This window comes from Zingiber officinale, chromosome 6B, assembly GCF_018446385.1.
Source record: "Zingiber officinale cultivar Zhangliang chromosome 6B, Zo_v1.1, whole genome shotgun sequence".
In the NCBI taxonomy this organism is placed as follows: Eukaryota; Viridiplantae; Streptophyta; class Magnoliopsida; order Zingiberales; family Zingiberaceae; genus Zingiber; species Zingiber officinale.
The window spans coordinates 26,540,639-26,612,727 of NC_055996.1; the positions used below are offsets into that span (position 1 = coordinate 26,540,639).

The 72,089-nt window shown below is 36.4% G+C and overlaps 4 protein-coding genes and 1 pseudogene across 7 annotated transcripts; 3 read left to right on the plus strand and 2 right to left on the minus strand.

Annotated features, from left to right (window-relative positions):
* Positions 1-1,649: 1,649 nt before the first annotated feature.
* On the plus strand, positions 1,650-5,096 carry LOC121992279 (cyclin-D2-1-like). 4 transcript variants are annotated; one of them, XM_042546545.1, is made up of 7 exons: positions 1,650-1,953; positions 2,039-2,125; positions 2,651-2,746; positions 2,843-3,044; positions 3,126-3,256; positions 3,337-3,401; positions 3,813-5,096. In XM_042546545.1, exons 1-7 carry the CDS (start codon positions 1,705-1,707, stop codon positions 3,823-3,825), a joined length of 843 nt encoding a protein of 280 aa, XP_042402479.1. In that variant the 5' UTR covers positions 1,650-1,704; the 3' UTR covers positions 3,826-5,096. The 4 variants fall into 4 exon arrangements, with proteins under 4 accessions (XP_042402479.1, XP_042402477.1, XP_042402476.1 ...); XM_042546543.1 differs by having other exon boundaries at positions 3,333-3,401; positions 3,813-5,094; XM_042546542.1 differs by lacking the exon at positions 3,813-5,096 and having other exon boundaries at positions 3,333-3,661.
* A 9,205-nt stretch (positions 5,097-14,301) lies between these two features.
* LOC121992280 (RING-H2 finger protein ATL48-like) lies at positions 14,302-17,923 on the plus strand. Its single transcript, XM_042546546.1, has 2 exons — positions 14,302-14,506; positions 17,495-17,923. The coding sequence occupies exons 1-2, from the start codon at positions 14,434-14,436 to the stop codon at positions 17,674-17,676; spliced, it is 255 nt and encodes an 84-aa protein (XP_042402480.1). The 5' UTR covers positions 14,302-14,433; the 3' UTR covers positions 17,677-17,923.
* A 1,520-nt stretch (positions 17,924-19,443) lies between these two features.
* On the minus strand, positions 19,444-19,926 carry LOC121990864. The gene has a single exon (XM_042544922.1). The coding sequence runs from the start codon at positions 19,924-19,926 to the stop codon at positions 19,444-19,446; it is 483 nt and encodes a 160-aa protein (XP_042400856.1).
* Positions 19,927-35,131: 15,205 nt separating this feature from the next.
* LOC121992281 lies at positions 35,132-45,417 on the plus strand (annotated as a pseudogene).
* A 4-nt stretch (positions 45,418-45,421) lies between these two features.
* On the minus strand, positions 45,422-46,374 carry LOC121992282 (basic leucine zipper 43-like). The gene has a single exon (XM_042546548.1). It carries the CDS (start codon positions 45,999-46,001, stop codon positions 45,537-45,539), a length of 465 nt encoding a protein of 154 aa, XP_042402482.1. The 5' UTR covers positions 46,002-46,374; the 3' UTR covers positions 45,422-45,536.
* Positions 46,375-72,089: the final 25,715 nt, after the last annotated feature.

Sequence of the window (72,089 nt, forward strand, 5' to 3'; positions counted from 1 at the left end):
AATTTTGTATGAAATTTATCATATTTTAAATGAATATATTGATTTTTAAGTTTTTTCTATTAAACTATATTCAAATTGTATGTTAGTAAAAAAATTTTTATAGAGGTAACTTTTTTCTTTTCGCCCAAGGACCCCCAAAAGTCAGGACCGGCCCTATTAAGTTGGATAGAAAGTTGGTCGGTTATTTTAAAGTAGACTGTTATAAGGTATAACATAATTTTTATGCATGAATATAAATTTGCACGGGACAATTAAGGGGTGAGAAATCAAATTAATTTCTCGAGAAAATTGATAGAAATTAATTAATTATTAATTGATTTAATTAAAGGTTAATTAATTCATGCATTAATATGCGGCAGCAAAGAAAAAGAAAAATGAAAAAAAATTAACTTAATTAAGTCAATAGGATTTTAAGTAAAAGAGAATCCTCCTTGAAAAACTCTTCCACAAGGCTTTCATCTCTATAAAAAGAACTCAATCATTTCTTATTAACTCATATCTCTCTTAATTTCTCTTTCTCTTCCTTCTAAGAGTTCCAAATTTCAAAAGTTTGTCGAGACTTAAAATTTAAAATGCTGTTATTTTGAATCATAAATCATTATATTTAAAAAAAATGATTGTTTTTACAATCAGATGTGAGTTGAATTTAGTGTGGGTTGCTACCTCAAAGTATGACTACATGTAGTTAGTACACAAGAAGAATGAAAAGCATCATGTCAAAAAAACCAATTTAAAGCTGTGCGCCACCTTGCTAACTGCAATCAAAGTTACACCACAAACTTTTTCTGACAAAAATTTAATATCACTGTATAATGGTACTATTGTTGTGCTAATAATAATAGTGATTTATCTTCCTATGTAATTATGAGGGAGATGAAAGTAATCATCTTTTTTTAACTATTATTATAGTAACAGGTAATAAAGGGAAAGTCCAAATAAATGAAAGTATGAATATATCAAATAAATATGAGGATTTGATTTTAACACGATGGTAAAAGATAAATATGTTCGTCCTTGGTGCTTCTGTCAATTTATCTTAGGATCAATACGGAGGGGGTAAATCACGAACAACTATTAATCTTTGGAATAGTGATTAACACATAAAAGAGATATTCATCTGACTTTTGTCGAAATTTGAATCTGAGATTTCATAGTGACAACACTTCATATGCTAGTCATTAGATCTATTTAAGAGGACGAATTTGATTTTAACATACTACAGATAAATAACGTTCAAATTATTAGTGATGTTGGACCATTTCTATGCTAGATTTATCTGATGATGAATACTAAAATTGTGGATGAATAAATGGTAGAAATATTTAGACACTAGGTTTAAAATCTCAATTTTACTTAGTGTGTTTTTTTTTAAAAAAAATGGATATGTCAAAATATCTTACTACCTTCCAAAGTTATCATTTTGTAGTGGAAAAAAATCCTCTTATAATTTAATAAATGGATAATTTAGGTAGAAATTTGAAATGTAAAACAGGTAATTTAGTGTTAATGAAATATTAAAGAGCATTTTAAAAAGTATTAAATATGGGGAGGTATTTTGGAAAATTTTAGGAAACTTTTTTTTAGGGGGGCAAATGAAATATTTTTCTATATATATCTCAGACACTATTCTTCCTCCTTTTTCTCCGTCTCTGCGGGGGGTTTTGGTGCTCTGCCGCGATACGATGTTGAAGCCATGAGGGCGCCATGCCGCTCGACCACGCAGCCTGCTTCGACCTGCTCTGCAGCGAGAACGCCGACGATCTCGCCAACGACCACGGAGGCGAGGACGCTGCGTGTGCCGCCGCTCTGTTCCCGGATGAATCGGAGGAGTCCATCGCCGGGTTCATCGAGGTCGCCGCTGACTACTCCCCCGTCTGTGGCTACCCAGACCGCTTCCGCTCCAACTCCCTCGACTCCTCCGCACGCCAAGAAGCCGTCGCCTGGATCCTCAAGGCCTGCCCTCTCGCTCTCCTCTTTCCTCTCCAGCGCATCGTAGATCGGTCACCGATTTTGACGGATGCTTGGTGTTCTATTTCAGGTGCACGCGTACTACCATTTCCGTCCCCTGACGGCGTATCTTGCCGTGAACTACATGGATCGGTTCCTCTCTTCTCACCGTCTGCCGGTGAGTTGATTTCTGAGATTAAAGTTCTGGGGTTGGTAGTTCACATCTTTTTTGCTTGAATACTGAACAGATTCCAGTACTTTTTTCGATTCTAGGGACAAAGAACTAAAATGTGACTGTTTTGTGAGGTGGACGATTTCAAAAGAGGGTTTTTTTTCCTCACTCCATGAGAAAATAGGCAGTGTTCTTATATCAATGAAGTGAATGCAAGAGACTATACAAGCTTTGATATCCTTGTACTCTTTCCCCATCTATGCACTGCAAATATTTGGTAGAATGGAACTGATCATTTCCACTAGGCAACGGGCTACTTTATCCTAAGAAATGGAAGATTCCTTTTGTATTAGATGAATAAATAGGTGACTAGGGAAGATGGTGAGAGAATAAAAATCAATTCATCCAACAACAACAAATGAAAAAGGTTTCAGAGCAGTGTTGCTAGTAGTGTTATGGAACTCTTTTCTTATTGCATTTTTTCTGAGATAGATGTGGCAAATATTGTATACAATATTCCTATTTGTGCAGCAAAATGAATGGGCATTGCAACTTCTCTCAGTGGCATGCCTCTCTCTAGCTACAAAGATGGAGGAGGCACTTCTTCCATCCTTGTTAGACTTGCAGGTAATTGGGTTCAAGCTATTATTTATTGCCATGCAGAGAACTTATGCAAATACTTAATCAATGACTACTCGCTACACTTTGTTTTGATGTCGGTAGGTTGAGGGTGCAAAGCTCATTTTTGAGCCTCGGACAGTTCTCAGAATGGAGCTTCTTGTGCTGGCTGCATTGGATTGGAGGCTCCGATCTGTGACACCTTTCACTTTCATTGATTTCTTTGTTCACAAGATTGATCCGATAGGAAAACATGCACGATATTTGATTGCTTGGGCCACCGAAATTACACTTGCAACAATTAAAGGTTATGAAGTTATGGTCTCTTTAAGTATCAATGATAAGGCAATGTATTGTTCTTGCTAATCTGAAACATATAATATCACAGATATAAGGTTCCTGAGTCACTGCCCATCATCACTTGCTGCAGCGGCCATAATCCGAGCAACTGATGAGATCAAAGATCTGGATTCCATTAACCCTGTAACTGCAGCATCTTGGTGCATTGGATTGTCAGAGGTATGAAGTTCCTGTGTTGAAAGAGCTGAAGGATATAATCTAAAGTACAAAGTGTTTTGGGTTGCATTTTTCTTAGGAAGGCATTGCCAACTGCTATCAATCGCTGGAGAAAGATATCATCAATAATTCAAAAACACCACATATGGTACTTTCACAACTCAAAGTGGCCTCATCAATCGAAATGAACAAAGGGTCTGTTCTCCACTTCACAAAAGAAGGAAACTGAACAACAATTGCCTAAGAGTGGACAATGGGCAGTAGAACTTCTAATATAACCATATATATAATGTATTCTGTTTAAGGTTTTTAGGAAGAACAACCAGATGTTGCTACAAGGTGTATAGAGATTCCTCAACATTTTTCAGAGGAGTGGGGAGCTGGTCTATGACAATGTGCTTTTTTTTTTTTTGTTCTTTTTCTTGAAGTTCTTTCATTTGTGGGGCTTTGCTATTAATACAAGATACTTGAGCAAAGTGTATCAGGTCCTCAAGGGAGGGGAATCTGATCTCTGCCATTGTGGTAAAAAGAAGTGTGAAGGACAGTCTTGCTTGTGTAGGTTGCGGGTGTGACTGAAATCAATGTCTGCATTGATTGTTAAATGAAGGACATCAGCTTGGTGGGTCTTTTTACAGTCATGGTAAAAAGGGAGATGCTACCCACTGACTTCTGGCAACTAGTTCATGGGAAAGCAAGATCACAAACTGTCAATCGTTAGTCGGCTGCCCAGTATTCTCCTTGGACTTACAAAGCATCTTTGGAGTATTCTATTGAAGGTTGTGCTTCTTTTTTATTTGTTTACAGTGTGATTGTTCATGTCAACCTGGAGAAAGATGTCTATTCATCATACTTCAGGCTACAGCCTATGGTTAAGTCTGCTAATCTTCTTTGTACAAAGACCATTGGAGACCTGAATGTTGTGTTGTTTAAAATCAATAAAAAGAAGTTACATCTCTATTGGACATGATAGTTTGGATCTCTCTAAGTTTCTGTGTACTGTTCATTGAGCACAAACTCTTTTCTTTTGCCTTTTAGTGAAGAATCTATATGTAAGAGCTGATTGGAGAAAGGTTTGGTGTGATACAAGTGGCAGATGCACTCATCAGATGTAGACATCCACTTGATGCAGCTGGCGAAGTTGGTTGGCAACTTTCTGTCATGGACACAAATTTTAAGACAAAAGGAAAAGGGATTCCAAACAATGTCTTTATCAGTGTGTTCAATCTCGAGTCATGGACAGTTTCCGGTATGAACAGTGACACTACTGTCACTACTCTTTCTTCCATTTCAGGGACATGACAATAGTTTCCAGGATTGGTCGAGTTGGACGATTGATATCAGCAGCTTCTGTTGCACATGAAATGTGTCTGCTGTAGCAAATATACAGATTCTGTTCACTCAGCCCATCTGATTTGTTTAACTCGTATCTTGCTCAATTCACTTAGTTTATTCAGTTTACTCAGCCTATAGAAGTAAACTAGCTTATGGGTCAGGTGCCAAACCAAGAGCTAGACGTTGCTTCAAGGCAGGCTGCAGCTTTTCTCCCTTTGCAATGGCTCTGCTTCCTGCTGCCTTTGGAGTTTCGCCTTGATGTGGGTTCGACAATACCCATTGTAGAACGACAACACTGGAAGCAGACATGGACCATGGTGTCAACACATAGAGCTACAATACAACCAATCAATACAGCTCAATCCATTCCCTTTGCTCAACAAGAACCAAAAGCAAGACAGTAATTCATGTTTCAGTGTTTCCAAACCTGGATCAAAACTGGTCCAGTTCTAAGGTGCTTCTGTTGGAAAATTTTGAATGAAAAAAAGATGAATAGAAGAGTCTCCATTGTGAATGGATTTTTAGTAACACGTTGAGAGTTTTGTGACTATGAGATTAGTTTATATTGAATCACAATACTTGAAGTTATGAACGGGTATGGAGAGAGAGTCTTTCACGCCAACGTCTCTTAACCTCAAGGCATCACTGTGTTTTATACTGTTTAAGTTCACAAAGGAAGTTTCTTTAGTACAAAATGCTGCAGCACCAAACTTTCACATGCACACTCAAACCCTGCCTTGCTAGTGTGCTAACAGAAAGAAGCACCCAACACTGCATGCTTTTCTGTTTCACTCTTTGCTCTGCCTAAGTGCAGCGCAGAGCAAAGGCTGCTGCTTTCTCCTCATCATGCACCGTCTTCTTTTCTTCTCTCCAAGTGAGGAATCCTATGAATAAGCCCAAAAGCTCATGACCCTTAATTCACTTGGCTAGCTCAAAGAAAAACATCTAGTCTTGGTGGTGGCCATGGCTTGATGATAAAAGGATAGCTTTAGCTTTTGGCACTGGCCTGGCTGCTATGAATAAGCTCAAGGGCTGCCTACCTCATGGTGTTAGTGTAGGGCATGCACCAACGTGATGGAGTCAAAGTTGGCATCATGGCAGAATACTTGGCCATGGTGGTGGTATTTGTTAGGCTTGGTGTCTGCTTTGGGGCACTGTTCAGATGTGCTCTCACCTCTCATTCTTTGTGCATGAACTTAAGTGCCAACCTCTTCTGGTTTCCTATGAAGGTTCCCTTTTTGAGAACATACATATTGGATCTAGACCATTTGACTGCATCTTTATTAATAATAACTGGATTAACTTCTTTTCGATTCCACTGCTCAAAAAGAGGCCTTAATTATGTAGCACTGATCTGCCACCCTTGTTGATGAAGCTTTCTTCTTGTGACATGGTCGGCTCTAAAACGGGGCTCACTGGGAGTTGTCCCAATAAGACTCCGATGTTTAAATTATCATTGTGCCAAGATATTAGAATGAAAAGAGGGAGAGTAAAAAGAGAGAGACCGAGAGTCCATTTTGGAATATTCATAAGTGCGTGAGGGCAAGATACATGTGGAGATTATGGGAAAGTGAAGATCATAATCCAGGTCTACTTGTGGTCGGTCGACCCTGAGTAAAAGAGTTCGGCTAGACTGGAGGGCTTAGTCTCATGACTCGTCGAATTAGACTGGAGGGCTTAGTCTCATGACTCGACTCAGGGTGAAATAACATCTTAAACTAGCTTGACACTAGACTGGAGGGCTCAACCCCATGGCTCGACTCAGAGTGAAACAATAGCTCAGACTAGCTCGACATCTCAAACTTGCTCGACAGGTCGGCTCAACTTGACCAAGAGTGGCTCGATCAAGTGTGACTCAGATATGGGTGATTTAGCTTGATGACTTGGCAAACTTGGGGTGTTGCCAAGTAGACACATCTTGTTGACCTAGAGTGAAATTGATATCGACATTAACAAGGCCCTTTAGTAGAAAATCTTAAGAGACTTTTCTCTCAAGCAGTCAGGGTTTAATTCTCATGCAAGGTGTACTTGTCGTGATTAAATTTATGCTGACACATGAGTGTCATGTTAGGAGTTGTTAAGCTTTTTGGATTTACTTGATGTGTGAAATGTGGGACTGGACAGTCTATCATAAAATTAGTCAAAGTATAAAATCTAGAGATCTGGTATATATAAGAAAATAGTAGAAAATCTTATAGAGCATCTCTGTGAGCTAACATGGTGCTCACCATGTCCCCACGAGGGTGACCAGTTGTCTAGAGGATGACATATTTGTTACAATTGGATAAGGATCAAATCCGAACGAGTATATGCCTTTGGGGAGAAACTCTTCTCACCCCCTAATTACTTGACGATCGGCTATAAGCTAACCATGTAATTTACTTCCTTTCCCATAACCTAGAGACAAATTATGATAAGTGTAATCACCTTTTATTATAATATGGTGCTCACCATTGATAATCTCGAGGAGTTGGCATGCAAGGTGACAAACAATATTGCTACAACCTTATGATATAGCGGGGAATAAGGGCAATATGACAATGGATCACTAATATTATAAAATGGTGATATAAAATGTGATGGTAACTAATGAGCATAAGTGTGTAAGCAAGATGAATTTGTTACAATAGGGCAATGGATCACTAATATTATGTTTTTGCCCTTGACATCTTCTTGTTACATTTTTGTTCTGATGATTAAACAATCACCTTATAATTTCCTCTCATCTTCTATTTTCCTTTCCTTCCTCCTATTTTTCATTAGCTTTAAAGGTTGTATAGTGAGCTTGTAAGGGTGGTAAAAAAACGTCATCTATTGGTTTTTTGAGAAAATATTATATAAAAAGAATACATACACGTGGAGCTTGGTGTAATGGTACAGTTGGTATCATATGATCTAGAAGCCATATGTTTAAGTCTCGAAAATAGTTTCTTATAGAATAGAATAAGATTGTATATAATAACTCTTCCTTATGATCCCATATTGGTAGGAGCTTTGTGTACTGAACTACCTTTTATATAAAAAAAAAATAATACACAATTTACTAAAATATCTAGGAGTAAGAGACATAGGATATTGTCTTCACGAGGTGCCTGGTTGGTTAGAGAGTGACAGATTTACTTAAATGGGGTAGAGATTAAATTCTTACAAATATATGCCCTCAGAGAAAAACTCCTCCTACCCATAGCCATCTAGTGGAAGGCTATCAACTGATTCCATGTTACATAATTTGGGGATGAATTGTGAGGACATCTGAGGTGAGGGTAATCATCTTTTACTACAAAAGACATAGGACATTTTATCAAAGAAAACATTTAACTTTCAAACACTGCACTTTCATATTTGAAAATATACTCTTTTTCATAAAATATCCTTCAAGAAATATAAAAATATTTTTTATGGTAGGCCTAGCTGCTCTGATAAGGTCGTGACTGTCCAGCTAAGTTTCCAGGTCGCCACGAGGCAACTATGAGGTCGTAGGGTTGAACGGCCTCAGCCTCTAAGCGAGGTCAGGCAGCTAGTCGGCCAGGCATGGGCGACCTGACTGTGCGACCACTGTCGCAAGACAAATACCCAAAGACATATCTATTATTAATTTTTACTAATTATTTTTAGATAATCATAAATTAAAATAAACTCTTATAACTATAATAAAATATTGGCAATTTCCCCAATCACGTAGCTCGTTTTGCGTTTTACCTAAATTGCATAGATGTTTTGGAATTGTCGAAGCGTGTAGCCTCATGTGGGTTCATTTTCTATTTTACCCTTCACAAAAATCGGCAATCTCACGTGCATCCAAAGAAAAGACCACTTCGAACCGTATTTATGTCTTCTCGGAGAAAGTGACCTTCATTCAAACTAAAGGCGACGGCCGACGAACAGTACATCTTATTTTCAAGCTAATAGTGATCTTTTGCTGCGCGAAAAAGTTGAACGGAGAGAAGCTGACAAACGTTGGACCAATGTCGAATATTTTCCAATGATGGTATAGCTTCTTGTCAGAGAAAATGGAGAATAGAGCATAGATAAAAAATTGTCGCTTCGATGGAGTTTCATATCTGATGAACTTTTTAGCTTATTGTACACGGAAAAGGAGATCGGAGAAAACCTAACAAACGTAGCTCCAATGCAGCTTCTTCTTTGACTATCTTCATGAAGGTGGCTGCTCTTAACCACACACCTCCCTCCTAACCACGAAGTTGAAACTGACAAAACCTAGTTCTAGGAAGTGACTTTGCAATTCTCTGTTATTGTATTAGAGCAGGGTTTAAGCGAGGTGTTGGCTGCTGGGTGTATGTAATGCCAGGTTTAAAATTTTCAAGTACTCGTTAAATTTTGTCAACCAACATTCCATATAATATGTAAATTGTGTAGGAAATGATAACTTCTCAAATTGCCCTTACTATAGTCGGGGGCATCTTTGTTATATTCGTCTAATTTTTTTATCATTGTAGAAAAATAATCATAATAACAGTGATAGTGAAATCGTAGTGTGGTCGAAGTTTCATGCTCTGATTAATCTTGTGAACAACATATAAGTTTGCCTTTATTAATCTGTAAATGAATTAATATGATGTATAGATTAACATTATTTGGAACCTTGCTAACATAGTTTAGTAAAATATCGATTATCTTATTTTGTTAATGTTATGCATCTAGACTTTATTGTCTGCCTTTTTGTTTTCAAAGTTGCATTGATAATACCTTTAATCAATCAATAAATTGTGTTGCTTAAAGTTGTTTGTTTGTGAAATGTTGTTCCCACGGGATACTCAGTTGGCTAAATGGTGGTAAATTTATTAGAATGGGGCATAGATCAATTTCCGATGAATGCATGCCCTCGGGGAAAAACTCCTCTCACCCCTAGTCACTTGGCGATCAACTGTAAACTAATCCCATGATTACCTCCCTTCACATAATCTGGGGACGGGCTATAAGTGGCATGTGGAGCGAACATAATCACCTTTTGCTACAATTATTTATGAAATGAAATTTTAAAATGTATAATTACAAATTTAGGAGCATGTGATGATCCATTGACTTCCTTCACTTGGCTAGTGTTATAGAAATATTTACATATTTAATAGAAGGGATTGTTATTTGTAGTTGTATAAATGTAGAGATTTATTTTCTAGTGAAGTGCCCTCACGTAAGATGAAATCCATTAATTTACAAAAACAAAATTGACTTGGTGATGATACATCAACATAAATACCAATAGTAGTAAGATATAATCTTCCACTTTTGCTAGTGTCGTGGTGAACTGGAGAGAGTATGAATTATAGATACAATTTGAAAGAAGTTGTTGTTGGATCGAGTCACACGTGAGAGGGGGCGGGGATGAATCATGTGATTTTTAAAACTTGTCTTTTCTTTTCAAATTTAAAAGCAAAGTATGCAACGGAGAATGAAAGTTAGGAAACAAAGTAAAAGAAAAGGCAAACAAATACACAAACTCGGCCGATTTACTTGGTTCAAAGCCTTCGATGACTCATACTCCAAGACCTAGGTCTCACGGACCTATCGATAGATAATTCACTAAAATACCTTTTTCAGTACCTTCGAAAAAGGAAATCGAGTACACAGAAAGATGAAACAAGTGCAACACACTGCACTTGTCCTTTTGTAAATAATTAAGTACACAAATTACAAGTTTATTACCCAACACCTTCGAAGATTGTTAGCTTAGGTTCGGTGTCGGTCGACTCATTGGCAGTAGTCGGGCGCAACAACGTTGTAGCAGAGTCATAGTAGAAAACCGGAGCAATCGGAACCTCAAATGGATGCGTAGAAGCTTGTATGGAAGTTGTTGTAATTAAAGCTTAAATCGAGAAGCCCTTATAAAGGCTGTGGAAGGCGCCTTCAAAGGCCTTGAAGGTGCCTCCAATCCGACAAACTTGATCTCGAACTAATTGTCCCTTATCCACAATGAGGTCTAATTCTTATCCTGCAGAAGACGCCTTTCATACATTAAAGGCGCATTCTATGAATACTGCCAAGGAGTCTTCCACTGCTTGAAGGCGCCTACCATTCCCTAGAAGGCACATCGGGTATTGTTCATCCGAGATTTTTTGTACTCTTCTTGCCCTGCAAAATATGTTAGTCCAATAATAAATACAAGACAAGTGTTAGCATAATGATATTGAGAAGTAAATAGACCCTATCTCTCCTGAGACCGTAATCTAATCAAAGTCTCAGTTTAGGGATCCGAAATAATCATAAACTGGACCAACGCCTACTATCCTGTAACTGGAATGCGTCCTCACCGAGTCACTTTCCTCCAGTGACTTATCTTCACTTATCTATTCACAATCGGTTGACTAGCCTCACGACCCACGAGGTCTTCATGCCAGTTGTTACTGGACTTCTGCCGGTTGTCCACCGAACTTCTTGCCAGATATCAGGTCAACCCGTTGACCTATCTGGACTTCGCACCAGCTATTTGGTCCAGTGGACCTAGTTGGATTTCAACCTGGTGTCTGGTCCTCCAGACTCATCAATTGATGCATGCTTGGTAAAGCACTTAGATCACAAAGACACCTAACTTAACTCACTTATCATTTATCAAAACCTGAGTTAGATCATTAATGCAAATTACGCCAACAATCTCTCCATTTTTTATGCAATAACAACTTGGGTTAAGGTTAGGAAAGGATATGCAGAAATGAAATAAGATAGCATGACTCAAGAGAATAAAAGTGTTGAGTAATTGTAATTTCTATTTTCTCTTAGTTATTTTAGGGTTAATATTTTTAAGATTAGTTTATCTTTTGCTTATAACTCTTATCCTTTCCCTTTGACATTTATCAAAAAATATGTAGAGGAATTAAAACAAAAATATAGAGTAAGCATGGGAGGTAGGCATGAAAAAATTGATAAGGAATGTAGTATATTTCAAACTTAGGGAGAGATTTTGAATAAAAAAGTACTAAGTCAAAAGATTGTAAGTCAAAGTTATTTTTTCTAATATGTTTTTTAGTAAAGGTAAATTTAAAATTTTCAAACTGTAGGTTACAAAGTACTTTTTAAAGTAAAAGAAAATCTTTAAAGAGATTAATAAGTAAAAATTTTCTAAGAACAAGAAGAAAATTTTCAAAATAATTTTCAAAGTGATAAAATGATTTTCAAAGTATTTTTATAAATGTTTTTTCAAGACATTTTCAAATAAACCATCAAAGAAGTTATTTTTAGAGTAATTATCAAAAATTTTGCAAATAGTTTTAAAGATTTGAAGATTATCTTATGCAAAAATATTCAAGGTAATTCTTAAGTGTTGCAAGGCAGTTTTTAAGGTTTCATTTTCAGTGCAACTTTTGAAAAGTGAATTTTTCAAAACAACTTGTAATTTTTTTTTTCAAAGTTTCATTTTCAGTGCAACTTTTGAAAATGAATTTTTCAAAACAACTTATAAAAAAAAATTAAACCATTTAAGTAAATTCATTTTGAAAATAGAATATATTTTTTAAAAAAAAATCAAGAAGAGGAAAAATTTTGATGAGAAAAAAAATTTTGAAATGTATTTTTCATAATATTCTCCCCCTGAATATGATATTATTTAAGAAAAGTATTCATCTAGAAATTGTCCTTAAATGTCTAACCATTAGTTACTAACTAACTATCAGAAGATAGCAGTGTTTACTTGGTTAGTCATGTTAAGTACATATATGCAGCTAGTATTTGACTAAGATGGATTACTTAACTTGATCACTGTAATTTGGTATTTCTCACCTAGACTTGCGTTGATGTACGGATATAAGCATCTTAAGTCCAGACAGTGGACCTACACATCTCACGTCGTTCTAAGTTTGTCAATACACAATTAAGGTAAATCTAGTGTGTTTGTAAGATGCTCAAGTCCTAGATCTATAGGTGTATGTTTTCTATGGATGTGATCTAGACTAATGCTAAAGTTAATTTTGAAAGTCTAAGGAAATGAGAATTTTAGATAATAAATGTAAATATTTTTCCTTAGATTTTGCAAACCCTTTTAAACATTAGCAGTCCTAGTCTATGAAGCACATTCCTAAATTAATCAATCAACAGAGGTAAAGAGTGGCAAACAGTGTAGGTCCGGATAGGTCGACTGGAGAGGGTTTTGCCTGAAAAATAACTAAAGACCTTTCTCGAGTTCTGGAATTAGATTACAACCAAGATGTTTGTTAATCCAAGACAATGACAGTACTAGAAAAAATCTCCTTCGTGTAGGTGGAGAAACCTCTTACAATCTTTGAATGCTCAGACTATTGCTAGGAAATGAATGCTTGAATTGTTGATCTATTTCCTAGCTCCAGGAGTCTTTTTATAGCTCCTGGAAATTCTATCCATAGCTCGAGGGTGCCTCCCAAGGGTTCGGAGGGCGCCTCTAGCTAGGCGGCAGCGGATAAAACTTTATCCGCTGCGAACGGCTATTTTGGCCAGATCAAGGGCACCCTCCATAGGCATGGAGGATGCCCTCCGCCTGAAGGCGGAGGAGGCGCTGGCTTGCTTTGGAGGTGCCTTCAACACCTTGTTGAGGGGCGCCTCCAGCAATGTTCTCCAGCTCCTTTCGCTCTCTTGCTGTTCCGATCACCAGGGTGATCGCGGCCAATTGAAATAGGACTCACTCGAACCCAATTTCTAGCCTTCTCCTCGAGCAAGCTTTCGCTCCGGCTTCTCATCCCTCGAACGTCGTGTACGTTCTTCTCGTCCACCGGTGCACTCTTCCGTAGTTCTCTCGTCCCTTGGACGCACCGAGCCCATCGGCTCCCTTCCCGTGTCGTCCTTCTCGTTAGTTGCGTCTTCCGCTCGACTTCTTGTGCTCCTAAGCTCTGCACACTTAGACACAGGGATTAAACCAAAACAAAATCTAATCTAACTTGGTTGATCACACCAAAAACAACCTTGGGGTTCTAACAATCTCTCTCTTTTTCAATGTGAGCAATCCAAGTTAAGTTAGGGTAAAATAATCATAAGTTAAAAATAATAAAATTGTAATACTAAGTAAATAAAGTTACAATTTGCAATAAGGTGCAAATATATTCAAATTTTAAATTTTTTGAACTACCTCCCCTAGACTTAATCTTTCTTTTCCCCTTTGATAGCGATCAAGGTGGTCTAAGTGGAAGTCGCAATTGAGGGAGCTGGTATTGAAGTTGTGGATAGGGCTGGAGAATAATCCCAACAACTGGCACTGCAAGGTAATCGAAGTAAACGAGGAGCTCTCGAAGGAGGTGGAGATGCAAGGGAATCGAAGCGAACGAGGAGGAGCTCTCGAAGGAGGTGGAGATGCAAGTACGAACGATGACTTTCCGCCCGATTTGGGAGGATGAAAAGGTCAAAAAAAAAAAAAAAAAAAAAAAAAAAAGATTGATCCCATGATGAATTCATAAATCCATTGGTCCATTATTTGATAACAAGTCAACAATAAAAAAGATAACTAATCCATTATTCCTCGTAGAGTAAACAGCAAAAAGTTTTTCTATGGAAAGCATTCCTCAGTTTTTAAATCGGCTCTCATAAGTAAAAAGGGCAAAGTGAAGTTGCTTTCCTTAAATTCATATATTTAAAAAACAAACTGAAATGATTATAAAAGTGATTTTGCAGAATGTTTATATAGGTTATCCGAAAATAATAAAAAAATGGATATATAAAATAAAAAGTTTAAAAAAAAAATCTAAGGACAAAATTAAAATAATATATGCATTTATATATTTATACATATTTAATAATATTCGGGAAGTTTAGGTTTGTAGTAGGATTGAAATTTAAAGCGGTGGCTTCCCGACGGCCGCGTATTCGCGTCGCTGAATCGGAAGTAGAGAGTAAGGTAGAGCTTGATCGCCTTCGCGTTAGGTCGCCTTCGGAAGATGGGCGCTGGCGACGCAGATACAGAGGAGCTTTTTAAGAGCAAGAAGCGGGCGAATCCGTTCGTCCCTATCGGTTAGTAGATCGCCTTCATTTCTATTTTTCAATTCGATCCTCTTGAATTGGCGACAGTCATTTGATTTGATCATTTTACGGGGTATTTCCGTGATCGAAAAATTGCGTTTCTTTGGTACATGGTGATCATTATGCCCAATTTAGGTTTTTCTTCTGCGCGTCTAAGGATTCTAGGAAGCGGATATCTGCTGTGAGGTTAAATCATATCGAAAGGCGAACTTTTTGTCTAACTAGATTGTCTTTCTCAGTGTGATCGATCGCTTTCCCCTACATATTAGGTCACAGACATAAAACTGTCCCAGATCCAGATTTTAAGATTTATCAGCTCGATTAATGATTTCAACTCATGATTTGGCCATTACTGCGTCCGAATTCATTCTACACGAACCTTCTATGCAAAGGCAGACAACCTTCTGAGCTAAAAAAGAGACTTGGCAATGCCACTGTACTTTTGTTGTTCGGCCAAAGAAAACAAACGGCAGGATTTAAATAGTGTGGTTTCGTCGTAGACTTATTATTGCTTTTGTTATTGTTGTATACAATGAAAACGAATGACGGATGAACCATTGCACAAGTTTATGGAAATTGCTAGTTACCATTTTTTTAGTGTCCAAGAAAGCTTTTTTTACTCGGAACTACAGTCATCCCTCTACATTAAACTCTTAAGAAATATTACACGATACTCTTTTATGGCGTACGAGGAACAAACATGAACTATTTTTGGTTTGTGGAATGAATTGACTAGGAATTCTTGGTGTATGAGGAGCACACTTGCACCATTTTTGGTTTGTGGAATGAATTGATTAGGGTTCTGATAGTCATTCTTATGAGAGTGAAATGGAAATATCCATTTTTTTAGTTTGGTTCAAGGAGTAGAGTAGATATTTCATTCTCATTCTTTTGTTTGGTTTGCTAGAAATGTGCAACAAATATATTGGATATAGAAGACTTCGAAAGACAGTTTTTGGAATAACAACTTTGATTGGTCAAAATAAATTGTTTGATTGATAGGCGAAACTACTGAGTTAGGTTAAAAAGACATCTGATTTTGCTGTTAGAATGTGAAACCTAAGCTTCTAGTTTCAACTAAGAATAGGAATAATTGTTTCCATCAGAATTTATCATGAGTGAAATGCTATTTTTATGAACTAGATATTCCATTAAGCAAAGTCCAAACTTGATATAACAGTGAATTGCTAAAACATTAAATAGAAATCTCTCATACTTGGGGAAAAATGTGTATTATCAATTGACACATTCGTTAAGGATTCTTGCTGCAATTTGTCAGGTTACAAACGAAGTCCCACATTGAAAACACATAGAAATAATTATAGACTCTACATTGGTATAAGGCCCTTTGAATAGAGTCCAAAAGCAAAAACATGAGGGCTTAGGCCCAAAGTCAACAATATCATACCATTGTGGAGATATCGTAATTCTTTTGATCCTGACAATTAGTATCAAAGCCTTGACTGTCAGAAGGACTAACCACCGACTATGCACAAGAGTCATGTGGATGGAATATTGACCTCTAACAAAAGAAGTGGGAGATCCCAAGCCATGTGGATGGAATATTGATCTCTAACAAAAGAAGTGGTAGTTCCCATGTCTGGATCAAGATGATCAGACACTAGGCAAAGAAGTCCTAGTTGTGGCTCGGCAAGGAAGACCTAGTAAGTCAGGTGGACCGAGGGGCAGGAAGTCCTAGTAGGTAAGTTGGACCAAGAGACAGGAAAGTCCCGGTGGGTCAAGGATCAAATGATATCAAGCGGATAGGCTTGAGGGGACAATTCTTTGTTTGAGGAGGATTGTTGGGTTGCAAATAAAGTCCCACATTGAAAGTACATGAAAATGATCATAAAGAAATATATCTTTATTGGTATGAGATCTTTTGAATCGAGCCCAAAAATAATACAATGAGGGCTTAGGTCCAAAGTGGGCAATATCATACCATTGTGGAGATATCCTAATTCTTTTGATCCTAACACAATTCTATTAAAATGTCATGTCAATAGTTGGCTTTGCATAGCGTAGAGATTGTAGTATTTGTAGATATGAGGAATATGGAAAAACAAAAACCATGTAATGCAGTTTATCTGGAAAAACAAGAAACCATTTGATATAGATATGAAGGAATATGGGAAAACAGGAAACCATGAGGACAACATACTAGGACAGAACTCGCAACTAATTCTCTCACAATCATGAGGGAGCAGCATGGTCTCTCTTTCTCGTGGTGACCGATCACTGCATCTCATGACTTAGTGAACTAGCTGATTTACAAATTTAAAACGCTAGGGCATTTCTCAAAAGAAAACTAGATCTTCTAGGCTAATACGTTTCACTCCACAAAATGTGTAGAATAGAACAAAATTCACAAAAGGAGTCATTTGTAGGAAGGATTGGATGTAGTGTACAAATTACAAAAGAGTAGGTACAAAGAAATAAACCATAAAGCATATATCCTTAATGCAACTGGGTGAAAAGAACAATTTAGTATAGAGGATCTGTGAAAGAAAGTATATCATGTAGTGATGAAAGAAATATATAGTGATAATTATATAAGAGCTATGAGAAAAAAATATAAACAGAGTATCTACTCTGATTAAAAAGATCTGCTTCTTTAACTTGGATTGGTGGAAAAAAAAAATCAAGTTGATCAGATGTAAATAATTGTGACTGAGTGTTATCTAAGCCTGTATGAAAAGAGAAGAGGAGATGAAGCACGATTTCTTGATGCTCTTGACTCTGAAAGAATCTGCATCTCCTGTTGTTTAAGAAATCAGAAAAAGAATGCTAGGCAAACTATTATTTCAGTTACTGGATAATCTTTGATGGGTTGGTCCTACATTTTAAAGAGAAGTTTTATCCAATTCAATTTGTTTCTAATCCAACTCTTAAGTGTTGTCTATTAGTTTTTGTCAAGAGTGAAAGGCATTAATTATTGGTAAATTGCATTGTTCTTCTCCATTCTTAAATAATTCTCAGGTGTACTCCTCACCGCTGGTGTACTCACGGCTGGTATAATTAGCTTCAAGCGAGGAAATTCCGAGCTGGGTCAGAAGCTGATGAGAGCTCGTGTTGTGGCTCAAGGTGCTACAGTTGCATTGATGGTCGGCAGCGCTTACCACTACGGTGAAGAGATAAAATTTTTTAGGAAAACAAATTAGTCGATACTAAAATGCAGGAGCATTTTGCATTTTAGTTGGCCCTTCCAACTCCATCATACCACAACATTCTATTTCTACCAGCAAATCTGTCTTGTTTTCAAGAAGATGAAGCCAACCAAAACAAATGGAGAAAATGGTGGCAATGGAAATAAACATACTATTTGTTTTGGTTATTGTAGACTTTATATATGGCAGATTGATATCCATTTTCCCCCTTTGCTTTGGTCTCCACTCTCCATTGGATCAATATCCATGAATTACTCTGCAGTGGCTAATTATAGTTTCTCGATTTGCCTTCTTATATATGGTCATGGGACTGACCATGTGAGGTTGTTAGGGTAGTGGATTTCATCTTTTTACTACAATATCTTTGAATTACTGATTATATATTGTCCTCTCATTTTACTATTGTTACTATTGTGAAGAACTTGAGAGTTAAACGTAAATACTAAGTATATTAAGGACTTATGATTTACATTGATAAATAATAAAGTGTAAAAATTAAAAAGATGCTCTTTTTTGTCTTGTCTAAATTGTTGAAGGGGCGTTTCATTTTGATTTTTTTTTATTAAAAGGACATCTCATTCATTTAAAATAACATAACTATCCATAATATTATTTTTATTATTATTCTGTATATAATATTCATTTAAATTTTGAATTGGACGGGCGTATTATAACAATTATAATAGTTGTAGCTTATAGCAGTTATGATTTTTACAATTATAACAGTTATAGCAATTATGATTCGTAGTTATCTCAATATAGAAAATAATTTTATTTTAATAAAGAGGATTAAAATTTTTAAAAACTTTCAAAAATAATTTAAATGATATTTTTAGCCTTAAATTGAGTTGTTATTGTTACACTTAATAATAAATATATGTGGCAAAAGATGATTCGTTCATCCCAGTATTTCTATCAATCTGTCCCTAAGTTGACACGGAGGAGGTAATTAAGGGTGACTATTAGCCATTAGTGTAAGTGGTAAGGCTGTTTCTATCAATCCGTCCCTAAGTCAACACGGAAGAAGTAAATCAAAGATGATTATTAGCCATTAATGTAAGTGGTAAGATATGAGGGTGGACATAATTAAATTCGTCGAGTTTTGACTCTAAATTTAATAAATATAAATCTATGAACGAATTTTGATTTGATATATTATATGATTTATAACTCAATCTGAATAAAAAGTTATGTTATATCAAGCTTACATAATATATATGTTGTAGACCCATAAAACTATACTGTTACACTTATATACAACTCAATTATAATAACTATAACAGTGTAGTAACTGTTTTACGTCCCCTAATTATATATGATGGTGAGATACCTTATAATAAAAAAAAAATCAAATGATTTCAAAAATAAAGGACGCTTATGATTTTTACCAATAATAAACATAAGTGCAGTAGAGTATCAGGAGAGTTAATCTTAATTAATGTTTTGGTTAATTGGAAAGGACATCATAAAGGCTTTATATCGCCTCTTAATATGATTTAACGTAATAAAAATAAATAAATCAATATGAATTAAAGAATTGAAAAGGTAACCAATACAACAAACAAACCTCTGTCTCCAACCTTTTAACCTAATCCACATCTCTACAGCGCAATCACGGGCAGAAATATCACAAGAACAATTTAACAATTTGTATACATCAAATACATAACGGAGATCAAACATATAACGCAACGTCTTTGACCAATCCCTTCACTGCTCCACAAGCCACAAACGCCGTCCGTTGACCAACTTCCGATATCTTCAATGACCGCCGAAGACGAAGGGAGTCGGCGGCGGAGCGTCGAGGCCGGCGACGACGCCCGCTGGGGACTTCTCCGGAGACGTTGCCAAGCGGGCGGAGAAACCGCGGTAGCCGACCGCCTGAGGTCCCCCATCGTCGCCGTCGAAGTCTTCTCCGTGGCCCTCGTCGAAATTGAGGGCGTAGCTCAATGGATCGTAAGCGAACCTCATCGTCCCCGGCGGCGGCGCCGCCCTGGCCCTGTTGGGGTTCCGCCCGAATCGCCGTAGGAAGGTCTTCCACCTCGGCCCGGCCACCAACTCCGACCACTCCCTCACTTTCATCGCCAGGACCCTCACCCTCTCCCACCGGCTCCGATCATCCGCGCCCGGCGCCGGCGCGTCGATCCGCTGCCAGGAGGAGTTCGAGAAGGGGAAGCAGCAGCAGAGTGCCCCGCCAGCAGGCGCCGCCTCGTCGAACGTGTCGACGTTGCGCTCCGTCTCCATATCCCCGATCGAATCGAACACCCAAAACCCTAACCGTCAAAATGTCCTCGCCTCCGCTCCGACGCGAAGCAGGCGAATAAATAAAACGGGTGGAGGATTGTGTCGTTTGGATATAACGATTTTCGGATGTAACGAGCTCGATGTTTCCGAAGCGCGTAACGTCGTTTTCTTCCAACGCAGACGCTCCTTCCGGATTTCTTCCAGAAGGAGTCAAATATGCCAACTTTGAAAAGGAGAATACGATCCGCAATTACTTTTATTTTTTGATATATTCTTAATTAAGTAAAAAGGAAAATATCTAAAGCCAAATTATTAATATACTTCGGTATCAATTTATTTTATTTATTTATAATTATATTTTCGGCATATTAATTCTATGTTTTTAATAACTTTAATGGTTTTAAATTATGAAGGACAATTTTATAAAAAATAAATAAATAATTTTTTAAGGTTGAAATGTCTGTTTTTTTTTCCAAAATTAAAAGTGATCAATTGACAGCTATTCTCGGCTAGATGATCATGATTGGTTGAGGTGTAACACGAAAGTGTATATAATAATATAAACGTGATAATGTTCAAAAGTTTAATAAGTTGAAAGTGATGATTAAAATAATTAAATTTATAAAAAAAAAAAGTTAAAATTTATTGGAGATGCGGATATCAAAATTAAAATTTGAGATAATAGTGGGAGTGATGTGCATAATCCTCTTTCTCATAAAATCTATTTTATTGGAGATAAAAACTCTCTTTACACCCATTAAAACAACAAATAAATAAACAAATAAAGAGCACGCCGCATCTAAAAAAATACCCTATATTTTAAATAATAGGGTGCTTTATCTAAAACTACTCCAATATGCTTTAAATTATTAAATAATTATAATCATAATCAATTTAATTTGAGAGTTAAAACTATTTAAATATTAATTATTTCTAATATTGTTGTCGTAGAGCCACTGCTACAACGTTATATCTTATTTCCAATGCTAATGTAATAATTATAATAGCAGCGCTACTACCTTACTTCAAATATTATTATAGTAACTATGACTAATTGTTACAATATGTAACAGCTAATACAAAATTGTAATATTATAACAACTACTTAGTAGATGCTATAATTGTTTAGTAACTACTACAATTATTTTTAAATTATTTTTTATTTGTTGAAGTTTAAATAATTTTGACCAAAGAGTATTTTAATATAATGATGTTTAAAGTTTAGCGGACAAAATAAACGCATTCACCAATGCAAATTTTTTATCAATGTTTAAGCTCAGAAAAAAAAAATGCAACATTTAAATTTTAGGGTAAGATAGATGTTCGTCTCCCACACTCCCTCTCTGCATTCGCTGACACTCTGCAGGCCTGTAGTAAGAGTAACCAAGTCCTCCGTTGACCGCTCTACACTCCACAAAAACCAAATATCTCAAAGCCAAAGATAATCCTAAATCCATAAACTTTTTTTCTTGTTCAAATGGTGATGCTACCGCCAACATAAACCCTTCTCATAACGCACTTCGCTTGTGAAGTGACCACTGCCTATTAGGTAGGGACATGGTCACTTGTAAGGCTGTTAGCTAGAGCCCTAGAGTCAATTATTTGATGATTGTATTTTTAGACTTGTTGTATCATATTCTATATAAATAAAGGCATTTGGTTTTTGGTTATTATACTTACTTGTATTGGTGCCAAATAAACTAAGTATAATAACGTCCTTAAGTAGAAGGTTCTTACCTATATCAATCGATTGGTTGAATCGATAGTGAGATGATATAGGGAACATTACTCTTAATCATTCCTAGTCGAGTATTAACATTCAGGGACAATGTTAATGCAATAAAACTAGCATATAGGTCAACTCGATGACTTAATCTCACAAGTCATGGATATAGAGATATCAAGTTGACACATGAGTATGTATTAGAGAATGTATACTGAATGACTCGTCATGAGAAAGTATCATGGATCGTTATATGAGTGTCATATACTTTTTCATGTGGCTATTAGTATGACTACTAGTCCTTAGACCTGAAGTCACTATGGTTCCCTACATAAGGAGTTATGTACTTTGGTTTCGTCAAACGTCACCTGTAAAGGCGATTACTGGGTATGTAACGAATTATGCAGAGGGATGTGAGTGATGTAGATGAGATCTATCCCTCCTATATGACGGGAGCGACATCGATATTCTTGATAGAGTGAGACCACGAAGTGCATGGTCATACCCAAATGAGTCAATATGAGATATTGAGCTCATTTGATTGAGTGAGTCTACTTGGAGTTCAAGATTTAGATTGGTCAAAGGATGACACGGTCTATGCCTCACATTGATCAATCTAGATGTCTAGGATAGAAGGACACTTGTCATATATTATGAGGAGTCACAATTAGTAGTCACAAGGTGATGTTGGATCTCAACATTCTTGTAACTTGGGTAGTAATGATGTGTTGCTAGATACCGCTCATTACTTATGCTCCTAAATGGATTTAGGGGCATTGCCAACGTTACAAGAACCTATAGGGTCACACACTAAGGACAATTAGATGGAGATTAGGTTTATATGATGAACTAAGAGGATTAGATTCATTTGATGAATCAAATTGGATTAAGAGTAATCCTAATTGGGCTAATTGAGTTAGACTCAAGTTGATTCATGTGTTCAATGAGTCTAATTTAGATTATGACTCATTGAATCAATTTAATTAAATGAATTAGATTCATTATATTAAGTTGGCTTGAATCAAATGGTTGGATTAGATCAACCATGGGAGAGATTTGGTCAAGTTTGACTTGACTTGAGAGGAAGAGGAAAAGTCAAGTTTGACTTGACTATTTGCCACATCATTAGTGATTTGGCATTAGGAGGACTAATGATGATGTGCCACATCATCAAAGTGTTCCACCTCATGGGGGTTACAAAGTCATTCTCTTTAATGACTACATTTAATGAGAATGGGGGTTACATTTTGGAAATGTGGCCGACCACAATTTTGAATGAATTGGATTCATTTTCATTCAAGTGGCATAATTCCATCTTCTTCCTCAAGTGCTCTTCTCCTTTCTCCCTCTCCTCCTTCTTGGCCGAATCATCAAAAGGTGCTAGCACATCTTTTGTGTGATTTTTCATCTACATGTTCGTGTGGATACATATAGAGAGTTGTCTACGTTGACAACTTTGAGATCCGGCATCATTTGGACGAGCGGGAACGCGAAGGGCTTCGCTTCAAAGGTATAACATTTTCCTTTGTAGATCTAAGTGTAGATCTAGGTAGAAACTCGTATTCATATGTTTTCAAACTTTTTCTTTGCACGGATCCGTTGGCTAGGGGCTTTCGGGGTTTTCGCGACGCGAAAAAGTGGTTTTCGCGGCCCGAAAAACCCAACAGTGGTATCAGAGCCACATGCGAAGACGAATACGAGTTTATTTTGTGTTTATGAAAACTTTTCAGTTCTGTAATATTCTGTAAATTTATGATTTTTATAGTTTTTATGGGTATTTTTCTCGTAGAAGCGAAGCACAAGTGTTTCGACACTTGTAGGCTTCGACTACCGAGAAGTTTTTCCCAAAACGACCAAGTTTCGCCCCAAAACTTTTTGGGACAGCGGGCTAAGGCGCTGTTAGATCGCAAAGGAACCCTCGCGATGGTTAGATCGCGGGTAGGGGCACTACCCCTGGCCCCGCAAGGGGATTTATTCCGCGATTGCGCCCGAAAACCGCTAAACGGAACCGCCGGGAAATTGTACTTGTAAAAATTATAAAATTATAGGAAAAATTACAGAAAATTATAGAAATATATAATTTCGAATTATATATTATTTTTGTGATAGTCATGGCCCAAATACCCAATTCGATTGGATAATTTGTGTTGTAATTCAAAATATGGCTTGCGTGCCATTTTGTGTGTTTGTGTGTGCTGTATTTGATACGCGACCTGCGAGTCGTGCCTCTCTATTTATATTCTGGTTGTAAATTAGATTTAGACTCGAATGTAACTCGAGTTTCAAAATGTAATGTAAATTTTGAAGCGGTGAAAGGTCCACTCAAGACGGAGTTACGGGGAAGGCGCGAGCAACACAAGGTGGTCAAAAGGAAGGCGCTTGAGAAGCTGTTGACCTTAGGTTGACCATCCGATCTTCTCATTGGCTTGAGAAGATCGTAGTAGGGCCATGACATAATCACAAAATTATTTAATTAATTGCTTTTGTGTGTATGTGATGCATGCTAGTTAATTAAGTAATTAATTAGTGCCTAACGATTAGATTAGATCTAAGTCGTGCACATGATGCACCTTTCGATTAGATTAGATCTATCTAGTATATGATACACATCATCGTTTAGATTAGATCTAAATCGCGACAACTCGTAATGCCTACCATGCCGTGATACCTACCGCTACCTCGATCGCATGTTGTTGTTGAATCTGCCAAAGCAGAGCAACACATACTATCTTGGTAGGGTACGGAGGGATAATCTTGGTCCCGCCTATCAACGCATGGGTGAGTACAACTCAATTAGATTGAGTAACTAGTTAACTCAATTGGATCGAGTTTAACTATAGGCATTATCCAATGGTTGGTAGATAGGTCAAAATCACGTTTATATTAACTCTTGGGCGTATTAGCCAAAGCTAACTCGAGTTTTAATATAAATGTGGATTTTATCCTATAAACAAGAGTTGTATAGAGATGTAATTGGTAATTAGTTACCTACCGATCATACTAAGTCTTGGGCGTATTAGCCAAAGCTAACTCAAGGGTTAGTATGATGTGGATCTTGTCCCACATGAATTATAGAATTCAGTGGGAGCATTATTTAGTTAAAGACCTAATTAAATGATTAAGAATATGATATTTATTTTCTGCATTTTTCTGTTGTAGATAACCATGACGTCAAATACGAACACTTTCTCCCTGCGATATGTTCTTGAGAAGGGCAAGCTCAACGGAGCAAATTTCCTGGATTGGTACAGGAACTTGAGAATAGTTCTCACCCAAGAACGTAAACTGTACGTTCTAGAGCAGCCCATCCGAGATGCTTTCAAGAAGCATCAAGATGACGCATTAGATGTGTCTTGTCTAATGTTCACGACCATGAACTCTGAGCTTCAGAAGCAACACGAGTTAATGGGCGCTTACGATATGGTTGAACATCTTCGTCAACTGTATCAAGGTCAAGCGAGGCATGAGAGATTTGAGATCTCAAGGGCACTATTTCAATGCAAGATGTCAGACGGGGCTCCTGTAGGCCCATATGTACTCAAAATGATTGGGTACATAGAGAACCTACAAAGGTTGGGGATCCCACTTGGCCAAGAGCTGGCCACTGACCTGATCTTGCAATCCTTGCCGGATAGCTACAGTCAATTCGTTCTAAACTACAATATGAACGAGATTGACAAGCCACTGCCTGAGCTACTTAGTATGTTGCGAACTGCTGAGTTGAACCTTAAGAAGGCTAAGCCCAACACTGTTCTGATGGTTCAGAAACATAAGGGCAAGGGCAAGCCCAAAGGCAAGGGAAAGTCCCAATCCAAGGGCAAAGGCAAGGCATTGAAGCCTAAAGGAGGGGTCGCCAAGGATGCTACCTGCTTCCACTGCGGTCAAACCGGGCACTGGAAGAGGAACTGCAAGGTATACTTGGAGGATCTTAAGAAGAAGCGAAGTAAGACTTCCATTTCAGGTATATATGTTATAGAAGTCAATATATCTATTTCTACATCATGGGTATTAGATACTGGATGTGCTTCTCACATTTATACTGATGTGCAGGCGCTGAGAAATAGCAGGGCATTGACAAAGGGCAAGGTGGACCTACGAGTAGGCAATGGAGCACGGGTTGCTGCTGTTACTGTAGGGACTTATTTTCTATCTTTGCCCTCTGGGATTGTACTAGAGTTAGTCGATTGTTGTTATGTGTCTGCATTAACTAAGAACATTATATCAGTTTCTTGTTTGGACAAGAAAGGTTTCTCGTTTACAATAAAGAACAAATGTTATTCCGTCTATTTAAACGATATGTTCTATTGTAGTACACCTCTGATAAACGGACTCTATATTCTAGACCTTGAAAGCTCTATCTATAACATAAATACCAAGAGGTTCAAGTCAAATGACCTGAACCAAACCTATCTCTGGCACTGTCGCTTAGGTCATATAAATGACAAGCGCTTATCCCAGCTCCATAAGGATGGTTTGCTGGACTCATTTGATTTTGAATCTTATGAGACGTGCGAGTCATGCCTACTAGGCAAGATGACCAAGACTCCCTTTAGTGGGCACAGCGAAAGAGCGACTGATTTGTTAGGACTCATACATAGTGATATATGTGGCCCTTTCAATATCAGTGCTAGAGGCGGTTATAGGTACTTCATCACATTTACTGATGATTTCAGTAGATATGGTTATGTGTATTTGATGACACATAAGTCTGAATCCTTTGAAAAGTTCAAAGAATTCAAGAATGAAGTACAGAACCAGTTTGGCAAGAGTATTAAGATACTTCGATCCGATCGAGGTGGAGAATACCTTAGCCATGAGTTCCGTGACTATCTAGCTGAGTGTGGGATTCTATCCCAACTCACTCCTCCTGGAACACCACAGTGGAATGGTGTATCCGAAAGGAGGAATCGTACCCTATTAGATATGGTACGATCTATGACGAGTCACACAGATCTTCCGACATACGTTTGGGGCTATGCTTTAGACACGGCAGCTTTTATACTCAACTGAGTTCCATCCAAGGCCGTGATAAAGACACCATATAGGATATGGACTGGGAGAGATGTCCAGGTGTCTTTCATGAGGATTTGGGGTTGTGAGGCTTATGTTCGATGTCAAGTCTCAGACAAGTTAGGACCCAAATCTGACAAGTGCTACTTTATTGGATATCCCAAGGAAACTAAGGGATATTACTTCTACATTCCCAGTCAGCACAAGATAGTTGTGGCAAAGACTAGAATCTTTCTAGAAAGGGACTTTGTTTCTAGAAAGACTAGTGGGAGCACGTTCGATCTTGAAGAAGTTCAAGATGCGAACAATAGCACTGATGCCTCGATGGAAGTTGAACTGAAGCCACAAAGTGTTGTGGATGATGTTGTTCCACAAGGAGTTGAGGAACAACAACCAGTTCAAGTAGACATACCTCTTCGCAGGTCTGATAAGGTACGTCGTCAGTCTGAGAGATACTCATTTCTCTTGTCTGACCATGATGGCGTTGTGCTCATAGAGGATGAGTCTACCACCTATCAGGAAGCTGTGATGAGACCAGATTCTGAGAAATGGCTAGAGGCCATGAGATCCGAGATGGAATTCATGTACACCAACCAAGTATGGACTTTGGTCGATCCACCTGAAGGGGTAAAACCCATTGGGTGTAAGTTGGTCTTTAAGAGAAAGACTGACATGGATGGACTTATCTATAAGGGTCGTTTGGTAGCTAAAGGTTTCAAGCAGATTCATGGTATTGACTATGATGAAACCTTTTCTCCAGTAGCGATGTTTAAGTCCATTCGGATTATGTTTGCTATTGCAGCTTACCATGACTATGAGATATGGCAAATGGATGTCAAAACCGCGTTTCTGAATGGAAACCTACTCGAGGATGTGTACATGACACAACCTGAGGGTTTTGTAGATCCACAGCATACTAGCAGAGTATGCAAGCTGCATAGGTCCATTTATGGATTAAAGCAAGCTTCTCGGAGCTGGAATCTTCGATTCGATGATGCAATCAAACAGTTTGGTTTCATCAAGAACGAAGATGAACCTTGTGTCTACAAGAAGGTTGTAGGGGACATAGTTGTCTTCCTCATATTGTATGTGGATGACATGCTACTCATTGGGAAAGACATCCCTTTGCTACAGTCTGTCAAGACTTGGCTAGGGACATGTTTCTCAATGAAGGACTTAGGTGAGGCATCCCGCATTTTAGGGATACAGATCTATAGAGATAGATCTAAGAGATTGCTCGGCCTAAGTCAGAGTACATACATTGACAAGGTACTCCTTCGGTTTGCCATGCAGAACTCCAAGAAGGGGTTTCTGCCAATGTCACATGGCGTGAGTCTTTCGAAGACTCAAGGTCCCTCTTCTAGAGAGGAGAGAGACCGCATGGATCAGATCCCTTATGCTTCAGCCATAGGATCTATCATGTACGTCATGTTATGTACTCGACCTGATGTCTCGTATGCTTTGAGTATGACGAGCAGATACCAGTCAGATCCAGGTGAAAGTCACTGGATAGTGGTCAAGAATATTCTTAAGTACTTAAGAAGGACTAAAGAATATTTCTTGATATATTGAGGCAATGATGAGCTAGCTGTAAAGGGTTACAGTGATGCCAGCTTCTAGACCGATCAGGATGATTACCGATCGCAGTCAGGGTTCGTATTTTGCATTAATGGTGGTGTTGTCAGCTGGAAGAGTTCGAAGCAAGACACAGTAGTTGATTCTACAACAGAGGCCGAGTACATTGCTGTATTAGAGGCAGCAAAGGAGGCAGTTTGGATTCGCAAGTTCATCACTGAACTTGGGGTGGTTCCTAGCATTGCTGACCCTATTGAGCTCTATTGTGACAACAATGGAGCTATAGCACAGGCGAAGGAACCTCGCTCACACCAGCGGACCAAACACATACTACGGCGCTTCCATCTCATTCGAGAGATCATCGAGAGAGGAGATGTGAAGATTTGCAGAGTACCTACAGAGGCTAACATCGCAGATCCCTTGACCAAGGCTTTGGCACAGAGGAAGCATGATGGTCACACTAGGTCATTGGGGCTTAGAGCCTACACTGATTGGCACTAGTGCTAGTGGGAGATTGTTAGCTAGAGTCCTACAGCCAATCATTTGATGATTGTATTTTTGGACTTGTTGTATCATATTCTATATAAATAAAGGCATTTGGTTTTTAGTTATTATACTTACTTGTATTGGTGCCAAATAAACTAAGTATAATAACATCATAAGTAGAAGGTTCTTACCTATATCAATCGATTGGTTGAATCGATAGTGAGATGATATAGGGAACACTACTCTTAATTATTCCTAGTCGAGTATTAACATTCAGGGACAATGTTAATGCAATAAGACTAGCATGTAGGTCAACTCGATGACTTAATCTCACAAGTCATGGATATAGAGATATCAAGTTGACACATGGGTATGTATTAGAGAATGTATACTGAATGACCCGCCATGAGAAAGTATCATAGATCGTTATATGAGTGTCATATACTTTCTCATGTGGCTATTAGTATGACTACTAGTCCTTAGACCTGAAGTCACCATGGTTCCCTACATAAGGAGTTATGTACTTTGGTTTCGTCAAACGTCACCCGTAACTGGGTGGACTATAAAGGCGATTACTGGGTATGTAACGAATTATACAGAGGGATGTGAGTGATGTAGATGGGATCTATCCCTCCTATATGACGGGAGCAACATCGATATTCTTGATAGAGTGAGACCACGAAGTGCATGGTCATACCCAAATGAGTCAATATGAGATATTGAGCTCATTTGATTGAGTGAGTCTACTTGGAGTTCAAGATTTAGATTGGTCAAAGGATGACACGGTCTATGCCTCACATTGATCAATCTAGATGTCTAGGATAGAAGGACACTTGTCATATATTATGAGGAGTCACAATTAGTAGTCACAAGGTGATGTTGGATCTCAACATTCTTGTAACTTGGGTAGTAATGATGTGTTGCTAGATACCGCTCATTACTTATGCTCCTAAATGGATTTAGGGGCATTGCCAACGTTACAAGAACCTATAGGGTCACACACTAAGGACAATTAGATGGAGATTAGGTTTATATGATGAACTAAGAGGATTAGATTCATTTGATGAATCAAATTGGATTAAGAGTAATCCTAATTGGGCTAATTGAGTTAGACTCAAGTTGATTCATGTGTTCAATGAGTCTAATTTAGATTATGACTCATTGAATCAATTTAATTAAATGAATTAGATTCATTATATTAAGTTGGCTTGAATCAAATGGTTGGATTAGATCAACCATGGGAGAGATTTGGTCAAGTTTGACTTGACTTGAGAGGAAGAGGAAGAGTCAAGTTTGACTTGACTATTTGCCACATCATTAGTGATTTGGCATTAGGAGGACTAATGATGATGTGCCACATCATCAAAGTGTTCCACCTCATGGGGGTTACAAAGTCATTCTCTTTAATGGCTACATTTAATGAGAATGGGGGTTACATTTTAGAAATGTGGCCGGCCACAATTTTGAATGAATTGGATCATTTTCATTCAAGTGGCATAATTCCATCTTCTTCCTCAAGTGCTCTTCTCCTTTCTCCCTCTCCTCCTTCTTAGCCGAATCATCAAAAGGTGCTAGCACATCTTTTGTGTGATTTTCCATCTACGTGTTCGTGTGGATACATATAGAGAGTTGTCTACGTTGACAACTTCGAGATCCGAAACCATTTGGACGAGCGGGAACGCGAAGGGCTTCGCTTCAAAGGTATAACCTTTTCATTTGTAGATCTAGGTAGAAAATCGTATTCGTATGTTTTCAAACTTTTTTTTTGCACGGATCCATTGGCTAGGGGCTTTCGGGGTTTCCGCGACGCGAAAAAGCGATTTTCGCGGCCCGAAAGACCCAACAAAGGCAACTGCACAACTACTGCCTTGTGCGGCCGCATCGCTGTTGGGTGGGATAGTGTCCGCCGATGATAATGCGATTTCTAATTAATTAAGTACTTTGCTTCCAGCCTTCCATTGCTCTTTATTTCTACAATTACAATCATCATCATCATTGTTTCTTATGTTTGACTCATTGTGTTCTTAATTAATCTCGTTTATGTTTGAATCATCATTTCATTTTTTGTTTATTTTCATTAGGAAATCATTATATTTATAATGCATAGATTTTTTAAAGAAAACATCTAGAACTAGAAGAATAAAATATTGGAGAGGTTGGAGTTGAAGAATTTGATTTTTCACAACTACCAATAGATCCTAGACTAAGAACTCCAATTTATAATTACAATGTTGACATTAGGGATCAAGATCGAAGGACATATTTGTAAAAGGGACCATGTCAACCTTCAGAATATGAATTTCTAAAATGAAAATTTGTAATAAGTCAATTTAGACAGTTCAATTCTTCCTGGTTTAATGAATTTTAATGATTGACTGGAATATAGTAAAGAAAAAGATGCCACGTATTGTTTGTATTGATATCTCTAAAAGAAAAACAAGCAAGAGGGAAAGCTTCTATTAGAGAAGGATTTACAAATTAAAAGAATAACGATAGGTTAAATATTTATGTTGACCAGTATGATAGTGAACATTATAAAGCTTGAATGAATTGTTAAGCTTTGATGAATTAAAATGAACACATTCAATCAATTTTTCACAAACAGTCAAAGCAAATATGAAATGATTATCGTATTCGTCTCAATGTTTCAATTGATTATATCAAAGTTTTGTTGTGATAAGGAAATTTATTTCGGGTTATGATGAAACTGAATATTCTCTTCATTTCATTAACTTTATTATAAAACTAAAGATTTTAGGTGCTTATAATAAAGAGATTAATGATGTGATATTGAAAAATACTTCTAAAAATTGCACGTTAATATTATTTGATATTTAGAAGGATATAGTAAGTGCTCATGTAATTGAAATAATTCATATTATTATCATAAATATTGATAATTCATTATTCTCTACTTTATTTAATGAATCTCATGATGTGTCAGTAAAGGAGCAAATGATAGTTGTTTTGTGTTATATAGATAGTAGTAGACATGTAAATAATCATTTTATCATAATTGAGCATGTTACTAGTACTACAACACTCTCACTTAAAGTTGTCATTGATAAGATGTTCTCTAAATATAACTTAAGCATGTCTAAGTTGAGAAGACATGACTTTTTTGGAGTAAGTAATATATAAGGTAAATTAATAGTCTAAAAGTATTCATTTTAAAGGTCAATCTATGTGTATTTTATAGATGTTTTATCTATCAACTTCAATTGGCTCTTATAACTATGACCAAGACAAATCTACTAATTTCTAATTTCTTCCGTATTATTGATGATGTGGTAATTATTGTTGGATCATCTTGCAAATGTTGGATTTACAAATTAGAAGAATAACGATAGGATAAATATTTATGTTGATGAGCATGATAGTGAACATTATAAAGCTTGAATGAATTGTTAAGCTTTGATGAATTAAAATGAGCACATTCAATCATTTTTTCACAAATAGTCAAAGCAAATATGAAATGCTTATCGTATTCATCTTAATGTTTCAATTGATTATATCAAAGTTTTGTTGTGATAAGGAAATTTATTCCGGGTTATGATGAAACTGAATATTCTCTTCATTTCATTAACTTTATTATAAAACTAAAGATTTTAGGTGCTTATAATAAAGAGATTAATGATGTGATATTGAAAAATACTTCTAAAAATTGCACGTTAACATTATTTGATATTTAGAAGGATATAATAAGTGCTTATGTAATTGAAATAATTCATATTATTATCATAAATATTGATAATTCATTATTCTCTACTTTATTTAATGAATCTCATGATGTGTCAGTAAAGGAGCAAATGATAGTTGTTTTGTGTTATATAGATAGTAGTAGACATGTAAATGATCGTTTTATCATAATTGAGCATGTTACTAGTACTACAACACTCTTACTTAAAGTTGTCATTGATAAGATGTTCTCTAAATATAACTTAAGCATGTCTAAGTTGAGAAGGCATGACTTTTTTGGGGTAAGTAATATATAGGGTAAATTTAATAGTCTAAAAGTATTCATTTTAAAGGTCAATCTATGTGTATTTTATAGATGTTTTATCTATCAACTTCAATTGGCTCTTATAACTATGACCAAGACAAATCTACTAATTTCTAATTTCTTTCGTATTGTTGATGATGTGGTAATTATTGTTGGATCATCATGCAAATGTTTAATTTTCTTAAGGAGAAACATTTAAATTTTATTGTGAAGACATTATAGAGGGGTGAATTTTTAACTGGTCAAGGGACTTAATCAAGGAACCAACCTTCAATGTGCTGGGGATATACGTTGGTGATCACATTACAATTCTTTGATCAGTTTGATTTTTATGTTCTCTGTCAATGATGTGCTCGAAATGATTTCAAAAGATTATTCAAGTTGCCCTAATAAAAACCGAGACATTTAATTTTTGGGGTCCAATACTTTTATTTGATTTTTCATTCAATCTACACTTGATGAAACATATCTTAGGATTTTCGAGTGAATTGGCGACGACATTGAAAAAGAAATATCAGGATATTGTGAATGCAATGAATTTGTTACAAGTATGCAAACACTGACTCCAAAGAATGATAGATGATGATTGCGACTCATTTTAGAAAAAGTTTACTATTTGTATTGACAATATTACATTGATATTCTCAAAATGGATGATATGTTTACATGTTGGCACCACGTGATCATCCCCATCTTAATCCACAAGAAGTGACAAATTTACATCACTATCATGTTGATTTATCCTGTGGTGTTATTGGTATTCAACTTCAAGAGTTAAACGATCATTTTTCAGAGACAGGATTGAAGTTACTTTTTTATGTAGATTGTTTGCGTCCACATAATTCATTTTCAACATTTGATAAGAAAAAATTGATATAACTAGTTGAGTTTTATCTATAATATTTTTCAAGTATTGATCTCCTCATACTTGATGATCAATTTGAAGCTTATATATGTGTATATATTTTAACAAAGCATTTCAAGAATTGAAAGACTTTGATGATATTTCAGAAAAGTTAGTTATGTTAAATAAAGGTATAATGTACCCATTGATTTATAAGATTTTAATATTAATATTAATTATGCCGGTTATAATTGCTACTATAGATAGAATATTTTGTGTCATGAGTATTATGAAAGACAAATTATGTAATTAAATGAGTGATGATTAAATGAATGATAGTCTTAGATAAAGAGAAGAATATATTTTTTTACCGTTGATAATGAAGTAATTGTACAAAAGTTTTAAAATATGAAAACTCAAAAAAAAAAAAGAATAATGGTAAGATAATTATTTTGTAGTATTTTTTATTATAAAATCTTATTTTATTTTTATGAATTATATTATATTGTGGCCAACACTAAATCAATATTCTAGCCCCTAATTATGTAGTGCTACTTAAAGTAGTTGTTACAACTATTTTAAAGTGATTTAGATTAATTTAAAACTATTTTGATAAAATTTAAGTAATTTCGTTGGTAAAAAAGTATTTTAATACAATTTCACTTTAAATACAAAAAAAATTTTAGAATGAAAAAGTCAATTTTTCTCATTTTAGTATGTTCTGAGTGACGGCTACAACAACATTAGGAAAAAAAAATTTGGTATAAAATATTTAGTATGACGTGTTTTTGATTTTTTTTTTTTCTTCAAAGAGACGTCCAATTGATAATTTATTAAATGTGAGATGCGTTTTTAATTTTTTTTTCCAATCAAAATTTATCAAATATTATTGAAATAATTTTAATTAAAATTTTTACAATTGAAATAATTTTAACTGAGATAGAGTTAGGAGATCCTCTGTTCCAAAAATGATGTGTTTTCGTATCCTCTTGCTGATCTAATGAGTTAGATTATATATCAAGGATGCAGTGTATATCACGAGGATGTCATAACCGTCCGATCAATAAAGGGAGGGACAAGGGGACATTATTTTTGGGACAGAGGATCTCAACTCCCCCTTATCCCCTTATTAATCAGACGGTTATGACATTCTCATGATATATATTATATCCTTGATATGTGATCTGACTCGTCTGATCAATGAGGTGATACATAAACACATCATTTTTTTTTTAGATAGAGGATCTCAACTCGACACATTATTTTTTGAGGGCAGATCCTCTGGACCGCAAAAAGCGGTCCAGGGGATGGTCCTTTGATCTGGATTGATGGGGATGAATGGGGACCATCTCCTGAACCAATCCAGATCAAGGGACCATCCCCTGGACCGCTTTTTGCGGTCCAGAGGATCTGGGCTGTTATTTTTTTATGATAATGAAAATAAGGACCCAAATTTATATAAGTCAGCCTAATTGCTATAACGTGGGCTACTATTGGGCCTTTTGGGCCCAAATAGTAGCACTTGCCTCATCGTTTCATTGCTCACCGAAGAACATCCTCTTAATCGATTGAAGCGAGGGGTTTTGGGTGAGCCATGAGCACACTTTTCCTCCCCAATCCTGCGATCTATTGATACTTTCGCTTCTGGATTCGCCGGAGCCAACATTGGTCGCCGAGTCGTCTCGTTCTGCATACCTCACGGTGGGTCTTGTAGGATTTGCAAGTCGCAACGTTCATGGATTTGGTGTTGCGATCGCCAGATGTTCGATGGATGCCGCACTCGGTGGCGGCGGAGGTGAGGCTTACGATTTCTGTTAGAAAAATATGTTTTTCTTTTGATTCACTTTGCTCTTAGAATCTGATTGTATAAGCTTGGAGAGCGAAAATGGAAGATGAAAAATTGTTTTGATCTTGTGAACATGAATTCATTATTCTCTAATGAATTCAAGTTGATAATTGATTGAAGAAGACCTCACTAAGCCAATGGAGTGTGAAATAAATAAATTTCATGACCTTTGAACAATGCATGCATATCATGGGTCTGTTCTCAAAATGTGTACGATTTAAAAAATATGATAACAAATCTTAAAAGAACTGGTGCCCTGCATGGATACTACAGGTATGATATGTCCATGTTTTGAAGCTTGCCTAGTTATTTGAATCCAAATTAGAATATTAGATTTAATCTGTGTTTCAGTGTCAAATTTATACTCTTTGGGTGAAACTCTCATTTTTGAACTTATCTGAACTACTATTTGGATATAAGTTATCAATCCTTTATTGCTTTCACTTCTAAACTAAGATTAATTCCTATTTTGAACAGCTGATGGACCATTAACTGCATGTTCAAGCAGAGCGTAGAGGCAATGAATGAATATCTCTGTCAACTTTTGCGCTATATTTATAAATCTAAGCTGATATTGGGGTTAACAGTGTTAAATGATCAATTTTGGGATAACGTGAATTGGTGGTGAATATGATCTACCAACCGTTTTTTTTTTTTGTAATCCAGGTATCTAGCTCGATCTACAAACTCTCTTGAACCATATGTTACTGGCTGTTTGGTTAAATTTTTAATTTAACAAATCCAATTTCCATCGCAAATCTGACTATTTAAGTCTTTCTCCCATTGGATTTATTTCCACAACATTACCTTATGCAAGTATGTATAAATAGATCATAAGAATTGTGTATTAATACTTATTTATGCTTCTTAATTTATAGTAGTTGATGATCTCAATAATTGTATTGTATTGTCTTTGTCTTAGATATTGTGTAACCTGGATACCAAGAAGCCATCTCCTTTTACCTAGTAATTCTGATTACCGAGATGCGTTATAAACTACAATGTCTTCTCTTAAAGGAAATGTTCCCTAGTTTCCTTGAATGAATGTATGGGACCCTTATCAGCGTCTTGGAATGAGTCATGATGCTTCTGAAGAAGAAATCCTAGAGGCTCAAAACTTTCTTCTGAAACAATATGGTGGGCAAGAGAGCAGCTATGAGTCTATTGAAGCTGCTTTTGAGAAGATACTTATGGCTAATTTTAGGAAGCGCAAGCGTGATGCTTTTGAAGAAGAAATCCTAGAGGCTCAAAACTTTCTCCTGAAACAATATGGTGGGCATGAGAGCAGCTATGAGTCTATTGAAGCTTCTTTTGAGAAGATACTTACGCCCAGTTTTAGGAAGTGCAAGAAGTTTAAGATTTATCTGAAAAGCAGATTAAAAAAGCAAGTAGAGGAGTCACCTCCATGGATATATAAAAGGATAGCTTGATTATGTCTAACTTCCTACAACAGATGGGATTCTTAGGACATTATTCCTTTTTGGTTTCATGGCAGTGTGGAGTGTTATGAACTCTTCTGAGACTGGACCTGCTTTTCAGGTATGTTCTCAATTATACTTTCCTACGTTCTATTTAAAACTTGTCTGATACATACTAGTGTTTAGACTTTAAGCATGTCCAGTACCGCACTGTATGTCACTGGATAAATTTACATAATGCCCGCCTTCACCAAGAATCCGATGAAGAGGGACTAAAGTAATGGCGTGTGGATAAATTTTTCCACACTAATCTTAAAGTACTTAAATTTGGTGTTCTATTTTCGCCAAAGCAAATAGATGAAGAAGGACTACAATAACATGTGGATAACTTCTTCCAAACTAATTTCAAAGCACTCAAATTTGTTGTTACATTTTTACCACAATCAAATAGGTGCTATGATTTTAAACACATTTACTTGATGTATACTAGTGTTTAGTGTTGAAGCATGTCCAAAATAGCAGTGTGACTTGATTAATTTTACGTCACATCCCCTTAGCAAGAGTGCAGTGAGGAGGGTGGGTGGGTGGTAAAATTAAGACGTGGATAATTTTTTTCAACTGTCTTAAATCACTCAAATTTATTGTCCTATTTTTTCCACCAACAAACATGTGCTACAATTTTGTTTAATCAGGTGTCACAATTCTACTTTTATAGGCGCCACAATTTTTTACTAGGTTCGATGGTTCCATTTAAACATGTGCTTGAGTTGGTGTCACTATTTTGTTTAGGCAGGATTTTAAAATAGAACTGTGGCACCTGTTTAAACATAACATGACAGTTACTCACTGATAGTAGAAATTGAACACCAAAATCACACTCGTTTAACAAAAGTATGTAGCACATTTTAAAGCAGAATCGTGACACCTATTAAAACAAAATCATGTCACCTGGTTAAATTGAACCATGATGCCTACTTCTTGATGTTAAAACCACAAGAACAAATTTTGATGTGATGCAGTGGAAAGTGGTTGCCGAGGCAGATGCTAAGGTGGTGTCAATGATGAGGCAATCTTCAACGAGATGGGTGCTGAAGTGGAGGTGTCGTCCGATCCATGCTTCAGGATCCGATTTTAATGGTGCAACTCGACTTGCACACACTAAAGGAAATGTCAGAAGGTGCTAGAGCTATCCGACGAAACTCCTGTGATGCTTAAGTCACGATGGTTCTTGTGGAAGCAAAAGTAGAATAAACATTTGTTAGGACCCGTGCGGCCGGCATGGGGGTGGGGGGTGGGGTGGGGTGAATTGCCCTTCAAAAATAAAATGAAACCTTTCTCGATCTTTTGAAATATTAAAGCACTTGTATAAAAAAAATGATACACTAATTAAAAGAAAGAGGTCACCTATTTTACTTGGTTACAATCGGAAAGTTTGTTAATCCAAGACTTTGAAGCACTAATCAAATTCTCCTTTTGTCGTAGACGGAGAAGCCTTTTACAAGCGTTGGAAGCACACAATCAAAGTAATAGAACAGTAAAGAAACTCGTGTACTAGTTGTTTTAAGCTACTGGGATCAGGGTTGTATTTTTAGCCCTGATCGGGACTCCTAGAAGGGTTCCAGGAGCCTGGACGTGAATAGAATTTTATCAGCGTCGCTCCGGATTGTGACAGCGTGCATTTCGATAAGTTTTCTGGTCCGGGTAGGGTGTAAACGAATCGAATCAAGCCGAATATGCTGAAAAATCTAAGGCTCGAATTCGGCTCGAAATAGGTATATTCAAGTTCGAGCTCGATTCGAAGTTCGAAAAATTCAAAATTTTGTGTTCGAGTTTGGTTCGAATTAGGGCTCGAGTTCGAGTTCAACTCAAAAGATTCGAACATGTTCGCGAACTATTTGAATTATTGCTCAAAAATAGGTACTCGAAAGACTCAAAAATTTTTTATTTAATATATACTTAATTTATATTAATAAAATATTAAGGCTTGCGAGTGGCTCGTGAACTATCGAACAATATAATTTGGGCTCGAGTTCGGCTTGAAAAAATGTTTGAACATGTTCGAGTTCGACTCGAATTCAATAAATTGGAATACGAATCGAATATTTTTCCAGTCGGCTTGAAAAGCTCGCGAGCCGGCTCAATTCGTTGCAGCCCCGGGGTGCCCTGGCTGCCTCGGGTGATCCGGGTGCCCGAAGTCAACTCCCGGTTCGCTCCGGTTCCGCTCGCTTGGGTTATTTCAGCCATCCGGAATAAGGCTCACCCGAACCCATTTCCCGGCTTTCTTGAGCAGTCTTTCGCTCCGGCTTCTCGTCTCTCGGAAATGCCGTGCGACTCCTTCTCGTCCGTCAGTCTACTCTTCCGCAGCGCCTCGGACGCACCGAGCCTGTCGGCTCTCTCCCGTGCCTTCCTTCTCGCTAGCTGCATCTTTCGCTCGACTTCCTGTGCTCCTAAGTTCCTGCACACTCAGACACAGAGCATCAAAACACAACAGGATCTAACTCTAATTCGGTTGACCACATCAAAACTACCTCGGGATACTAACAACATTGTGATAGTGAGAGATTCCAAACCTGATATTGATGGATATACTAAGTACTTGTAGGTGTGAGAGAAATGAGGAATTTATGGAAATGAGGAATTTATGGAAATCGTGACCATAATCTCTAGGAAAATAGGGGCGCTGTTTTAGTCACTTTCTTTGTTAATCCCAGTTTAATTGCTTTTTAATTGCAGCGACTTCAACTGTTCAGTCGTCACTAGCCTAGAGATGACAATTATGGAGGGTCCGTTGTTAGTCGTTATGGTATAGAGCTCAGGACGCCTAGCTGTATGGGGAGCATGGGAGACCGAGCTATATGAAGAGCTCAAGAGACTGAGCTGTATGGAGAACTCTAAAGAACAAGATGTATGGAGAGCTCGGGAGATCAAGCTATGAGTAGACAACTTGCTCTTAACATGGCAAATGTCGACTTTGCCAACCTGATAGGGGAGGGTACTCGTGATTCACAACCTCCTCTTGAATAGACGAGGATACTAACCTAGGCTGAGGCCATGTAGGCATGGTGTAGTGACTTGGGTTAAGATCAATATCACGGGGTATTATTGTTCTTTAAGATTAATTTTGGAAAATTTATCTGGGAGTCATTATTTTGAGCCCCTTTCATCGTATGCATGGAAAAGTGCTTCATGTAAGTTTTTATCTATGTAACATATTCATTCTTGTACATGTAGATATTTTTATTATTCAAAAAGAGATAAATCTTAAAGCAAGGGATATTGTTTCTAAAATACTTTTATATCTCCAGATAATTTATATTTTTCAAAATAGAATATATACATAAGAATGCCCGATGTATGGAAACTGGTTACAAGATTGATTTACTGATCAGATGACAATGATTTCCTTTTCTTGCACAGGTTGCACTCTCACTACTGTCCTGTATCTATTTCCTGAATGACGATGAAAAATGTTTTGAGAGCCTCAACTGGGTGAGTGATCATGTTTAAGACATTTTTTCATTTTTAGCTTGCACTTTTCTCAAGTAGAACTTCATTATCACCATTCAATGTACAATGAACATTTTCTTCCTCTCCATTTGGAGATTGTAATTTTAATTCAAATATCCTCAGGAAGTTTCTTGTGCTGAACAAAGTTTTGTTTCACACATGATCAACTTATGAACTCACCTGTGTAATTGCACACAAGCTCTTAATTTTAATCTAAATTTCCATCCACTTTGAATGTTCATATTCATTCGACTTAGCAATTCTCCTTGTGAGATGTAACCGTTCAGAGTTGAATCAAGAAGTCTGGATTATCTTAAAGATGGAGCTTCTAAAGCACCATAAAATTTCTTGAAAATAGTCAAATTCTTATGCCTGGTTTATAAATATTTTTTTAAGTGGTTGTGATGATTGGCGGAATGGGAGCATTCACACAACTGTAAAGTTGTTATCGCGTCTGTTTTTTTTTTTTTTTTGTTGTTGTTGTAATGGTGGGCAATTCAAAAACTACCATTGATTTTCATTGAGGACCTATATTCTTAAAAATTATTTTAGTATTTTTAAAAATATAAATTTTAAAATAATTATTGAGTTTTATTGATTTCAAATATGGAGAACACATATATTTTTCTAAAACAAATTTAAAAAATCTATTAAATGTAGTGAGAAACAAATATTCGTTTTAGGAAAATAGAAAAATTTGGAAATTGTCTCGAGTTTTTTTTGTTCACGATCATCCAACAACGGGCGACTGATCTGTCACCCACATAGTAGTTTGTGTAGGTCCGGGTATGCCGGCTAGAGGGAGTGAATGATCTTGCAATTAAAATTTAATACTTCTTTTGCTTCTCAATTTAGTAAGGACAAACACACGTTAATTAAACAAAATAAAAGCATAAATAGAAAGTAGGGGACACAATTATTTATTTGGTTACAACTTGGGTGGTTAATCCAAGATGTTAAAATGCGCACTAAGTAGCTCCTTCTTCGACAACGGTCGGAGGCGGAGTAGCCCCTTACAACGATTAAGAATAAGAATAGTAAAGCAGAGTTTGTAAATGAAAGTACAAGTGTGCTATACAATGACTTCGAGCACTAGGGCTCTATTTATAGCCTACTGGTCGAAGCTAGCCGTTGGTTGACGTGGCACCTCTCGGGCACTTGGACACGGTCCGACACTTGGATTTGGCCGACTCGATCCACTCCACATCGGCTTCTTTCTAATGGATCTTCACTTCCTAGGCGTCTGAAATCGGCTGTCATGGATTTCGTGCTGATCCTCTTCATGGCAACAACTCACTGACGTGGCAAAACAGTTCGGGCGCCTGGACCCGGTCTGAGCGCCTAGACACGGTCAACTTAGAGTTTACTATTTTCTCGTCTAGTCATTTTGATGATACTTTGGCCGTCTAGAATTGAGCTCACCCGAACCCAACTTTCCGTCCTCCTCCTCGTGCAGACTTCCTCCCCGACTTCTCGTCCCTCGGAAGCATCGCGTGTGTCCTTGTCATCCACCGGTATATTCTTTCACAGCTCCTTGTTATTTTGATACACCGAGCCTGTTGACTCACTTCTTGTGTCATCTTTCTCGCTCACTGCGCCTTCCGCTCGACTTCTTGTGTTCTTAAGTCCCTGCACACTTAGACACAAGGGATCAAAACCGCAGAGCCTAACTTAACTCGACTGACCACACCAAAACTACCCTGTGTATTTACAGTTTGTATGCGGGTGGAAAAGGCTCAATAGGGCGCGCGTCGCGCGGACGATTCCACATCAAATATCTATGGACCTTAGGGTTTCCTTGAGGGCCCTCCTTCCCTACTCTATATATTCAATTATTCATCTCCTCTCTTTCCCTTGGTTGCTAACCTTCCCAATCGGCCTTGCGTAGTTGTGATCTTTGGCTGTGATCTTATTCAGGTAGCCGGCTTCCTTCCTTCTTCCCTTCTCCTCTTTCTTTATTTGATCCCTTTGTTCAATTAATTCTCGATTGAGTTTGCTTCTTGTTTGTCGGATTTCATTTTTGTGCTCGATCATGCTCATCTGATACATTTGTTTTAAGATTCTAATCTGATTTTCTTTTCTTTATTGTTGTATATTTTACTGGATTTTGTTGTCATGAATCAATCTGAGAAATAATTGGGGTATGGAATTCATTTAATTATGTCTGATTATGTTATGAACATGTATGCCATGTTAGAATAATATGTTTCTACTGTAATTTTTTTCTTTGATTTACTGATGTTTGAGAAAACAGCTAGATGCGCTTATATTCCCTAGTTCACCACTTCACCAATTTGTGATAATAATTCAACTCAACAAAATTGTTACGGATGTAAATACATATCTTCATCAATATTAGTTGATTGAGATGGTTCGTTTTGAATATCTATTAGTTGGCTACCGTAATTTAACTCTCTTTGCTTTCTACAATATGCTGCTTGGTTTCTGTAATTGTTCATCTAAAGTTTTGAAGATGATCCTTTTATAACAAAGTTATGGGACCTTAAGTAATCGGAAGTATGAGAATAATCTTAATGGACGTTTTACATTTATTGCAAAAGGTGATACTTGATTAACTTTGTTAGATTGGATAAATTTTATATTATATATCTCAATGCACTTCAATATGTGTAACTACAAGCTGAGCAATTTGTAGGATTTTACATTGTGACAATTCTTGATGTTTTTTTTTTTCTAAAAAAATTAAGTGGCTTACTATTTAGTGATGGTACCAATAGAGACTAGTTGCATCTTCAATAGGAATGTTGTCTTTTGCATATATTATGCCGAAAAATCTTGTAGCTTGAATATGCATAATATTTTGGCTTTCTGCTTTAGTTATTCAAGATAGTAATAAATGCTACACTGTTTGTTTAATGGTTTTCTATTATAACAATTATTCTTTGCAAATGCAGCTTTTGATTATTTAGCATTTATTTTTTGAGATGTTTCTTTCTTATATTGTTCTTATTGCTACTGGTTGAATATAAAGGAGATGCAATGATGTAGTTTTACCAATTCACTGAAGGTGAGGTTGATTATTTGTTATTAACAAAGACAATTGTAACTGTTCCGATCGAATGCTCACACTGCATAAGCTCTTTAGGTATCAAAATTGAATCAGCTAAGATAATTTGGCTAGAATGGTCGAATCTTTAAACTAGTGATCAAAATGGATTAATATCAATCTATTAAATAGTCTAAAAAGTAAGTGGGAGCTTGATTACTATTTTTTGTGTTATTTCTAATGTATTTAAGTATAACTTGAGTGTGTCATTTACAAATTAGCAAGTTATTTTTTCTGCCAACTATATCTGGTTTGGTTCTATTGACTGTCTTTTCTTGCAATGAAACCTGCAAATTACCATACGTACAGCCTCAGTCACTTTGTCTTCTGATAAACAGAATTTCTTGAATTTTGACTGAAGGCAAACGTCACTTCCAATCTCTCTCACCTGTCAAAGGGGAGTGTGTTAAGTGTAGAGCATCTTTTATTTCTGCAGGGGCTCTCTCTCTTATTGGGATCAATTGGGTTGCTTGGAGAATATTGTCTGACCTCCAGAAAAAAGTACATATGCCCTTTAGAAAAATTTGGTTATTTGCCTCTGGAGCCTTTCCTAGAGACTTATAACCTAAACCAAGACTACAATCCAGAGGAATTTCTCTCTGTAGTGCCTTCTCAATATTTCATCAAGGCAAATAGAAATTTAGTCTCTACATCAATTGCCTGACATTAGTGTTATAGTGTCATCATCAGTGAAGATGGCCTTGCAAAATATAGGTGCTTCAAACAGTGACGATGCCTTCTATCGTTAAAAGATGCCAAAGATGATAACAAAGAGAGAAGGTCGTGGAAATGGTATCAAAACTAATGTTGTTAACATGGTTGACATTGCAAAAGCCCTGTATAGACCAGCCTCTTACACAATCAAGTATTTCGGCTGGGAGCTTGGTGCACAGTCAAAATTTGATGACAAAACTGGCACTTCACTTGTCAATGGAGCGCATGACACTGCCAAATTAGCTGGCCCTTTGGAAAACTTCATCAAGAAGTATGTGCAGTGCTATGGGTGTGGTAATCCCGAAACTGATATCATAATTACAAAAACTCAGTCGATCACCCTCAAATGTGCTGCTTGTGGACTTATTTCTGATGTGAACTGAGAGGCAAGCTCACAACTTTTATTCTTAAAAATCTACCAGAGCAGAAGAAGTCGGCAAAAGATAAGAAGGCAATGAGGCGCGCTGAGAAGGAAAGGCTCAAAGAAGGAGACGCTGCAGATGAAGAACAGAAAAAACTGAAGAAAGTAACCAAGAAGAAAGGTCCTGTATCATCCAATGACAAAGAAAGCTTGAAACGTGCTGTATCTAAGAAGAAACCTAAAAGCTCAGATGAAGAACATTCTTCCCCTCCAGGTAGTCCAGCATATGACAATGAGGCTGCTGAGGACGACAATGACGACGACAGCATACAGTGGCAAACAGATACATCTGCTGAAGCAGCTCGTCAGCGCATCCAGGAACAACTGAGTGCTACTACTGCTGAAATGGTAATGCTTTCCACGGGCGATACGACTAGCAATGGAACAAAGAAAGCAAATCAAGAGAAATAAAATGAGGCAGCAAAAGAGGTGGTCGAAATAATGGAGACACCTAACACCCATGACAGACTCATTTCAGAAATCAAAGAAATGCTGCAAAGCTAGTGACCTTGGTCCATTTCTCAGCTCTCTTTCTGGTCCGCAGCAAGAGATCATGGACGCACTCTTTGAAGCCATGTTTGAGGGTGTGGGTAAAGGGTTTGTGAAAGAAGAATGCCATTATATGGAAGAACATGAAACCTTTCGTTGAGTGGCTTGAGAATGCTGAGTCCGAGTCCCAATCCGAAGAAGACTACCTAGTAGTCATGTGGTGTCTTAAAAGTAATATTCACTCACTTCTATGTCATGCATGCAGTTGAAGGGAACAAACTGTTCACATGCCCTTTTTTTAATTTTTTTTTAAAAAGGAAGAAAGCTATACTGAACATTTTTTTAAGATGTATGCTCAAAAGGTATTCAGTATTCACACCCTAATCAATTTAAATAGCAATTATCATTGAACAATCATGATCAACTAAAGGAAAATAATCGAAGAGATCAACACCACTCTGCATCTTTTTTTCTCATAAAAAGAGAACACGATCTCGTTGGTGTTCGTTAGCATTTTGAGAATTCGCTCTCGTTGATTGTTTGGATTTGAAACTCTGCTGCTGCGTCGAGCTTCTTAAGCAGCTCTTTTTCCTGTTCCCTGAGCCGGTCGTTCTCGAGGAGAACCCCGTCGCGCTCTCTCAGAGCGTGGTTCAAGCCGTCGAGAAGGCGGCAGTTGGCCGACCGGAGACACACCACCTGCGACCACAGTTCAGTGAGCTGCCTCTTCTTCCGCATCCGGGATCGGCGCGCCGACTCCCGGTTCGACATCATCCTCCTCTTCCGTCTCTCCTCCGCAAGGCTCAGCTTCTGCTCTTCCGCCTCCACCTCCAGAAAACCAGAGCTCTGGACTTGGCTCTGAGAGTGGCAGCCAAAGAGAGCGCCGACACCGGCGGGTAAGTGGAAACAGGGGACGCTATTATTGCTCTGAGGCATGCAATTATACGTCAGGCTTGAAGGCCAGAGGCATCTCATGGCGGGGAAGTTTTTTTTTGGACGTGGGTTGGTGAATTAAGTCGAAGGGATTGAGCTTTCAGGGTTTTGAGGAGAATTGAATTTATAGCTAGAGAGTGGAGAGACCAAGCTAAGACGACGATCGACAAAGACGTCTCAACAAGTTGATTTTCTCAGTGTTGATGATCTTTATAACAAGTTGAACGATTTCTTTCAGTTGGAGAAAAATGTCTATCGAATCACTTTGGAGCCGTGGCGTTGGGGATTTTGTTGTCACAACTTTAGATTTATCATCAGGAAAAAGGAAGGGAAATTATTTTAGTCTGGATGGTGGAAGATGCTTGCCATGATCATTCATGGGCTAAAAACACAAAAGCATGGTTATCGCTTTCGTGCATGCATTGGATTGTTGAGCACGGATCAAGTCGAAAGAAAGAAAGAAAGAAAAACAAAACAAAAAATGAAAAAAAAAAAAAACAAAACAAAAAGTGAGAGGATTGCTTGCTGAATTATTAATAATAATAAAATACTTCGCAGGGTGTTTAAACACAGTAGTGCACGTGTTTAGACATTTTAATTTAGATAAAATTTTCTTATTTAAATTAAAGTTTTTTTTTACACCGAGTCTTTTAAAGGGTAGGGTCAGCCCTTGTGTCACTCTAAAAAAAAATTAGCATTTGTATTTTATCTTTATCAATAAAAAAAATTCTAATTTATGTTCTTAACTATCAAAGGAGAAAGTGTCACCAATGAACAAGAAATATAGTGAGAGAAGACTAAGATTAAGAGATATTAAAGAGGAATAAATTAAATATTATAAATTAACATATATAATTAAAAATAAATTTAAAATGTTAAAAAAACGAGTCCCTTTATGATTTTATATGTTGAAATTATAACGAGATCTTTGTGAAATCCGAAGCTTCAATAAAATGAGATCATGCAAATCTTTTATTCATGAGCCTATTCTTTTCCATTCTCTTGAAAAATATATATATAAATATATTTAATATATTAAAATAATGGGTTCTAATAAAAATTGAGATCCTAGGCATATAATCTAAGCTTGAGGATAATACGGGCAATTAATTGAACAAATGTAGATCAATTAAATCAAATATTTTTGAATAAATCAAACTGATCAAACTTAACCGATCAAATTTTATCACTAAAACTGAATAAATAAAACTAATATAAAAATTGATTAATTCGATTAGTTACCGAATTAATTTTTTTTTTTTTTTACCAATTGATTGTCATCAATAGGAGTTGCATCCTATTCAAGTACATCAATCCATTGATTACAATATAATAGAAAGAAATTGTTTTTTTTTGTTAAAAAAATTTTCAAATTAACCGAAATTTCAAATTCAATCCATTCAATCGGTTAATTCTATTTCCCTCGAACTAATGCTGTTTCACTTTCTCTTGGATGTACTTAGATGCAGATTAGCTTTATGAAATGCAAGCTCCACTCCTCCACATCCATGTCAATGATCTCATCATGTTGGAGGCAAACAATAGCTTAGCATTATGATTAAATCATTCACTTTGTTGACTTTTGATCAGTTTGACTTTCAAATTTACTCAGCCGTAATGAAGCCGCTGTGAATCCGATGCCAAATCTATCTTTGTGCATCACGCCTCTGTGTCGATAGATCGATCGAATCAGTTTGTTTTACCACCGTTGGTTTTGTCATTAATTATTAGATCGAATCCTACTTATGTTCCCTAAAATCTAAAAGGTGTCGAAAATTCTTCCAAATACAAGGAGAATCCAATTATCTTGGAATCTTTGGATTCATTAAAAGACAGGAAAATCTTAGAATTGGTTTGATTTGATGCGTCCGACACACGATCGATCGAGCTTTTGTCTTGTTCTCAGACACCACGATCTTCTTTATCTCTCCTTTTGACTCTGTCTCTTGCCTCCTTTTGTTCTATCATCGTCTCTCTTCTTCTATTTTCAGTTTATACTCTCGTCGGATCACTTCACTTTGTCCCTTTGTGTTTCATGAACCTCCAAATAGTAATTAAGATCATTCCAACATGAAATCATGTCTGATTTTATGTTCGCTCATCGAACAGTCCAGTTGACTTCTCTCGTAACCTCAAACAATGTTCAAGATTGTTTGATATGATAATTGAGCCAAGTTAATTAACCAAGTCATTGAAATAATTATTTAAACATGGCTAGGTCTCTTTTTTACTAGCTTAAGTATAAATTGTTTAGATGTTTTCGAACTCTCAATTCAGTTTACTTGTTTAAAATTTTAAATTTGTTTGATTGATTATTACATTTATTCATGAATATTAATAAACTGAACATATGTGTTCAAGTTTATTTAATTTAATAAATTGTTCAAATGTATCAAATAAATATAAATAAGTTCTCTGGATTTACTCATGAATGTTTCATTCATTTACCATTATAGCTTACTGTTTGTGATAAAATTGTAAAGAGAAATAATATTCTTAAGGAAAAATCTCAAGGAAAACTCTTAAGGATAAACACATAAATGATGGGACCCACAAAAAGTGAAATGATGGGTCCCATCATTTATGTGTCTATCCTTAAGAATTTTCCTTGAGATTTTTCCTTAAGAATATCATAACTCAATTGTAAATGAGGTAAGGAGTCAATTTCCGATGAATGCATACTCTCGGAAAAAAATTTCTCTAACCCTCTAGCCTCTTAGTAGTTGGCTAAAAGTTAATCCTATAATTTACTTCCGTTCATATAATATGGAAACAAAGTGTGAAGGATGTCTGGTAATTATCTTTTTAATATAAATCATGATAAAATTGCACTGGGATATATGATGGATGGTAAATCTATTGTTGCAGACTGTGTTGATTATATGAATAGATTCAGGTGATGGTCGATACTTTATGATGGCTGCTCTGGATGTGTATGACAAACAAGCGCAGAGAATAAAAGCTCCTATCAAACTATGCCTGCCATGCAGGAACAGAACAGAACATAGCAGAGCAGCCAAATCAGCTTTGGCAAAGGTTGCAATACATCTCCCCTTTATTGCACTCACACCTTATGTTAACATTTGTATCTCAAATATAAACTTATTTATTTTAGTGGTCGAATAAAAAATTTTCATGAAATCAAATTGATCAACTAAAGATTAATCGATATAAATTGAATACTTGATCTCAATTAATAAAAAATCATGAAATTATGATAATATTTCTCCTATAATGAATTTTTTTATGATAAGGTACATGCTCACTTAAATACCTATTTAGTGTTTAGTACCGGAACAAGAAGTTGCATCATCATGATAGTGATCCCAAATTGCTCCCACAGAGTCCACTACCAACCCCACAACCTCAACTTTCCTCCCATTCCTACTCATATCCTTTTTGCTGATGTGATGTGTTCATCCCAATCGGATCGTCGCTTCGGGGATAAATTTGCTTGCCTACCTCCAATAATTAAGCTCATAGAGTTCGAATCATTGGTGAAACCGTCTTTCCGTGACCCATCTGTGCTTTTCGGATTTAATTACTCGATGGACTGTTTATGGAACCGGATCGTTCACCTCCAGATTAATTGGATCACGCAAGCGGGATACGTGGATTACCAACTCTTTACATATATAGTTAATATATACATACATCACCAAAAGAATAAAGTTAATGATCTGTTTTGGCTTGACCTGATTAATTAATTAGGGCATGATTAAGAAGGCTTGTCTAATTCAAGCACGCAATTAGTGGACTGTCAAGATCACACGCATGCAAGAGCAGCAATAGGAGCAAGAGATACTGATGTTGCTGCACTGAGAATGTGGGCGACAAAGCATGATTAGACACCAGGATTAAACAAATTAATTAAAGCAATTAGTGGAGATTGGAGAATAAGAAACTCACTGCTGCTGCCACTGTCAATGGAGGGAGCTAGGCATATCATGACTGGGACAGGAAGGAGCAAGTCCGAGACGCCTCTTCTTCCTCAGCTTTGTTCTCGATCGGTCGGTAGGTTACCGAATCGAATCGAATACTCTTCTCGGCTTCATCTACTTGCTTTAATTTGCTTTAACACTGGTGGCAGAAGCAAATGGAGTTTGATCGTGAGGAGGTTCTGTTGTAAAAAAAATTTAAAGCAATATAAGTAGTATTATATTCATACAAAAAATAATATACAATAGACAGATAAATAAAGGAGTAGGGTTTAGAATATAGTTATCCGGTTGAAGCGTTGGCACGCCGACTATCCTTAGAGAATTTATTGTCGCCTCACGGTGCAAAGGCTCTCCGGCAAAATTCCTCCAAGATCTGACAACCGCTCGTCTCGTCCGTAGGTGCACTATAAAACGGACGCTACACTTGGACCCAACCTCAGATCAACGGAAGACCAAGCCTCAGGACAAGAAAGCAGCGAAAAACTCGACGAGAAGAAAGCAGAAAACCGTGCAAAATGAATCGCACAGAGAAGGGAGAGGGAGGAGAAAGCTCGAGGCTTGAGTGAAGAATAGAGGTGCTGCAAGTCCCCTTTTATTCACTCTGAGAAGAAACGAAGCACTGCTTCGCTAGCGAGGAAACGCATTTCAGTGTCGCGTCCGCGTCCCTTCCTCACGCGCGGAACAAAACCGAAAAACCAAACTCTGGTTTGGTTTTGGTTCAGACCGAACCGGAAACCAAACTGGTTTGGTTCAGACTGAACCAAACCAGCAAAAACAGACCGGGCCGCCCGTGAACGCAAGGCCCACGGGCTGGGGATTTGCACCCCCCGTGCGCGCGTTAATCGTGTACGTGACGCCCGATTTATGGATTTCCGGCTAGAACCCCCCAAATCCACTCGATTTGGGCATGGCTCGCGCATGCGTAGGTCCCCTTATCATTGCTAAGCAAGAATGGAAGGGCTTCCTATATAAGCCCTTCCAAGCTTCTCCACTTAGCAATGTGGGACTAAAAACACTACAAAAAAAAAATGCTTTGAATTTAAAAATAAAATTCAACAATCCCCCACAAATTCAAATCATTTCGGTTAAAAATAAAAAAACAAAAAAAAATGTCCTGAGGCTAGGTTGCAATGAGCTTTTAGTGAAAATACCTTCCGGTTTGGATTTTCACCTAAGTACACCAATCTTATTCACATAGGTTTGAAGTGAACTAGGTCTTGAACTTAAACCTTTTTATATGTGATGTCAAATGGTAACAACTCATCACAGGCGACGGTTGAATCCTTCTGGGTTGGTGCATTACGGCCATGCCACCGAATCTTATTTCATAAGTGCTAAGGGGAGTTGCCTAGACCCCCCCACATTGCGGCCACACAGTTACACTTACATAGGTGAGTTCTCCAAGGATGTACTGCGAGCATCCTATCAATAAGACCTTGAACTCATTAAGAGCCTTTAAGCTCGTCCTTACTAGCAGTCAAGCATCTATCCAGGGAAGAGACTATGAGATTACATCTCAATCAATTTGATGCTTACGGTTCACCCTTATAACTTGTTTATACCACATTGAACCTACTTCTTGTGATTTCCAATCAGATAGGTTGGGTTGCTGTTATAGATGAAACCAGGATAGGCCTCAGTCCCATTCCCTTACTGGATCTCTTGATTTTCTAAGAATCAAGTCCTTTTGTGAGTGGATCAGCAATATTGTCTTTTGAACTTACGAAGTCCAATGACACCACTCCAAGAGACACTAGCTCACGAATAGACTTCAATCTTATTCATACATGTCTCTTCTGTTTCTGGTTATACTTGGAGCTTCTAATCTGAGCTATTGTTGTTTGATTATCACAGTGTACTGAAATAGAAGGTATTGACTTTACCATCAAGGAAATTTCTGAAAGAAGACCCTTAAGCCAATTAGCTTCAGTTACTGTGGTATCTAAAGCACACAATTCTGCCTCAGATGTAGAATGGGATATAATCGTCTGTTTAACAGACCTCCAAGCAACTGCACCGCCTCCAAGTGTAAAGACATAACCAGTAACACCTTTACACTCAGCAGTGTCTGTTATCCAACTAGCATCACTATATCCCTCCAGGACTGCAGGGAATCTCTCATACCACAAGCCCAAGGATATAGTACCTTTTAGGTATCTGAGTACTCTGTCTAATGCATCCCAATGCGTTCTGTCCGGACAGCTGGTAAACCTGCTCAATTTCGTTATGGCAAAAGAAATATCAGGTCTAGAACAATTAGCTAAATACATTAGACTACCTATTATTTGTGAGTATCTTAATTGAGACACTGCCACACCACTATTATACTTGTGGAGAGTTTTTGAAGGGTCATATGGTGTGACAACAGATTTAACTTGGCTATAACCATATTTCTCTGATACTCTCTCAACATAGAGTGACTGAGAAATTGTTATTCCATCAGTTGAATGAGTCAACTTCAACCCTAAAATCATATCAGCACAACCCATATCCTTCATATCAAACTTACCACTTAAGAGGGCCTTAGTCTCATTAATAATAGAAAGGTTAGTTTCAAATAGTAGAATATCATCTACATATAAACATAGGATAATACAATTATCACCTTTCATTTTAGCATACACACATTTATCAGAGTCATTTACTTCAAAGCCAAACGATAGCATAGCTCTATCAAATTTTTCGTACCACTGCTTTTAACTTGTGTGCCTGCAAACAATTGTGAATTTTCCTCCTTTATAGAGAATTATATATCTGCTTGCAGGAAAAGAACGATGTTACGCTTGAGAAAGTTCTAAAGGAAGCAGCTATGGAAAACAAAACAGTAATATTAACAACTTTGAATGTTGCCTGGGCTTCTCCTGGTTCTATTATAGATTTGTTTTTTCAAAGTTTTCGGACAGGAGATGGAAAACGCAGACTCCTGGACCATTTGGTAATCATTGCCTTGGACAAGAAAGCGTACATAAGGTGCATATTCTTGCATACTCACTGTTTTGCTCTTTATACTGAGGGAATGGATTTCTCATATGAGAAGATTTACATGACTGCTGGATATTTGTCAATGATGTGGAGAAGGATAGAATTTCTGCGTGTTATTCTCGAAATGGGATACAACTTTATTTTTTCGGTAAAATTCTCCTTCCTATGATTGGCCTTTGTAATATTCTGTTTGTTAAAGTACTGATGTGTGAAAGTGACCATACCTTCTGGATCTTCTTGTTCTCTAAGTATCTATTTCTATGTAGACTATCTTGCCTTTTTTTGTTCATAGCCAAGTTTGCAGGCAATGCTCTATTGTTAAACTTTGTTCCTTGTTTCTTGTTTGTGCAACATATTTTGTTACCCCTTCTTTCATCTGCTGCAAACGCATATAAGATAGAATCATATATATCTACAAATTTATGCATGGAATGCATGCCTAGGATAATAGTTTGCTCGAGTGTTTGAAAGTTTATACAATGGGATAGGCATTAAGTTGTCCATATAAGCATCAGTATGTGACAGACTCATTGTTATCCATGCTCTTACTGCCTAATATTCTTTATATAGCTTTGCATATAATTCTGTTAGCAGGAACTGCTAACATCTTGTACTACTGATACTCTGCATGTTGTATCCTTTTTAGTCTTGGTTTACTAATATATTATTTATGTGTTTTTACAGTTTACAAATCTCAAGTACTCCATAGTTGAAATTGATGAAGTGCGGTTCGAGTGGGCTGAATGCATGCTAGATTACATTTGAAGTGTGGTTCTACCTTGATGTGTTAAAAGAATGTTCTACCTTGATTTTGATATCTATTAGCTAGCTTTTGATGTAAAAAGAATGTTTGGGTATTTTATGAATATTGTTGTAAGAAGATTATTTATATAATTTGTGAATATTTGTATATTTTATGGATATTATTGAATGAAGAATATTTGTATAATTTGTGAATATTTGTGTATTTTTTTTTATTGTCGGTTTTTCATTGTTTCGGAAATCAAATTTGTGCTGTTAAAAAATATACATATTACATCGGTTTTCCACCGCTGTAAAACCGGTGTTATTAACTAATATTACATCGGTCATTTACCGCTGCCAAAACTGGTGTTATTAACATACAATATTACATCGGTTTTACACCGTTGATGAAACGGTGTCGTTAAGTGATACTACACCGGTTAATAACCGATTCGAAGACCGGTGTCGTTAAGTGATACTACACCGGTTTTAACCCGATGTCTAAAATGACAGACTTTTAACATCGGCTTCATAGACATCAGTCGAAAATGAAATAGACACCGGTGGAAAACCGATGTCTATGAAGGTTTTTGTTGTAGTGTTGCTTCAAACCATAAAGAGATTTGACTAACCTACAGACTTTATTCTCATTTCCAGAGACTACATATCCCTCAGGCTAATTCATATATATCTCTTCTTCTAGATCTCCATTCAGGAATGCCGTTTTGACATCCATTTGATGGACCTCAAGATGATATATGGATGCTAATGCGATTAACACTCGGATTGTAGTAATTCTGGTAATAGGAGAATAAGTGTCAAAATAGTCAATCCCTTCTTTTTGTTTGAATCCCTTAGCAACTAGGCGGGCTTTGAATTTATCTACTGACCCATCAGGTTTTAGTTTTCTCTTAAACACCCATTTACATCTTATAGTGGTACACCCAGAAGGTAAATCTACCAACTCCCAAGTGGCATTAGAGATAATAGAGTCAATTTCACTTTTAATAGCCTCTTTCCAGTGTTTAGCTTCAGGAGAAGCCATAGCATCTCTATATGTCACAGGATCACCTTCTATATTATAGGTGATAAAGTCCTGGCCTAAATCCGTAGACACACGTTGCCTCTTGCTCCTTGGTTCTATATACTCACTAGATTCATCTAGTCTAGAGTGACTTGAGGAAGGTGTACCAACTACGGATAGTGGGACCTCTACGGAAGAAGGCTCATTTCTAGTAGGAATACTAGATTGAGGTGTTCTCGTCTTCATAGGAAATATATCCTCAAAAAATGTAGCATCGCGAAGTTCTACAATAGTATTTGCATATATTCCAGGAATTTCTGATTTAATAATCAGGAACCTATATGCAATACTATTTTGAGCATAACCCAAGAAGATACCATCTATGGTCTTTGGACCAAGTTTTTTCCTTCTATGTTCAGGTACTAGTACCTTTGCAAGGCACCCCCACACTTTAAGATATTTCAAACTTGTCCTTCGGCCTTTCCAAAGCTCATATGGGGTTTTATCCCTTGACTTCATTGGGACTCTATTTAGCACATGACATGCAGTATATAGAGCCTCCCCCCACATAAAGTTGGGTAACCCAGAACTGCCTAACATGGAATTAATCATATCTTCAAGGGTTCGATTTTTTCGTTTTGCTATACCGTTGGATTGAGGACTATATGGAGCAGTTACCTCATGGATTATACCTGTATCTTGACAAAAATTTTGAAACAGGTCCGAGGTAAATTCTCCACCCCTATCAGACCTTAACCTCTTAATAGTTTTATCGGTTTGATTCTCAGCTTCAGATTTAAAAACCATAAATTTATCTAAAGCTTCATCCTTGGTTTTTAGCAAATAAACATAACAATAACGAGAGTGATCATCAATGAAGGTGATGAAATACCTTTTATGATCTCTCGTTATTACACCGTTAAACTCACAACAATCAGTATGGATTAATTTTAAAATATCAGAATTTCTATCAACTGATTTGAAGGGTTTTCAGGTTTGTTTATATTGCACACAAACTTCACATTTTTTCCTATCATTTATAGCATATTTAGGAATCATGTCAAGGTTCATCATCCTTTTCACGGTATTAAAATTGACATGTCCTAATCTGTCATGCCATATATCATAAGACTCAATGTTATATGAACAACCAATATTAGTAGATTTATTTAAGGTAACATTTTCTACATTGAGTTTGAATAAACCTTCATTAAGGTAACCTTTTCCAATAAAGGTTCCTAAATGTAATATTACAACTTTATTACATTTAAAGTTCAACTCATAACCAGCACGGACTAATTTTGATCCGCTAATCAAATTTCGACGGACCGCTGGAACATGGTGCACCTCATACAGTGACAGGACTTTTCCAGAGGTGAACCTCAGGTCAACTTTGTTGGTTGCTACTCGGAAAACCTAGAGGTTCCACTGTACAAAAATTTTGTACAAAGGTCTGAATCTTTTCCTAGCTACCATGTGTTCTTTTAAATTAAATTTTGGATCGCCTGCAGAACTTAACACGTTTGATCCAAAACTTAACCTATTCGTTCTTTTAGGTTTTGACTTGGGTCTCCTGCGGAACTTAACACGTTCGACCCAAATCACCTTAAGTTATTAATTCCATTAAATATTAATTTCCATAATTGGTTCCCAGTACTGACGTGGCGAGGCACATGGCCTTCTTGGATATGGGAGCAACCACCACCGACTAGACAAAACCTTTTATGGAAAGCTAATATTTAATTTCCTAAAATAACTTTAGGTTAACCGAAAAGAACAATCAAATCACAAGGGAAAGAAAAATAAAAGAACACTATATCGAAAACAAATTCGAAACTCTAGAATCGTATGCCTCTTGTATTTAGTATTATTTCCAAAAATAACTAGTATGATGCGGAAACAAAAATTACTAATTATACCTTTTAGAAAGACCTCTTGATCTTCTACCGTATTCCTCTTCTAACCTCGGACGTTGTGTGGGCAACGATCTTCCGAGATGAGAACCACCAAGCACCTCTTCTTCCTTACAAGTTTCGGCCATCAAAACTTCTCCTAGGATGAAGAGGTTCGGCCACCACCACCATGCTCCAAGGGATGCTAGAAAAGAGGCTTCTCCTTCGTCTCCTTCTTAGAGCCGGCCACCAAAGCTATCTCCACCATGAGAAGGTTTCGGCCACACAAAAGAGAGGAGAGGAAAGAAAGGGCCGGCCACACCCAAGGAGAAAAGAGAGGAAAAATAGAATAGAGTCGTTAGCCTTGAAGCCTCCTCTACCCCCTCTTTTATAATCCTTGGTCTTGGAAAATAAGGAAAATTTAATAAAACTTCCTTAATTCTTTTGCCATTGAAAAGGAAAATTTATTTAATTAAAATAATTTTCTTTTCAAATTATAATGGCCACCTCTTTCCCCAAAACAAGGAGAGTTTTAATTAAAACAAAATTAAAACTTCCTAATTTGTTTCTAGAAATTTATAAAAATTTCTCCAATAATTTTAATCCCTTCATGATTGGTTAATAAAAAGAAATTTTATAAATTAAAATATTTCTTTTAAACATGTGGATAATTTCCAAAAAGGAAAGTTATCTCTAAAAATTAAAATCTCCTTTCAATCTACAAATAAGGAAAGATATTAAATCTTTTCTTAATCTTTTGTAGAAACTAATAAAAGAGAATTTTTAATTTTTAAACTTTCTTTTAAATCATGAATATAATTAAAAGGAAAGTTTTTACCAAAATTAAAATCAACCTTTTAATCTACAAATAAGGAAAGAGATTTTAACTCTTCTCTTAATCTTTTGTAGAATCTTATAAAAGGAAGGATTTAAATTTTTAAACTCTCTTTTAAATTATATTATCCACATAAGAAAAATTTTAAAATTAAAATTCCTTTTTATTTTAATAGAGACGGCCACATGAATTCACCCATGAACATACCCATGGCCGGCCCTAGCTTGGTCTCCAAGCTAGCTCGGCCGACCCCTATAGGATGGGTAAGAAGGTGGGTATAGGTGGGTATAGTACTCTATAATTAAGAGGCTACGATAGGGACCGAGAGGAGGAATTGGTTTTGGTCTCCCGATAAAATTAAGCATCCCGTGCTCGCCCCGAACACACAACTTAATTTTATCAATAATAATTCATTCCACTAGAGAACTATTATTGAACTACCGCACCAATCCCAAATTACATTTTGGGCTCCTTCTTATCATGAGTGTGTTAGTCTCCCTGTGTTTAAGATAACAAATATCCACTAATTAAGTAAGTTACTGACAACTCACTTAATTAATATCTAGCTCCAAGAGTAGTACCACTCAACTTCATCATCATGTCGGACTAAGTCCACCTGCAGGGTTTAACATGACAATCCTTATGAGCTCCTCTTGGGGACATTCTCAACCTAGATTACTAGGACATAGTTTTCTTCTATAATCAACAACACACACTATAAGTGATATCATTTCCCAACTTATCGGGCTTATTGATTCATCGAACTAAATCTCACCCATTGATAAATTAAAGAAATAAATATCAAATATATGTGCTTGTTATTATATTAGGATCAAGAGCACACACTTCCATAATAACTGAGGTCTTTGTTCCTTCATAAAGTCAGTATAAAAGGAACGACCTCAAATGGTCCTACTCAATACACTCTAAGTGTACTAGTGTAATTATATAGTTAAGATAAACTAATACCTAATTACACTACGACCTTCCAATGGTTTGCTCCTTTCCATCTTGGTCGTGAGCTACTGTTTATAATTTATAAGAAACCAATAACATGATCTTCTGTGTGTGACACCACACACCATGTTATCTACAATATAAATTAATTGAGCAACTACATTTATCATAAATATAGACATTTGACCAATGTGATTCTTATTTCTAGATAAATATTTATACCAAAAGCTAGGCTTTTAGTATACACTCTAACAATCTCCCACTTATACTAAAAGACTAAGCTGCCATATCTGCTGTCATACATCTGATTCCCATGCCTTAAGAACCTTAGGTTATCATCTGATGCAATCTAGGCAGCAACAACTTCTCCTCGTTATACAATTTCTCGTATTGGGTAGTACTTGCGCTCTATTGTATTTACTTGCCTTATAGACTCATGGTTTCTTCGAGTTTGTTACTGCACCATCATTATTACAATAAATTGTAATAATCTTTGGACAAACTAGAAATCATATCTAAGTCTATCTTGAGGTAATGAAGTCATTCAGCTTTTATGGCTACCTCAGAGGCTTGCCATATACTCAGCTTCTATGGTGGAGTCCAGAAAAACACCTATGTTTATCACTCTTCCATAGTTATGACTTTTCCTCCTAAAGTAAACACAAAACCCCGAGGTCGACTTATTATTGTCCCTATCCAATTGGAAGTCAAAATCCGTGTAACCCACAGGGACCAAATTAACTGCCTTGTAAGCTAGCATATAATCTCTAGCGCCTCTAAGGTACTTTAATATATGCTTTACTGCAGTCCAATGTCCTTGTCTAGGGTTACTTTGATATCTGCTAACTATGCCCTTGGCAAAACAGATTTCTGATCTCGTGCATAGCACACATTAGGTTGTCTAACTGCCGAAGCATAAAGAACTGCCTACATGTCCTCAATCTCCTTTGATGTCATCGGAGACATCTCTTCAGATAAAGACACTCCATGCTTAAAAGGTAAGAAACCTTTCGAGGAGTTTTGCATGCTTAAAACGAGCAAGGATTTTCCGATGTATCAAGCTTGGGATAAGTAAAATATATTTTTCCTTTCGATCCCTTATCACTTTGATCTCAAAAATATATACATTCTCCCAAGTCCTTTATATCGAATTATTTGAACAACCATACCCTTACTTCTGACAACATTTTGATATTGTTTCCAACTACCAAAAATGTTATCTACGTATAGTACAAAAAATACCACCACGTTTCCATCACACCTTTTGTATACACAAGACTTATCCGTTTACTCAATAAATCCATAGGTCTGGATTACTTTGATAAACCGGATGTTTCAAGACCTTGAAGCTTTGCCTCAGTCCATAAACTGATTGAGCTTGCACACAAGATGCTCTTAGCCCTTTGCAATGAACCCTTCTGGTTGCTTTATATGGATGCTTTCATCAAGACTTCCATTAAGGAATGCTGTCTTGACATCCACTTGCCAAATAGATAAAAGAATCCGGATAGACTTAAGCATGGCTACCAGTGAAAAAGTTTCTTTTTCATCAAGCCTTGCTTTGAAAGTTACTACCTTCCTTTCTATCCCTCTTTTCCTATTATAGATCTTTTTACACCCAAAGGCTTTTACACCATTTGGTGGTTCTACAAGCTTCCAGATTTTATTAGAATACATATATTCTAATTACATTATTCATTACTCTTTGCCAAGATGTTGCATCTTTATCTTGGAGTGTTTCTCATATGTCCGGAGATCGGTTCATGTCCTCCAGGGATCGAGTCCAAAAAAAACTCTCCCAAAACTTGAATCTTTTAGGTTGCCTAACAACCTCCCACTACGACAAGACACTTTCGCAATTGTGTATCATTTGTGATACGTGTTGCGCTTTCTTGTGGTATCTATCTTGTACAGTTGGTACTAGATTAGACATGCCTTTTATTATTTCCTTAAGAATAAATTTTCTTATGGGCACATGGTTTATTACATAGTCTTTTTCTAAAAATCGGTCATTCTAACAATGACCTTCTGATTTTTAAGACTATAAACCTACTTTCATTTTACTAGGATAACCCACAAACAAGTGAATTCCTGTCCAACTTATCATTGTCTCTCTTCTGCATATGTGCTGGACTACCCGAATCCGAATATGCTTCGAAATAGGCTTACACCTATTCAGCAATTCTATATGTGTAGAGAGTTCTGTCTTTGGAAGGTACTATATTCATTTCCGTTTCCAGAGTATATCTTTAAAATGATTTTAGTAATATTCTAAATAACTCATCAATCTACTTATTTCCATAAGAGTCCTATACCTTCCTTTTTCTACACCATTCTGTTGGGGTGTACCAGGTGCAGTTAGTTGGGATTGAATCCCTACTTCTGATAAGTGACTCCTAAATTCTCCCAAAAAGGTACTTGCCACTACGATCTCACCGTAGTGTCTTGATACGTTTATTTTGACGTTTCTCCACATCAGCCTCGTACTCTTTGAACTAATCAAAGCACTTAGACTTGCGGTACATCAAGTAAATGTATCCGTATCTCAAATAGTTGTCTATAAAATAGACAAGATATTTGAAAATACCTTTTGTCTGGATAGTCATAGGATCACACAAATCAGAATGAATCAATTTCTATATATCTTTGGCTCCATACCCCTTAGACTTAAAAGCTCCTTGGTTATTTTCCTTCCAAGTAAGACTCGCAGGTTGGAAAGATTTCCACTACTAATGAACCCGAAAGTTCATCAGCTACCAATGAATCCTACTTAAGTTAATATAACCTAGCCTTAGATGTCAAAGATATAATTGGTTCATTTTCGAAGGTTGCTTTCTCTTAAGTTAGAAGATGTGTTATTAATTTCCATTTGTTGCATCGTGGGAGTTATTGGATTATAAATTGTCAACCAACATACCAGAATAGATAACTTGCCTATTTTTCTTGATAACAACTTTGTTATCAAAATAGACACAATATCTATTCTATAATAGTTTAGAAACTGAAATCAGGTTCTTTCTAAACTTAGTATGTAAAGACAATTCCTAATAATCCAAATTTTATTCCTATTAGAGAATAAACCTCTCCCACTGCAACAGTTGCTACTTTTGCAGTAGTGCCCATGTGGACGGTGTTTTTATTTTCATTTACTGGAACCCTGCAATGAATTGCAGACATGATCGGTGGCTCCCATATCTACACACCAGGTACCGTAGATAACTCCACTAAACATGTATCAACTAATGAATAAAATACACCTATATTGTTCTTAGTTCTAAGAGGACAGTCTACCTTAATGTCCAAATCCTATTTCCAATCAATTATAATTGGGACCTAAGTCTATCCTAAAGTATATCAGCTAGGATTGACCATCATCCTAAGAATCACAAAATATTTGATTAAGACCAACTCCTTAAAATCCCCATGAATTTTGTATGCCACGTTAGTGTGGACGTATACAAATTCAAAGAGGAAATTTTATCATTTAATTTTATTATCTCGTCAACCTTACTTTATGACGAATAAAATTAATAGTTGGTCTATCTTTAATCAAATATTTGGTCAAGACTCTAAATTTAAAATAATATTGATTCCTCTAACAATACTATTTAAATTTACCAACACCTCAAAACACCGTGAATTTTGCATGCCACGTTAGTGTGGACGTATACAAAATCAACATTTGTAAGAGGAGGGTTTTACCCATTAACTATCTTGTCAACGTAACTTTATGACAAATAAAATTATCTCAAGCACCGTTAATTTTGTATGCCACGTTAGTGTGGACGTATACAAAATCAATCATTTGTAAGAGGGGTTTTAACCCTTTAATTTTATTATCTTGTCAACCTAGTTTTATGACAAATTAATAGTTGGTTTCATTTGGTCACACAAATAATAGTAGTGACTCCGATGGGAGGATACTATTAGATGTGTCTAAGTGTATACCATTACTTGACACTAAGTCCATTAATAAGATTATGCCCCTTCCGTTGGGGAAGATCACACGCTCTTAATTAACTTCCTATAGTCATCCAAAAATGGAAGTCTGTTCTAGTGATCCGCAAACAAGCTCATCCGTTATGGAGGAAGGCACTCAGAGCCAACGCGCAAGCTTGTTTGCATCACTTACAAACCAGTAATGGAGACCATGGGATTTACTTAAAATCCCTCTCCCACTTAGTTATTTATAAATGAGGAATTTTAACTATGCTAGCCTACTAAACTTGTAAACTAACATGCACACACAGCACAATATAAAAGCAATAAATAGAAAATCTAATTTTCAACTATTATGGCTTTTATCTCTAGTTGTCCTCCATGTGTTGTCATCCCAAGCTGCTGCCATATTTGGCCACCGCCACCGGGTCTAGCTGTCGCATCCATCTTGCTCCTAGTTCCGCTGCGCCTCTGGTCCTTAGAAGGTTCCACGCTTTGCAAGATTCGATCCGCGACATAAATAGAATTTTACATTTTGATCCTATATTCCATAAAAGGAATGTACATGTATCTAGATCAAAAATAAAATCCTAATAAAACTAAATACAGCTCCTGCTGTATTTTAATACAATCATGCACACACATATAAATGCCCTTGACATGTCCAAGGGTCCAATCACACATAATAATTAAAAGCCATAATAGTTGGATCCTGCATCCACAAAGTTAGCACATCCTACTATTAACCTGCCTAAATTATGTATGACATGTGCATAATTAACCTAATACCAAATACACAGAGGCAAAACCCTAGCTCTGATACCAATTGTTGGTTGCTACTCGGAAAGCCTAGAGGTTCCACTGTACAAAAATTTTGTACAAAGGTCTGAACCTTTTCCTAGCTACCATGTGTTCTTTTAAATTAAATTTTGGATCGCCTGCGGAACTTAACACGTTTGATCCAAAACTTAATCTATTCGTTCTTTTAGGTTTTGACTTGGGTCTCCTGCGGAACTTAACACGTTCGATCCAAATCACCTTAAGTTATTAATTCCATTAAATATTAATTTCCATAATTGGTTCCCAGTACTGACGTGGCGAGGCACATGGCCTTCTTGGATATGGGAGCAACCACCACCGACTAGACAAAACCTTTTATGGAAAGCTAATATTTAATTTCCTAAAATAACTTTAGGTTAACCGAAAAGAACAATCAAATCACAAGGAAAATAAAAACAAAAGAACACTATATCGAAAACAAATTCGAAACTCTAGAATCGTATGCCTCTTGTATTTAGTATTATTTCCAAAAATAACTAGTATGATGCGGAAACAAAAATTACTAATTATACCTTTTAGAAAGACCTCTTGATCTTCTACCGTATTCCTCTTCTAACCTCGGACGTTGTGTGGGCAACGATCTTCCGAGATGAGAACCACCAAGCACCTTCTTCTTCCTTACAAGTTTTGGCCATCAAAACTTCTCCTAGGATGAAGAGGTTCGGCCACCACCACCATGCTCCAAGGGATGCTAGAAAAGAGGCTTCTTTTCTCTCCTTCTTAGATCCGGCCACCAAAGCTATCTCCACCATGAGAAGGTTTCGGCCACACAAAAGAGAGGAGAGGAAAGAAAGGGCCGGCCACACCCAAGGAGAAAAGAGAGGAAAAATAGAATAGAGTCGTTAGCCTTGAAGCCTCCTCTACCCCCTCTTTTATAATCCTTGGTCTTGGCAAATAAGGAAAATTTAATAAAAACTTCCTTAATTCCTTTACCATTGAAAAGGAAAATTTATTTAATTAAAAATAATTTTCTTTTCATAATATCAATGGCCGGCCACCTCTTTCCCCAAAACAAGGAGAGTTTTAATTAAAACAAGAATTAAAACTTCCTAATTTGTTTCCGGAAATTTATAAAAATTTCTCCAATAGTTTTTATCCCTTCATGATTGGTTAATAAAAAGGAAATTTTATAAATTAAAATCTTTCTCTTAAACATGTGGATAATTTCCAAAAAGGAAAGTTATCTCTAAAAATTAAAATCTCCTTTCAATCTACAAATAAGGAAAGATATTAAATCTTTTCTTAATCTTTTGTAGAAACTAATAAAAGAGAATTTTTTAATTTTTAAACTTTCTTTTAAATCATGAACATGATTAAAAGGAAAGTTTTTACCAAAATTAAAATCAACCTTTTAATCTACAAATAAGGAAAGAGATTTAGCTCTTCTCTTAATCTTTTGTAGAATCTTATAAAAGGAAAGATTTAAATTTTAAACTCTCTTTTAAATTATATTATCCACATAAGAAAAATTTTAAAATTAAAATTCCTTTTTATTTTAATAGAGACGGCCACATGAATTCACCCATGAACATACCCATGGCCGGCCCTAGCTTGGTCTCCAAGCTAGCTTGGCTAAGAAGGATGGGTAAAGGTGGGTATAGGTGGGTATAGTACTCTATAATTAAGAGGCTACGATAGGGACCAAGAGGAGGAATTGGTTTTGGTCTCCGATAAAATTAAGCATCCGTGCTCGTCCCGAACACACAACTTAATTTTATCAATAATAATTCATTCCACTAGAGAACTATTATTGAACTACCGCACCAATCCCAAATTACATTTTGGGCTCCTTCTTATCATGAGTGTGTTAGTCTCCCTGTGTTTAAGATAACAAATGTCCACTAATTAAGTAAGTTACTGACAACTCACTTAATTAATATCTAGCTCCAAGAGTAGTACCACTCAACTTCATCATCATGTCGGACTAAGTCCACCTGCAGGGTTTAACATGACAATCCTTATGAGCTCCTCTTGGGGACATTCTCAACCTAGATTACTAGGACATAGTTTTCTTCTATAATCAACAACACACACTATAAGTGATATCATTTCCCAACTTATCGGGCTTATTGATTCATCGAACTAAATCTCACCCATTGATAAATTAAAGAAATAAATATCAAATATATGTGCTTGTTATTATATTAGGATCAAGAGCACACACTTCCATAATAACTGAGGTCTTTGTTCCTTCATAAAGTCAGTATAAAAGGAACGACCTCAAATGGTCCTACTCAATACACTCTAAGTGTACTAGTGTAATTATATAGTTAAGATAAACTAATACCTAATTACACTACGACCTTCCAATGGTTTGCTCCTTTCCATCTTGGTCGTGAGCTACTGTTTATAATTTATAAGAAACCAATAACATGATCTTCTGTGTGTGACACCACACACCATGTTATCTACAATATAAATTAATTGAGCAACTACATTTATCATAAATATAGACATTTGACCAATGTGATTCTTATTTCTAGATAAATATTTATACCAAAAGCTAGGCTTTTAGTATACACTCTAACAAACTTGTCCTATCCCAAACACCCTGGCTGCAGAATGGTTCCCCATGGTCACGGAAGTGCCTTCAATTACCTGATAAGTAAGGAAGGCAGAGTGATCAGCACAACAGTGTACATTAGCACCTGTATCAACTAACCATTCATTGGGTTGATAGATTAAGTTTAGTTCAGGTTTGAAGGTAACAAACCTATTGCTGGTGTCGTTACTAGCAGTCCCGACATTTACTTGTGCCTTGGTGTTGGACGTATTGCTTTGGTTTTTCTCCTTGTCCTTTCGCTTAGGGCAGAATTTGGCATAATGTCCAACCTGTCCACATGCCCAGCAAGGCTTAGGTTTGGTTCCAGTTTTCTTTTGAACCTTTGGGTTGAGTTTCATCTTGTTCTTCATTTTCTGATTTTTGAATTTCTTCTTGTCAGATGAGACTACTACATTCGCCTTTGGAATAAAATCCATAGGCATTCTTGTATCATCATTTTTTATGTTGCTTCCGATGTTCTTCTTCGATATTTAAGGCAATCATCAAATCTTCTAGAGAGATTTTACCTCTCCGATGTTTAAGAATCATGCCAAAATCTTCCCAACTCGGAGGCAATTTTTCGATGATAGACAAGACCTGAAATTTTTCAGGTAATGACATATCTCCTTCAGCAAGACCATGAATTTGAACTTGGAATTCATGTGTCTGCTCAACCACAGATTTGCCTTCAACCATTTTGAAGTTCAGGAATTTTGCCACACTTTTCTAAACCAGAATCTTCGGAGTTATATTTTTTATCCAAAGATTTCCACAGCTCTTTAGCTGAAGAGGTTGAGCAGTACACATCAAATAGTGCGTCTGAGAGGGCAGATAGGATTCTCCCATGGCAGAGATAATCCCTTTGCTAAACCTCTCTAAGGCAGCACTACAGGCAGGTTCCTCTTCATTAGGTGAAGGAGGGTCTGTTTCTATAACGGAGAATAGCCCTAGCATAGTAAGCCAAAATTTCATCCGTTGTTGCCAACGTCTGAAGTTTTGCCCGTAAAATTTCTCGGGTCTAGCACTAGCCTCATCAGATCCTATTACCCTATCATTCATCATGTCTATTGATGTAGGCAACAAATTCTCTAAGAATGTTGTAAAAAAAATTTAAAGCAATATAATCAGTATTATATTCGCACAAAAAATAACATGTAATAGACAGATAAATAAAGGAGTAGAGTTTAGAATATAGTTATCCGGTTGAAGCGTCGGCACGCCGACTGTCCTTAGAGAATTTATTGCCGCCTCACGGTGCAAAGGCTCTCCGGCAAAATTCCCCCAAGATCCGACAACTGCTCGTCTCGTCCGTAGGTGCACTCCAAAACGGACGCTACACTCGGACCCAACCTCAGATCGCCGGAAGACCAAGCCTCAGGACAAGAAAGCAGCGAAAAACTCGACGAGAAGAAAGCAAAAACCGTGCAGAATGAATCGCACAGAGAAGGGAGAGAAAGCTCGAGGCTTGAGTGAAGAATAGAGGTACTACAAGTCCCCTTTTATTCACTCTGAGAAGATACGAAGCACTGCTTTGCTAGCGAGGAAACGCGTCAAAAACAGACCGGGCCGCTCGTGAGCGCAAGGCCCACGGGCTGGGGATTTGTACCCTCCCTGCGTGCGCGCGTTAATCGCGTACGTGACTCCCGGTTTATGGATTTCCGGCTCGAACCCCCAAATCCACTTAATTTGGGCTTGGCCCGCGCATGCGTGTAGACCCCCTTATCATTGCTAAGCAAGAATGGAAGGACTTCCTATATAAGCCCTTCCAAACTTCTCCACTTAGCAATGTGAGACTAAAAACACTACTAAAAAAAATACTTTGAATTTAAAAACAAAATTCAACAGGTTCATTGCTAGCTATCTGATTTTTGCACCAAATACTTATTCAGAGTTTTGAGTTAGAAATCATCCTCGAAAGCAAGTCGATCGTCGATAGGAGGATGCCATCATCACCGCGAGGCCGTTGAGGGGAAGACATACCACACTTGTGTTGAATTTGATTTATGTCATTACAAACAAACTCATTAAGTGATCTAATTGATATTAATTATGAATTTGTGTTATCATATGTGAATTTATAATAGAATAAGGGTTAATGGATTCTATGCATATATATAAATCCATATCTAATAACACAAACTCGCAATTAAAATCACTTAGATCACTCAATGAGTTTGTCCTCAATGATATAAAATCATGTATTACAAAACAATACGAAAACCTACCGAATAGAAAGATTAAACTCAACAAATTGAAAAAGAAGAACCGTGGCTTAGGGAAGGCAATTGCAAATGCATATGTATCCAAGAAATGAAGTGTTTTGGATCTTAAACAAAACTTTAACTTGGGCTAGACAAAGAGTTGTGGTCCGGTGGATTGACTTGGTATGAGTCATTGCTGCTCGGGTTAAGGGTATTAATTTGGATGAGTCGGATTGTAATAAGAATATTATAAAAAAATCTTAAATTTGAACCTGATCTGAACACGAACTCAATTTGAAAATTCTAAACTTGAACCCGAATAATTTGATTAATCCGAATAACTCGCCCTACCCAACAAATTTTTTTTTTTTATTATTATTTTTCTATATATTTTTTATTTTTATCTTAATATTTCATCATTGTTATAATAACATTCTGCTATTTATATACTTAAATCATCTTAATTTTTAAAATAAAATTTGATTTTACATCAAAAATTCCTAAATCTTAAATTTGAGTCAACCGAACTTAACTCGAACCTAAATTAATCCAAAAACCTCCAATCCGAACTCAATTCGAACCCAAAAACCTCCAATCCTAGTCCGATATTTTTCGGATCGACTCGAATCGGGTTGACAAATCTGATCCATTTTTAACACACCTAGCCCGGGTTAAGTTATTGATCTTTCTAGTGATTTTTTTTTTTTTCATATTTTAGTGATATTGCAAGATCGAAAGAAACGTTCCTACTTTTCTAACAAAACCACACATGCAATACTTAATCCAAAGAAACCAATTGCCTCAAGCAAATAATTAATTAATACACCCAGTGTTCTAGGTTAACGATCTACTTTATAGTTAGATCCGTGTCCTGGGCTACAATACTTGATTCCATAAATTTATAGATTATCAAAAAATACTGGATTTCTTGATCGTCCACTGTGAACACTTTCTATTTTATCCTAATGATTGATAAAAAAAATTTTATAGGCCTAAATTGATCATCAGGACTAATCATAAGGCTAACTTTTTAGTGTTATCAACCCTTTTAAGTGGCAATTGAATGTTTAACTACTTGAAATTTAATATAAAATTTCTCCTTTAATTGAATCAAATCGATTTACTTTCAATCTACTTGAAATAAAATTATTGCCACAATTTCTTAAATAAAAGATTTTCATATGAGAATTGTTAGTTTCTTAATGTATTTGATAATATTTTTATTTTTATTTTTATAGGGTTGGAGTAAAATTACTAAAGAACAATATTTTTAGATAAATAATAAAATACTTTTTTTTTTATATATTCTTTTACCTTCTTTAACTTAATTAACCATCTTTATTAAAAATCGTATCAGTCTAAACTAATAACATAGTTAGCTTTAGGTGTAAAATCAAAAGACACACCATCTCAAAATTTTTGGAGATTCATTTGAAAATCCTTTAATTAGTAGAATAAATTATACTATAAATTTAAATTAATAAAATATAATTTACATTTTTTTTAAAAAATATTTAAGGAAGTAGCAGATGTGGCAGTAAGAAGCTCCCTCCATAGCTTTTTCTCTATTTGGGAGGAGCGGCTCCATACCTATGGAGCCGCTCTTTCACCTTTTTTTTTTTTTTTTTTTTTTTTTTTTAATTTTTTTTTAATTTTTTTTAATTTTTTTAATTAAAATAAGTTTTTAAATTTAAATATAATATTAAAAATATTTTTTTAATTTAAATATAATATTAGAAATATTTTTTTAATTAGGAAAGAGATATATATGGTGTGGAGGTAGAGCTGTCAGACGGGTCAATTCGTGGTGGGGCGGGTCGGTCTGTGGTGGGTTAATCATTTGGTGGGGCGGGGCGGTCCAACCCACCAACTTGACGGGTTAGGAAATTTCCAACCAACCCATTCTAAGGCGGGTTGCAGGTTTGACGAGCCAACCCGCGGGCTCATCAAAAATTTTTAAAAAAATTAAAAAATATTTCATATCTTCAACATTTTACTTTGAAAAAATTTTCTACAATTAAATGTATACATAAATATGTATTTTAAATATAAATGAACACAAACGAGTACTTATGTTGGATGAAAAATACTATTTTTATTTCAAAATTATAATAAAGAAAGATAATAAATTGACCTAAAACTTACCATACATATATTTTTCAACCCGCGGGCCAACCCAAGTCCGAGCGGGCCGACCCGCGCGGGTTGCGGGCCTAGGCGGATTGTTCCACGGCGGACTTGGGTTGATAAAATTCCAATCCAACCTGCTTAAATTGTTTGGCGGGGCGGACCAACCTGATGGGCCCAACCCAAATTGACGGCTCTATATGGAGGTTTAAAAAATGTGGGACCCATGAAAAAGTTATTGAAAGATTTTTTTATAATGGAAAGATATGTGAGGTTTTTTACTTTTGATGTGGCGTGGATGTGACAATGAAAGAGCTCTCCACGAAGTCCAACGACTGTGAATACTCTAATATGATAAAAATAAAAAAGTAAAATTTAAATTTATACTAACATTCAATTTTATTTTTAAAAAGATGATTATATCGAAAAAAATTTAGAAGTTTTAAGTTATAAAAATGTTTTTATTCTTCTATAAAGATATATGACAAAAAAAACGATAACTTCTTTAAATAGAACTAGGCACGGTGAAATTATTAATTTAATAAATAATATACATATCTACATTTACTTACTTTAATATATTATTGATAATTTGAACTTTAAAATTCAAAAGAAATAATGGATTAAAAAAACTACACATCTATTACATATTTTTAAATGAAAATTTAAAAATATTATATTTATGAACCACTCACTAAATTTGTTAGTTCCAAAATTGTTAAAATGATCCAAATTATTTTTTTTATAAAAAATTATTATAAAAATGATGATAAAAATATTTTTAAAATTTTCATTTTTCAAAAAAATAATATATAAAATATTTCCCATAAACAAATTCATGAAATTTCATAATCGATCACAAAACGTGACTTGCACAATTATTAACTTCTCCAAATCATATTTCATGAGCATCCATCCAACTGTCTCCTCATGGGTATAGCCGGGTAGTAAATCGATAGAAGTTTATCATCTGAGGTTGTGGGGTCAAACCTTGAGGTTAGCATAGCATAAATCTCTACACTCCGTACAACTCATCCCCTATCTATTTGTTTTCTTAGTTACTATGATTTACCTCCTCAATGTTAGTCCTCGGGCGGGTTGACGGGGGGATTAGGGGGGAACACATCCCTTTTTGCCACGAGCATCCAACTATCCAGGGGGTGCATGCCATCGGGGAAAAAAACTCCTCCCACCCCTTAGCTAACTTGATGGTCAACTATAATTTGATTCCCGTGATTTATCTCCCTTCACATAACTTGAGGACGGACTGTGAAGGGCGCTTGGGGTGAGCGTAATCATTTTTTTTTTACTGTAATGAGCATCCAACTATCAACCCTATGATTTACCTCCCTTCACATAATTTGGAGACGAGCCGTGAGGAACGCCTAGGGTGAACATAATCATCTTTTTCTACAACAAACATCCAACTATCTCTTCTCACAGGTGCCCAGTTGGCTAGAGGGTGAAATATTTGCTACAATGTGTGCAGGAATCAAATCTCGGTAGCACGCATGCCATTGGGAAAAAACTACTTTCAACTCTAGTCACTTAACGGTTGGCTATAAGCTGATCTCGTGATTTATCTCCATTTATATAACTTGGAGACGGTCACTGAGGGGCGCATGAGGTGAGTGTAATCACTTTTATTTTTTTTTGCTACTAATGACAACAAAGATAGCAGTTCAGTAGATTAATAAATTGATTTGATGATTTACTACATTTAGATTGCAATCCAAACTATATTTATTATTATCATATTTAAGATAATATGTTATCATATTTAAGATAATATGTTACCATATTTATGATAATATACTTCCATATATATAATTATATTTTCTATATATTATCTTACCAATATATATAAATAGATGAGTATAATAAAGAAGTAATTATTTTGTATTTGTTCATTCTCTTATTTTTACTATGTCTATATGTTTTCATATTATATAGTTCAACCTGGTATCAGAACTATGATCTTTCGTACCTTTCTCTTTCCTCTCTTTTCCCCTTTTCTCTTCCACTCATGCAGCGATAGCCCCTGTAGATCTATATTCTAAATGCATGATAGACGAATAAAATAAAATTAAAGCGGTAAAAACTTGC

What these genes read in the sequence shown, in the direction of transcription:
- LOC121992282 (XM_042546548.1), bottom strand. Translation starts at nt 46,001, where the DNA reads ATGAGATGCCTCTGGCCTTCAAGCCTGACGTATAATTGCATGCCTCAG.
- LOC121990864 (XM_042544922.1), bottom strand. Translation starts at nt 19,926, where the DNA reads ATGGAGACGGAGCGCAACGTCGACACGTTCGACGAGGCGGCGCCTGCT.
- LOC121992280 (XM_042546546.1), top strand. Translation starts at nt 14,434, where the DNA reads ATGGGCGCTGGCGACGCAGATACAGAGGAGCTTTTTAAGAGCAAGAAG. An exon ending in GAATCCGTTCGTCCCTATCG is followed by an intron (nt 14,507 to 17,494) that starts GTTAGTAGATCG and finishes AATAATTCTCAG; the next exon opens with GTGTACTCCTCACCGCTGGT.
- LOC121992279 (XM_042546542.1), top strand. Translation starts at nt 1,705, where the DNA reads ATGCCGCTCGACCACGCAGCCTGCTTCGACCTGCTCTGCAGCGAGAAC. An exon ending in CCGTCGCCTGGATCCTCAAG is followed by an intron (nt 1,954 to 2,038) that starts GCCTGCCCTCTC and finishes GTTCTATTTCAG; the next exon opens with GTGCACGCGTACTACCATTT. An exon ending in CATCCTTGTTAGACTTGCAG is followed by an intron (nt 2,747 to 2,842) that starts GTAATTGGGTTC and finishes TGATGTCGGTAG; the next exon opens with GTTGAGGGTGCAAAGCTCAT.